General features: G+C 38.1%; 4 protein-coding genes across 5 annotated transcripts; 2 read left to right on the top strand and 2 right to left on the bottom strand.

Moving 5' to 3' along the window:
• Nucleotides 1-6,527: 6,527 nt before the first annotated feature.
• Nucleotides 6,528-7,028, top strand: LOC147544350 (uncharacterized). The gene has a single exon (XM_086635684.1). The coding sequence runs from the start codon at nt 6,528-6,530 to the stop codon at nt 7,026-7,028; it is 501 nt and encodes a 166-aa protein (XP_086491810.1).
• Nucleotides 7,029-30,384: 23,356 nt separating this feature from the next.
• On the bottom strand, nt 30,385-34,178 carry LOC147544349 (histone acetyltransferase MCC1-like). 2 transcript variants are annotated; one of them, XM_086637410.1, is made up of 7 exons: nt 34,130-34,178; nt 33,135-33,283; nt 32,015-32,239; nt 31,594-31,738; nt 31,411-31,510; nt 30,899-31,127; nt 30,385-30,689 (listed from the first exon to the last, which is right to left on the bottom strand). In XM_086637410.1, the coding sequence occupies exons 3-7, from the start codon at nt 32,119-32,121 to the stop codon at nt 30,509-30,511; spliced, it is 762 nt and encodes a 253-aa protein (XP_086493536.1). In that variant the 5' UTR covers nt 32,122-32,239; nt 33,135-33,283; nt 34,130-34,178; the 3' UTR covers nt 30,385-30,508. The 2 variants fall into 2 exon arrangements, with proteins under 2 accessions (XP_086493536.1, XP_086493535.1); XM_086637409.1 differs by lacking the exon at nt 34,130-34,178 and having other exon boundaries at nt 33,135-33,308.
• Nucleotides 34,179-38,033: 3,855 nt separating this feature from the next.
• LOC147544348 (uncharacterized) lies at nt 38,034-45,324 on the top strand. The gene is made up of 8 exons (XM_086674097.1): nt 38,034-38,114; nt 38,746-39,504; nt 41,592-41,666; nt 41,783-42,302; nt 42,775-43,160; nt 43,471-43,700; nt 43,790-43,940; nt 44,863-45,324. Exons 2-8 carry the CDS (start codon nt 38,983-38,985, stop codon nt 44,986-44,988), a joined length of 2,010 nt encoding a protein of 669 aa, XP_086530223.1. The 5' UTR covers nt 38,034-38,114; nt 38,746-38,982; the 3' UTR covers nt 44,989-45,324.
• Nucleotides 45,325-45,504: 180 nt separating this feature from the next.
• LOC147544347 (uncharacterized) lies at nt 45,505-51,097 on the bottom strand. Its single transcript, XM_086635683.1, has 3 exons — nt 51,088-51,097; nt 49,632-50,896; nt 45,505-49,458 (listed from the first exon to the last, which is right to left on the bottom strand). Exons 1-3 carry the CDS (start codon nt 51,095-51,097, stop codon nt 45,505-45,507), a joined length of 5,229 nt encoding a protein of 1,742 aa, XP_086491809.1.
• Nucleotides 51,098-72,089: the final 20,992 nt, after the last annotated feature.

Below are 72,089 nucleotides of genomic sequence, written 5' to 3'. Positions count from 1 at the left end.
ACACACACGCGCGCGCGCGCGCGCGCGCGCACGCGCCCCCTCTCTTCGTTACGATTACAAGTAAATTACGTAAATGTATATATTGTTGTAAGTAAACATTCAACTAATGTCAATAAAATGTATTTTAAGTAGGTACGATTCAAATGGTTAGTGGGAGCAGTCGATTGTATATACTTTGAATGGGATTGATATCTTTTAAGTGGTAGTTTTGAACGGAATGAAATTGATATTTGTGTATAAATTTTTCAAATTAGTTTATGACTACAATGGTTTGGCCACCCACTAACAAAAGTGTTGGTTCCGTCCCTGAAAGAAGTTGTATACATTAGTTGAGACAGACACCAAAAAGTGTTGCAGTTTCTAGTGTTCATAATGAAATCAATGAAACAAAGATTATGAGATTTAAAAGATTCTTTATAATATATCTAAAGGATTCAACATCCCAGTTACAGGGAGTATTTTTCTTAAACAGATCTGGAGTTTTTTTCCCAAACAGAGTTGGATTTTATTCTAGTAACAGGTCTGGAATTTTGAAAGCCTGAAGATGAAATAATTGAGAGAGAAGTTAGAAACTGGAGAGAAGGTAAGAATTGGAGAGACAAAAAAATTCGAAAAGTAATTTTAGAGAGAGAAAATCTATCAGTTTGGAGAAAGCAAAAAAAATTACGTGTGACAGGAAACTGCTTTATGGACCTGCAACTTATTTGTGTTTAATTGTGGATCCGGACCTTATTTGTCAAAAACTTTTGGACTTTTTGCTCAATCTCACAAATGGCCCCTAATTTTATGACCTGCTTCCCACCTAGCCCTTTAATTTATCGAAAATACCCAAATGACCTTTTTTTGCCGTTACCGTCAATTGACTGTTAATTTTTTTTTTAAGATTTTCCAAAAATACCATCCTTCTAATACTTTCACATCAACTCTCTTTCTTTCTCTAAAAACTCTCCCTCTCTGTAAAGACTCGCTCTCTCTCTCTCTCTCTCTCTAAAAAATCTCTCTAAAGATACATTCAAGCTCGTGCACTCAACAACAACTTCATCACCATTTTGATTTCTCCAAACCGTACGACCCAAGAACTAAAGTTATTTCTGAAACAAATCTTTCTTCCAGCAAAAAATCTCCCAACTTTCATCTCTTCTGTAAGGTATGATAACAACTTTGATTCGTTTTGCCCATTTCTTTAAATAGTTTCTTCAGTATAAACAAGATCAATCGTCTAATCCAACTACGCCTCCACCAAAATCTTTATCTTTTACATAATCTATTCGGTTTAATATGATGCAAGGTCTTTCCTATTTATCTGAAATACCTCAGGATAAAATTTTCCAACAATGGATGTCCCCAAATGAATCAACAATAATGAATGAACGATGGATTGACCCCCTCTCTCTCTCTAGACCTATAGAAGATTTTAATGGTGCGTCGTTAGGAAAAGGCCAAATCAATTTTTCGAAAAGATTAATAAGCACTCCAGTAGACGGAAAATGTAAAGTTTTTGTCAACTTAGAAATGTAAGAAACTGTTAATTTTTTTTTCCAATTTTGCCCTTCAACTATCATCTTCGACATTTGGTTGGTCTAATATAAACTTTGATTCATCTCCCACTTCTTTCCCAAACTTGAAGGTAATTTTGGGGAGAAAAGTAAATTTGAATATTGAAAAAAATATGGGAGAATGTGCTGCAAGTGGATCATCAAATAGAGTTTGCTAGCTTCCTAGCTTCCTTGTTCTACTTGATTTCAGGTTGGGGATTATCACTAATTTGACCTATCATCATATTTGCTTGACTAAGTCTGAATAGTTTTTCCTTCCAAAAAGAAATAGAGAAATCAACAACAAGCATAACTCAACCTATAAATAACATAAACATAAAACTGAACCAAACGATAACGAAAATTAGTGATCATTCAAATATTATAATGTCAAGCAAGAGTGTCATATGTAGCCAAGTTTCCACGAGCATCTCCGAATTCAAAGCATGAACAAGGAGTAGTAGAAGGATCGATGAGCTCGTCCGTTCACAATCTATAACAAAAAGAAACATAAACAAATAAACAAAAAGAAGCGAAGAAAATATGGTTCATAAATTTAAGTCTTCACAAATCTAATTTCTACTTCTTAGTTTTCTTTGATTGTACTTGTTCGACTGAAACACTAAAGAGAAATGCTACTTTTACAACTTTAAATCTGGAAAAGATAATCCACATCTAGTTGGCATCCTAAGTGGAAACCCTTTCAAAACTAAAATTGCTTTTGACACCATAAACAAGGAAGGAAATTAATGATAGGAAAAAGCAATTAGTTATGATTGATTTTTAGTCATCCCAAATAAGAACTGAATACGTTTCTAACCCAACATAAAGTTTTAAACCAAAAAACTCTTGTTATGCCCATTAATAATAGTTTCTTTCCATACAAAACCAGAGCAACAAGGAAGATGATTGACTGTTCATCTTAGTGAGAAGAAAAATATAAGGAAGTTTTATTTTATTGATCTTTTAAATTCTCTTCTTATTAAGAGAGGAGTTGTAACTTGATACCAATTCCAGGTAAGGGTCGTTTATCTTATTCGTAATTTCACATAAATTAGGTTAGAAATTGATTGATAAACTACTGCAGATTCTTTACCGAGTTTTTTTTTATAGTTTTAACATGACGCTCTAATCTCATTGTCGTATTGTATTATTTCTTTGTATCATCCAGATATAGAAGGAGAGCTTTCAAATGAGGAAATAAGAAGTAATATGGTTGTACTAGATAATGGAGACAAAATAAGTATTACAAATGTGAATGACCCTGAGATTGGGATGAAGTTCAATGATGTAGAAGAACTTTACTGTCATTATAAAAATTATGCGCAACGAACAGGATTTGCTGTGAGAAAAAGATCATCTAAAAATATATTGATGGTATTTAGATATGGGTGATGTATGAGTGCTCCAGAGCTGGTTCACCTTCCCGTAGAGGTAATATTTTTCATCCACAACCGACTAGCTAGTTAAGTTGCAATGCTAAAGTTACAGCAACTTTAGACAAAGAGGCAATGGAAAATTCGGTATCTCCATCTTTAACATAAGCATGAATTAAACACTCCTACGAAGTTACGGTTCTACAAATGTAATAGAGAAATTGATTCAAATGCCAAAAGGCAACATAAAATAAATAATGTGGCGGGGATAAGAACAAACCAAAATTTTCATTCACTTGTAGTTCAAGCTGGCGAATATGAAAATTTTCCATTCTTAGAAAAAGATTGTAGAAATCATCTCGACAAAGTACGTTCACTAAGACTTGGGCAAGGTTATGCAATGGCACTACGAAATTATTTACAAAAGATGCAATCACAGAAGGATTATTGGTATAGGCTAGATTTGGATGATGAAAGTAGACTGAGAAATTTTGTTTTGGGCTGATGCTAGCAGTAGAGAAGCTTGTAAAGAATTTGTTGATGTTATTACATTTTATACAACATACTTAACAAACAAGTATGATATGTTATTCACCCCATTTGTTGGTATTAATCATCATGGGCACTCCATTCTGTTGGGTTGTGGTTTGATCTCAAATGAAAATACAGACATTTGTATGGTTATTTGAAGCATGGAAAGAGTGTATATGTCAAGCAATGCAAATTGCAATTAAGATAGTCTTCCCAGATACGAGGCATCGATTGTGTATATGGAACTTGATGAAGAAATTGTCGGAGAAACTAAGTTGTTACAAACAATATGATCGAATAAGTTATGCAATCGGAAATGCAGTTTACAATACACTAAACTCTCTCGAGTTTGAGGAACTATGGAGTTGTATGATTAATGATTTTGACATACATCAAAACACATGGTTGAATAACAGATATGAGATCAGATGTCTTTGAGTGTCATGTTTAGTAAATACAAATTTCTGGGCAGGCATGGCTTCAACACAAAGGAGTGAGGGTTAATGCATTTTTTTACGATTACCTAAGTTCAATATCAACTTTAGCACAATTTTTCGAACAATATAACAATGCACTGATGTTTAAAGTTGAAAAGAAAAGGAAGGATGATTTCCATTCATTCAACACAAGAATCCCTTGTGTGATAGATTTTCCAATGGAAAAAAATCCAAAAAAGTATATAATAATTCAAAATTTCAAGAGTTGCAAAAAGAGTTGACCGAAAAATATATTGTGAGTTTACATCAGTAGAGCAAGGAGAAATAGAATTGAAATATACTTTTGTGGAGAGTATCCAAATAGGAGATGGCAAAAAAAGGACAACGTTTAACATTTCATATGAAAATGAAGGATGTCGAGTTAATTGTAGTTGTCGGATGTTTGAATTCAAATGAATATTATGCAGACATGCTCTCTCTGTGTTAATTCGTCATGAGGTAGAGTTCCTTGCAAAAAAGTACATCTTAAGGAGATGGAGAAAAGATATTGTTAGAACCTATACGAGAGTTAGGATCAATAGTGATGGTTGGGTAGTTACTCATGAACAAGAACGATACGAAAAGATGCCTCAAGCATGTTCCAAGATGTGTGACTTAGCGTCCATCAGTGAAGAAATGTACAACAAAGGACTTACCATGGCATTACGGGAGTCGATACCAATTGGCTTGACAAGAACCAGTGGAGTTCCCTTATCAGAGTTTAACAATGTATATTTTTTCTTATTTAATCTTATAATTATTATTGTTCTCGCTTATTTTATGTTTAAAATTGTAGACATGGTACGTCGAAAAAATGACATAGTTGTTGGGTTATGGTGTCTCCTAGTGTTGGTAGCGGAATCTCTGACATCTAATGTTTAACACTAGTATCCCAAGATGTCATGCATAAGCTAATGATTATAACTAAGTTAACTAGTTTGAAGATTACCTTAATCACTAGTTTTTCCTTGAACCCTTCTAATCGCTTTTGAGAAAACCAAGAGCTCCAATTGTAGCCCCTCTACTTAGGACACCGAGCAATCATCTTGATCTCCCACCTTGTTGTTAGCTACAACTCCATTGGTAGTTAGATTGAAGAACACTTCTTCTTTAACTAGATAATTAGTATTGGGAGTTATCTCTCTTTCTTTCTCTACTTGATGTTGTAGAGATTGAAAGCTTCTTGAGAATTCTCTACACCTTATTAAAATCTCAAGAGGCATTATAGAAGAGTAATGATAGGGAACAAGAAAAACTAGACAGACTCTGGACATACATCTTATGTGATTTGCTGTGATTCGTGTTTTTGATGATTCTAATCTACTAAATAAAGAATGACAGCCACATAAGATGTATGCCCAGAGTCTATCTAGCTTTTCTTGCTCCTATCATTATTCATTATAGAACCCGAAGTTAGAGTAATATCCTAATTAGGTTTCCCCAAAAGCCCTTTTGAATAAGATTTAAGAAATAGTCGAAAATAGCAATAGCAACTAGTTGTTATTTTCCCATTCCCTCTCTCTTGGCCGACCACATCAAGCCCTTATAGGGCAGATCTGATCGGTCCTCTTCTTGGCCCAAAACTCTGTTTGGTTCCCGACCCGAATTCCCTTTATTCGGGTCTTTTGTACTCTTTGCCTAAACTTCTTTTAGACCTATTGGGCATATCTATGGGTCTAACCCATGCATGTATGCCTCATCCCTCTAGTCATATCTTTAGATCAAGTTGACACTCTTTGGTGTAACCCGTTGTAAGATCCGGACAAAGTTAGTCGCGAATCGCTTCGTGATTCGACGATAGTAGTTGGTTTCTAGATAAACACTACGACCCCTAAATCATCTGGAGTTGATGATCTTCTTCATCAATTGTCCTATGCGAAAAATTACTCGCATTGCATCTTTTATCGAAGGAAATCTCCTTCAATAGTATACTCTAGGGTGCAGCCAATCTCTTATCAACAATTGTTGGTACGTATTTGAAATATACTCCAAACTATTTTTAGATGAAAATTTATGTGCATATTCCGTGCTATATGAACATTATATTTGATATAATTTTGTTAAACTTTTCCATTAGTCATCAATAAAACCTTTTGCATATGGGCTGAATAGGGGGGGGGGGGGGGGTACCAACCAAACACTTCAACTTCAGAAAATCCATGTATAATTTTCTGAGAACAGGTAGCTCCGGACCAATGCATGACCAGAACGACTGGTTCTTCATTTGGAATATGAATACGATACCTCGCATAAAATTATTCTTATGGAAATGTTGTACGAACAGTCTACCAGTAAAGAATAAAATAGGCCAGTATATTGGCAACTCTTACTCTTGTATTAATTACAGTGAAAATGAAACTCTAGACAATGTGATGTTACATTGCAACTACGCTAGAGCGATATGGTTCAATTTTCAAGTCTGAACAGAACAATTAAGCACGGTAAGTCTTTGGATACAACAATGGAAAAATTTAGATGAGGATACAATAAATTTTATATGGAATGCCAGATGCGAAAACTGTTTTTCGACCAATAAACAAACCCCTCTACAGATAATTGCTCGTATTAACAACACCACTACCACACCGCTTAAAATTGAGTCTATCATTATGAACAAAGGTAGGGACAAACCACGGCAACAAAAATGGAGACCTCCATCGACACCATACCTTAAGATCAATGCAGATGCTTCCTTCACGAAACTCTCAGAACCAGCAGGGATTGGTTGTATCATTCACGACGGCGATGCAAATTTCGTAATAGCAGCAGCAGACACAGTTCGATGTCAAAATGTGGAAGAATGTGAAAGTATGGCGATTCAATTTAGTATCTCATGGGTCATTCAACTACACATCCAGCATGTCCACATAGAAAGCGACAATCAAAACTTAATCCAGTACATTAACGGCAATAGCGATGGGCTTCACTGGCAATCCAAACAAGTCCTAGCACAAGCTCTTGCGCTCAAGGATCAGTTCGCAGATATAGTCTTCACTCATGTTCCTAGGGAATGCAACTCCAAAGCCGATGCTCTCGCCAAATGGGGAAGAAGAAATGGTCAGAATAGAATTTGGAACGTCGTACCACCTTTTATTTCCGCTTTAAATTAGTTCGGTTTGTAAGAATGCTTAGTTTTTGTTTAATGCTAGTTCTTTTCATCAAAAAAAAAAGTGCAAGTGAATTTTGAGATTTGAGTATTATAGAAACACTAAAAGATGTAAGTTTGTGTTTTAATATGTGACCATGGTTGTAATGTTAATTTTGCTATAAAAACATCATCTAAGTTATATATATCCGTTGATTATTATTATTATCTACTCCCTCTATATATATGTCTTTAAGTTGCATAAACATGTTCAAATATATCAAGATTAAACTGTTGCTGACAATCTTACATTAATTTTTGTCTTTCATCATTTTACAATGTTTAAAACGGCCGCAATACTTTTTTTATAGACGTACAGTCGCAAAAAGTTGAAAAAGTTACATTTCGAAGAGAAAATATTCAATACTAAAATTATAAGTGAAAGAAAAACTCTTTCTTTTCATAAAAAAAGAAAAGAAAAAAACGCTATCTATAAAAAAGATTGTAAAGTAATTAATTTGCGAGAAGGACAAATAAACTAAATTTAATAATTTCAAATGATTGTAAGAAAATCAATTAATTAAACTGATTATCAAAAAGTGATATTATGAAATAACGGTTCAATAAAACCGTTACAATGAAAATACCATGTAACTGAAGATATCAAGTTAAAACATAAATGCATTTGTTAAATAGATAACTAAAAGCAACTCACCATTAATTGCATTTTTCCAGAATTAATTTCTCTCTTATTTTGTTGTGTAGATAACAATTGAAATTTTAAAGGGATTCTACCTAGGACGCTAACTAGATCTGGATTACTTTTTTCACTTTAATAATTGTAAAGGTAGCATTTCTCTGACACTAAATTAAATAGAATAGTTGAAGTCCAACTCAAGAATGGTTGGTTAGAAGATTTTTCACTGGCCAATATTAATTTTAATTAACTTGTTATTTTTTCAATTTAATCAACAATAGTTGAAGGTATATAATACCGCCATGGTCGAAAGTGAACAAAGTGTCGCCACCTACCTTTAGGGGGCACTAAATTGTTATTTTCTTTCTTAAAAAACACTGTGAATTCCAGATGTTAAAAAGAACTCTAAAGGCCACCTCTTACGAACTCCTAAGCGAAAAAATACCCAAACTAGATTGATCTTTAATTGTAGAGGTGGGCCCAACAGTAAGTACTACAATCACCCATCTCTTTGAAATGAACACTCAGCTACTCATCTTCTTCCAAGGTCCATCAGTCCACGATGCCATCTCTCTTTTAAATCTTCCATGCTTAATCGGGGTAAAAAATAAGATTTTTGTAATTATTTACTTTCTTTTGCCCTCCCTCTTACTAATTACTTATATATAATAACAAAACAAACATTGTTTAGATGGGTAAGGCTTATTAAATTAGTCAACTAATGATCAAAATTTAAAACTAGTGATATTCTCTATTTCTGAGCTGAAAGTGTTGAAGCGTTTTTTTTATCAAAATAAACCAATAGAAGTGCTAATTTTTTTTTTTGAAGATATGAAGTTGTTATCCTAATATATGAGTTTCTGATAACACTATGTTAAGGATATTAGACACTATTGCCTCTGTAGAAAGAAATTTATTTAAACTGAAGCTGGTTAGGCCTTATATTCGATCTACTATGTCCCAAGAATAGTTAAATGGGCTAGTTATATCATCGATTGAGGAAGATATGGTTGGGAGTCTTATTATTCAAACGATTTGACTTTGCATCTAAAAATGTAAGGAAAACAAAATTTCAGTTATTGTAATTATAAAAATACCACATTGTAATATAAATTTGATAAAGATATTTTGCGGTATTTAAGTTTTTTTTGCAATGCATATATACCCTATATAATTTAGTAGATAAGGGCAACATGTTTTGGACCTCGCTTCAAGCCACTCAAAACTCAGGGTCCGCTCTGGATACTTCATCTAGTTTGAATAATTTTTCTAACATGCAAAACATCTATATAATATCTATATAATAAAACAGAAGGGGAAACGATGACTGGGACAAACATCCTTTTTTAATAAAGGATATTGTCTACAAGCCCTTCTCAAAATTTAAAATATAGTTCTTAGAAATGAAATAACCAATTTGAAGAAAAAAAAAATAATCGTGTCCTTGGGAAAAAAAATAACTAATTTAAAAAAAGAGGAAACAAAAGATATTTAAAGGGTTAAAAAAAATTAAAATCTCTCTCAATAAAATAATAACTAATTTAAGAAAAAGAAACAAAAGAAAATAATACCAAAAAATTAGGATATCCAGAATATAGCAACATTAAATATGAAAAACCGGGTGAAACTAAGGTTAGAATTTCGTCACATTTGTGTACGTACACTGGGGCACGGGATATACCCTAGTTATAGAAAAGATACCATATTTAACAAAAGGCATTTAGATTCTAATCTACTAGTATGTATACATTGTAATAAAGAAGAAATTTACTTTTTTTATTCCAGATCCAAACATCACTGATCTATTCCACCTCATCATCTCCCCTACTCAAAACTCGGAGCTATCAGCCATTCCGGATAAGGCAGAGATAAACCTAGCCATCCAATGGTTAAAAAAAGATGCAGCTCCGTGCCTAGATGGTTACCCGCCTTTCTTCTTCCAATCCAACTGGGATGCGGTCAATCAAGACATATATAACCTTGTCCAATAGTTCTTTCAATCAACAGTCTTACCCCCGGACATCAACCATACCCATTGAAGGGGAATAACCTAGTGTATCTCATACACCTAATTGTCTAGTGTTGGTAGCGGAATCTCAAACATCATATGTTTAACACTAGTTTCCAGGATCTATACATGAACATACCAATGAACTAGATTGGAAAGATGATTACCTCTTAATCGCTTTCCCACGAACTAAATTCCGATCAGTATTCGGAAGATAAGAGCTCCAAGTGTAGCTCCTCTACTTGAGACACCGAGTAATGACTTGAACTCCCTCCTTTCAGTCAGCTAGGACCTTCTTGAAGGTTGAGATGAAGAACTCCTTCTTCTTGACTAGATACTTGAGAAAACTCATTTTCTCTCTCTCTCTCTCTGAGATGTATATTCTGAAACTCTTTCAGTTAACCCTCAGACTCTTGAGAATTCTATCTCTCTCTTTAGGTTGTATAATTAGGTATATATAGAAATCCCTAGAAGAGGTATTAGACTCAGACTAGGATTCCATAAACCTAATTATTAGGCAACACCCAAAATACCCTCCATTGGGTCACTTAAGTTGGCCGGCCAACATAACCCTTTATGGGCTTCCTTGGCCGGCCCACTTAGGGTCTAGCCGGCCATCACATGGCCGGCCCTATTGCCTGGGCCTGCCATCACATGGCCGGCCTCCCTAAAGCCATTCCGGGCCTCCCTTTTGGGCCCGGACATGTTTATCTCTTCGGACTTCTCCGAATCTTTCAGGACTTACCAATAACGGATCCAATCCACTTATTTGCCATTACCCATCTAGTCAATTCTCTCCGTTCAAATCATTACTCTGTTGTGTAACTCTTGTAGGATCCGGTCTATGTTAGCCGCGAATCAACTCTTGATTCGACGATCATAGTTGGCTTCTAGCTAAGCATTACGACCCCTAATTGGACCGGACTAATGATCTTCCGAGTAAGGTCATTAAAATCCTATTAGCCAAATTGCACGCATTGCATCCTTGGTCGAAGGACACTACTTCGGAAGGATACCATTCCTTCAGACTTTAGGCATTATATCCTTCAGTCTCCCACTTGTACTTAGAACAAGTGCAATGCTCGATTCCCATGTTTTTTCGTATCTCATCTGATATGTCATATTCATCAGACTCTCTTGATCCCGAGAACAACTTCCAATCCAAACGATTAACTCTTAATCCGTTTGAGCACGACCATGCATTTTTCAGTTGTTTCTCATCAAGTGGCCCGGAGATACTTTATCCTGATTTTACTCAGGAAAACATAATCCATTCTTGTACTCCCACTCAATTTCATGTCTATCTTGTCTCCCCCAGTATGCCGCTTTTATAACCACTTTTTACGGATGGCGTTTGACGGTACCAAAGTTCGACATTCCTTCCATAAACTGAGTGAGTACTCGTGTTTTGAGGAATCTCTCCAATTTGCTTAAATGAGAGTTATGACATCTTATAACTTCAACTCTTGAAGTACTCTCATTCGGCGGGTTTCCAGTGTATCAACTATACACCCATGAAGTTGACCTTTGAATACTCCTATTCCCATAGCCCAAGAAACAGCGCTATCTTGTCAATCACTCATGCTAGTCTTCCTAAGTCATTATTGTCCAACTAATGACCTGGACTAGGGATAATAGGATGATGTGCTTCCATGTTCACTTAGTAGGGTTTCTTTCATTAGATCACGTATCTAATAAGCCTACCTGGAACACTCCATCCTTTTGGACTGTCGTCTAAATTCTAAACCACAATTTAGATGACGAAATAAACCTAGTTTATTTCGGATAACAAGAGTCTGTAAAATTTGAGCACCCGCGTGAACTCCTTCACGTTCTCAATTTTACAAGTCATCTTAGGATTCTCCTTCCTGGATCCTAATTCCTTAGATCCGAGCATCTCATGATCGTTCTAAGGTGACAGTTTAGTTTCCTTTTCACTTCGCTTTGTTATTATCTTGCTTTCGAACTCTTCGCAAGCTTTTATGATAATATCAGTTTTCTCCCACTGAAATTAGTACTTCCCAAGTTCTAATTTTACTTTCTTATCTAGTAGAGTTAAGTAACGACTCCCAGCATGAAAAACTCTTTTCCACCTGTTAGCCCTTCCTAAAAGATTCCTATCTTTATTTTCGGAAGATTACTTTTATGACTTTCTTCAATCTTCTGACTTGTATGGGCGACGACATCTTTTCGTACTCCAAGTACTTTTAGATGTTCGGGTAAACAACAATCATCTCATGATCGTTCTTATGTTTTCTAACATAAGTGTCTCTCCCATGTTTATCACGGAAGTTGGGTAGAATTTCTCTCCAAGAGATCTTCTTATTCAGACCTCTTCAAAACTCCTTTTGAACGAGTCTTTATCATCCTCTGGTCTATCTCCATAGACTTTTGATGCCCATGGTTAATTCACCCTCGTCTTCTTGTCCTTTCTTGTATGTCTCCTACATACAGGACCTGAAACAACGCTTGTTTCACTCCCACTTACCTTCTTGTCTCACAAGATTTAACCATTCTTACTCTTATCTCTTTGGATTTCCGATCCAATTTCAGATTGGTTTCTGCTATAGTTCTTTTGAATCTTCTAAAGATTCCTTGGGGTTTTTGAGCAACCTTCTTAACTCCTTAAGAAGTTTCTAGACGATTGTCCCTTGAACCATTCAAGTCGACATCCCTTGTCACGTAAGCCGAGTAACTCTTAGTCTCTTTCGTTTTAAGCCGAGTAACTCTTACTCTCTTTCGTTTTAAGGCAAGTAACTCCTTACTTCCTCTTGTTGCTCTTTATCGAATCCCATTCGATTTTTCCTCCCACTTGTCTTCTTAGAAGGACCCTCCTTTTAATGAAGACACCATCGAGAGCAACAATCTCATTGTGTTTCGATGATTTGCGAGAAAACCCCGTTCTTCCTTTGAAGAACTTATGTCTAACACGCTTTAGACATTAGAATAATTGACAAATTTTAGAACTCCTAAAATAATATCCATATCCAGATGAACTCAATTATTCACTATAGCTTTTCTAGGTTTTTAGTGGTTTGGCAGATACGTATTAGACTTTGTGTTTTGGAAGACCGATGACTGTTGAACTTATGATCTCATCATATTCTTTAGTCACCCAGATCCGCTTCTCGATTCAGGATTTGTTTCCAAAACTTCTCCACAATCAAGTCTTACGTCCATTCTAATCACACTAATCGCAGACTTTCATGCCTAACATTATTTTCTACGATTAACTGAACTCTTGTACTCTTACAAGATTTAGAATGACTAAGTCGGATCATTCGTTAAAATTACTTAAAAGTTAGATAGGCTCTTTTAAGAACATCATAAAATATCTCATATTTTATTCACTCCCATAATCTCATTACAGAGTCAATATTCTAAAAAGAAAAAGAAATACTAAAACTACTTTAAAGTATTGCCTATCGAGTCTATGATCCTTCTTGAGCTTTTCCAGCAACTCTTGCCTTCTCAGCTTTCGACAGGTTCATCTCCTCTTCAATAAATACTCAGCTCCCTCTTGCTCCTGTCATTCATAATGATAAGAGTCTTTTAGGTATCACATACCTCGAGGAATATGTATTTAATTGAATAACTTTTAATAATTTTTACCTTGACCGGAACTCCCAGCTCCGCTCTTTCTGTCTTCCAGGAATTTTGGACAGTTTCTTTTCCAATGGCCCGTGCCATCGCAATAGAAACACTTGGAATCAGAATGGGTACTTTTGTTCATGGCAACTTCTTTGCCTTTCACTTTACCCGTTTTCTTCCTTTTGAATTTCTGCTTCCCGTCCTTCTTAAATCCCTTTTCTTTATGAACCATTAGAACTTCTTTCTTAGGTTCAGCTATTACAATGTTCTCTTCGGCTGTTTGGAGCATAGCGTGTAGTTCTTCTAGAGATTTGTCCCAGCCATTCATATTATAGTGCATTCTAAATTGATTAAACCCACTATGGAGTGAATGCAAAATAATATCAGTGGCAAAATCTCGGCCATTGTAGACTCCTAGTCGATTTAGTTTTTCAAAAAGACTAATCATTTTGAAAACATGCGGCCCTACAGGCTTTCCCTTTTCAAGACGCATATCCAATATCGTCCTTGAAGTCTCATACCTCTCCATTCTTGACTTCATTTGGAACAAATTCCTAAGTTGTCGAATCATGGTGTAGGCATCCATTTCTATGAACTTATCCTGAAGATTAGGTTCCATGGTTGCCAACATGAGGCATGTGATGGGTTCGGACCTCTTCCGAATGTTCCTTTCTTGCTCCCTTTCTTGTTCAGTCGAATCTTCATTGAGAACAGGAATAGGTGTGTCTAACACGTTTGCCTTATGTTCGGATCTTAGGACAAGTCCTAGATTCCTTTCCCATACCATAAAGTTGTCACCATTCAACTTTTCCTTTTCCAGAAGCCAGCGTATGCTGCTTGAGTCTTTTGTTGTCATAATTAAACTACATGTAAGAAATGCGAAAGTGATTTAACTTGTTATCCTGGCAATTTTCTCAATTTGCCTATATTATTCTACTTTTGTTGTCCCTTTAGAATAATATAATTCCAAGATCCCATTCCTTCGAAATTAAGCGTACTTTGGCACTGCCCTTAATTCGTCGTCCTGGGTGAGTAACTCCTTACTGATCATATCTCATATGACTCTTGGTTAACGATTTAAACATTAAATCGTCCTTTAGCCTCGAAGTCCAAAACCCTTTTGCTGACTCGTTTGAGAATAACCATTTAGACATGTAGACCTCTTCATAGATCTACCCGTATTGTCCCGAGGTAAAAGATGGCACCCTGCTTTGGCATGACCCACCATCGATGAACAAGGGCTCAACAGGTGTCTTAATCTAGGTAGGCTTTACTCAAAATTCTTTTTGGGACTTATTACGTAATTTATCAAGTTGCGTTACTGTGAACTCTTGCATAACCATTCATGATTTATTACGTAAAAGTTTATGTGGGTTTGCGTAATGATTTGTTAAATCTTAGTATTACCCCTTAAAAGATCCCATCTAATAAGTTTATTTCTTGTTCGCCTATGGTTCGATTGGATCCATATCCAAGAACCTCTATTGACTACTCCCACTTGAACCATGATCTCATCATTCAGTTCGTCAATAGATTCTAAGACCCTATACTCTAAGTATTATTCGGGCACAACTCCTTGCGCTTAGAACAAGAAACGATAATCCTATCTAAAGGTATACTATTCTACGCAATCACATACATCCATACATACAAAAATATGACAATCATAATAAATAAAGTATGTATCCTAGATTCGTTTCTAGGTTTTGCTATGTATCATATAGCTATTCGTGGGAATTTGTGACATCTCTATGTCTAATGGCTCTAAAGTTTCGTATTCTCAATACTCAAACTAGAAGCACATTACGTTTCTTCCTTAATTGTTTCCAAAATCAATATAAGGAAAAACTCCTTTCGGGTTCTTCTCTAATCCCGGGTCTATGTCGGAAAAATTATGCTCGGAACCGGGAGAAAAGTCTGAAAAACTCCCTTTCAGATCATGGCCTAAAAAGCCCTTGAGTCCCACTCAAAAAGATCTGAGTCAACCCTGGTCAAAGGCCCTTGACTGGTCTCTGGTCAACTCTTGACTCAACCTGGTCAAGGTCCGGTCCTAGAGACGGCACCTTCCTGCCGTGCTTGGTCTCTCGGGCAGACGCGTCCTAGCCCAGCTAGACGCTTCTGTCCTAGGACAAACCATAGACATCTCGGGTGAGATGTCTAGGATGCGTCCTGGTCGCGTCCCAGATGCGTCCTGGTCGCGTCCCAGACGCGTCCAGACCATCCGGTCGCCTTACATCCCTCTCGGGTGCTCAATCCGAGAGCTGTTGGAACTCCCAGACGCGTCCCAGACGTGTCTGGACTTGGGACAGCACATGTGCCATCTCGGATGTTCGGTCCGAGATGCACCCGTGCTTCACAGTCGCGTCCCAGACGCTTCTGTGTACAGACGGCAAGGCCATCCTATCTGGGATGCCTTCTGGACGCGTCCAGACGCGTCCTAGACGCTTCTGGATGCTCCGGTCGCATCCCAGTCGCGTCTGGAAGCTTCCAGTCGCATCCGAGATGCTTCTGGTCGCTCCAGACGCATCCTGGATGCATCCGGACACTCGTCCAGTGTCTCGGTCCTAGACCGAGACTCTAAATAGGTTCCCTCGAGCGCGTCCCAGACGCGTCAGGGATATCCGGGACGCTCCTGTCTCGGAATCCTATTCCGTCTCGGACTGGGATATCCCAGACGCGTCTTCCACGTGCTGGGACGTCCGAGACCCGAGAGTCTCGGACTCCTAGTCCGTGTTGGACTGGGATATCCCAGACGCGTCCTAGACGCTCTGGGATGTCCGAGACCCGAGAGTCTCGGACTCCTAGTCCAGCTCGGACTAGGATTCCCGGTCCTTCACGGATTGGGATTTCCAGTCCGTGTCCCTGTTTGTCTCGGACTGTCTGTCCGAGACGTGTTGGTCCGGTCCGGACGCGTCCTGGCCGGTCCGGCCAGTAGGGTTTCCAAACGTTTTGGAAATCCAACCGTTCCAACTGATTTTTCTTTTGTTTTTCTTTGTTCCAGCTGCTGTTAGGTACTGTTTTTGATCAATTCATCAACCAATCTTCATGGTTTTGATGATTTTTATCAAAATTCTAATACCCTAAAGCTTGTTTATGAAAACTCTTTTCATAAAACTATGTTTCTAGTGTTTCTAGGTCATGAATCTCATCCAAAACCCTAATTTGATCTCATCAAACTTATGCTTGAATCTCTATTCAAACATCAAAAACACTAATATCTAGTTGTTCAAGTATGAATCTAATTCGTCTAGTCAAAGATAGTTCATGCAAACGGCTCGTGATGCCACTGAAGGGGAATAACCTAGTGTATCTCATACACCTAATTGTCTAGTGTTGGTAGCGGAATCTCAAACATCATATGTTTAACACTAGTTTCCAGGATCTATACATGAACATACCAATGAACTAGATTGGAAAGATGATTACCTCTTAATCGCTTTCCCACGAACTAAATTCCGATCAGTATTCGGAAGATAAGAGCTCCAAGTGTAGCTCCTCTACTTGAGACACCGAGTAATGACTTGAACTCCCTCCTTTCAGTCAGCTAGGACCTTCTTGAAGGTTGAGATGAAGAACTTCTTCTTCTTGACTAGATACTTGAGAAAACTCCTTTTCTCTCTCTCTCTCTGAGATGTATATTCTGAAACTCTTTCAGTTAACCCTCAGACTCTTGAGAATTCTATCTCTCTCTTTAGGTTGTATAATTAGGTATATATAGAAATCCCTAGAAGAGGTATTACACTCAGACTAGGATTCCATAAACCTAATTATTAGGCAACACCCAAAATACCCTCCATTGGGTCACTTAAGTTGGCCGGCCAACATAGCCCTTTATGGGCTTCCTTGGCCGGCCCACTTAGGGTCTAGCCGGCCATCACATGGCCGGCCCTATTGCCTGGGCCGGCCATCACATGGCCGGCCTCTCTAAAGCCATTCCGGGCCTCCCTTTTGGGCCCGGACATGTTTATCTCTTCGGACTTCTCCGAATCTTTCAGGACTTACCAATAACGGATCCAATCCACTTATTTGCCATTACCCATCTAGTCAATTCTCTCCGTTCAAATCATTACTCTGTTGTGTAACCCTTGTAGGATCCGGTCTATGTTAGCCGCGAATCAACTCTTGATTCGACGATCGTAGTTGGCTTCTAGCTAAGCATTACGACCCCTAATTGGACCGGACTAATGATCTTCCGAGTAAGGTCATTAAGATCCTATTAGCCAAATTGCACGCATTGCATCCTTGGTCGAAGGACACTCCTTCGGAAGGATAACATTCCTTCAGACTTTAGGCATTATATCCTTCACCCATATCTGTCTTATTCCTAAAACTCACATGCCCTAAACCCCCGCTGAATACTGCCCAATTAGTCTTCTCAATACCACCTATAAGATAATCACCAAAATCCTTGATGAGCGTTTAAAACACCACCTAAACCCTATCATCTTACCCTTTCAAGCTGCTTTTGTTCCTGGCAGGCAGATCTCGGACAACATAATCATTGGCCAGGAGCTCAGCCACTCTTTCAAAAAGATGAAAGGAGTCACTGGTTACTTCGGCCTCACATTAGATATGTCGAAAGCTTTTGATAGAATTAAATGGCCTTTTTTAATGGATATAATGAAAAATCTAGGCTTCTCCGACCACTGGTTTTGTATGATTCACCAATGTATATTTCCACTTCCTTTATGTCGGTTCTTATTAATGGACCAGGGCCGTGCGGTGCCCAGTGCGAGCGCCCTGCCCGCACTGGCCTCCCAATAAGCGAGTGACTCAGGTGGGCCCAAAAATTTTAATCCTTGTTCCCACTTCCCAGGTTTGAAAGTCAAAGTTAACCCTTTCAAAACAAAAAAAAAGGGTCCGTGGGTATATAGACCAAAATAATAATAAAAAAAGGTTTAGGGTCCAATCTTGTTAAAACATGGATATTTAGTCCTTTTACACATTGGACAAAAAAACCTTATAAATCATATAAGATTTACGTCTGTGTCCCTAAAGTAATAAAGCCGGAATTCCTAAATTTGGCTGTGCGAGAATATTTTGTAACGGACAAAATCCGTGATTTATAGGTTATTAATAGGATGTTTTGATATTTACCTACCCAACTTTCTCTCTCTTCTTTTAACGATTTAGGTAAAAAAGAGTTTTTACCTAAAACGAAACGGTGAAAAACCCTAAAGAAAACACTGAATCGCCATCATCGAAAGCCAAGAATCTTGTTGTTTCATCAACCTTCTTAATCTTTAAACATTTCGATTGAGATTTCCGGTTCAGGTGAAAAGGTACTGATGAAATTCCTCATCGTTTAGTTCCGTCGTTTGTTTTTTGAACCATCGTTACTGTCAGGTGAAAACCCTTATAAATCTGATTTTGCATGTTAGATTTTCATCATAAAGAAGATAGTTGCATCGTTATGGTAAGATTTTGGTGCGATTGTTAGGGTTTTTTCTGTTCTGATCTTATTATTGAAGTTGTAAAGCTTAGTAATACATCATAAAATTTGGGATCAGTATGATAAATTATCCATAATGTTATGTGATAATGAAGAATCGTTTTGATATCATTTTCAATAAATTTATGATTCTTTCTTTTTTGGGGGCTAGGGTTAGTATTGTGTTTAGGCCGATTTTGTGAGTTTGTAAGGGTTTTGATATGATTTTAAGTTGTTCGGTTTCATGATGTTACTATTCTTCATTTTATAATGTATAAATTACATGAAATTTCTTATAAAATGTGTTTCCTGGGTTCTAGAAGAATGAGAACATTTTAATTTTTGGTTGCAGGAGAATTCAATGGCACCCAAGTCAAAAATGACACCTAAAGCTACCAAGGATTCTACACCACTCAGAAGAAGTCCATTAAAAAGGAAAGCATCAGAGGAAGAAGTAGTTCCTGCCAAGAAATCAAAAAACAAAGAAATCTCAGCCAATGTAGAAGGTGAAACTGTTAAAAAGTCGAAAAACAAAACACTTTCTGTCAAAGAGGTATGATTTATGAGAAAGTTTTAGTGATTTCTATCTGTTCTCTTACTTTATGGTAAAGTATAGATAATTTACATGAAAGAGTGTTATTTTTACATATAAATGGTTCAAATTTATGTAACAGGTGGGGGCAAGCTCAACAACAAAGAAAGGGAAGGAAAAAGAGAACAATTGCCGTACTATTGACATAGTGGGGGAGAAGAAGATAATACCAGAGGGGAAGACTTTCAATCCATTCAGATACAGCTTGAGCAAACCGATAGAGTTGATAACAAGCTACCGTCAGTACATGACGGAAGAGATGAAGGAAGAGATTGGCAATACACCTTTCTCAAAGCTTTTTGATTCCATGGCAGAGGGATTCATCCTTAGGGAAAACTATAACACTCGTCCAATAAGTGCAATACTAGATATTCTATGTCGATACAAAAAATCGACAAAAAAATTTGTTATTGGTGGGGTTGAGTTAGAGTTTAAACCAGAAGATGTATCCCTATTGCTTGGTATGTCAATGGAGGGTGCAGAATACGATGCTTTTCCAAAGTTTCATGAACAAGATCCCTTCAAGTGTTCCTTTCTAATGAAATATTTTGAGGAACAAATAAAAAAGTCAAGTAACAAAAACAAGGGGATTTCAAGTGCTTATGTTGCAATGGCACTACAAAGATGTATTAGAAACCATGAACCAGCAATAGAATTTGTAAGTCTTTTAATCATGTTGTTAGCAGCCAATTTCCTATTTGCAACTTTGGCTGGTTTCACTGTTCTGCCAAGCATTTATAAGAACATAATGGAGAGAAGGGCTATCAATAGGGTGTCATGGCCAAGAGCCATACACTCTTACATGATGGAAACCATTGACAAACATGCTGAAGAACCAACCAAAGCATCTGGTTGTCTGTAATTACTTTTACCTGTAAGTATGCATACTTTACATGATCTCTGTTAGACTTTATTTAGAGATAATATACTTTACATATAACTTATGTTTATAATAGTTGTGTGATGTGGAAATTTTACATTTTGTTTTATAGTTCTGGATATGCATGCACACATCACTTTATCCTAAGAATCCTTTGAATGCAACAAAATATCCAAGGTTCATGAGGTGGTCAGTTGATGCTTTTAGTAATGGAATGGAGAGCGATATTGCCGGACTTGAAGAAGAGCAGGTATAATTTATATAACACTAATGTATATTTTATCATAAAGTATGAATAATTTATATTAATGTTCAAATGCAGGTAATTGTTAGTGTTGATGAAGAAGACAATGAAGAAGAGCATGGTTTGCTCAAATTTACTGAAAAGGTTGATATTGAATTAACCTATGATCAGAAAATTGATATGCTAGAGATGATAGAATCTCTAAAGAGTGGAATGAAGTCTAAAGATGTTGAAATAGAGATGTTGAGAAAAGAAATAGCTGAGTTGAAGGAACAACTTAAGTTGAAGGAAAAAAGTTAATGTGGAGGAATGTGAAGATCAAGGTAATCATGGAAATGATGAAAGTAATTTTGGTCTTGAAAGTAATGTTGGAGATAAAGATGTAGGTCAAGAAGATGGAATGGAAGGTGGTTATGAAAATAGTGAAAAAGAAGAAGATAAAGATGTTGAGGAAAATGTGGGTGATGATGGTGATAAGCAACAGGAGAGTGAGAATAACAATGATGGAGGCAACAACTTTGGTGAGTCATTTTCTATTAAAATTTATTAGAAATGATGGTATAACATTACTTACAGTATGCATAATTACGACATCTATTATTTATCGATATCATAAATTATAGGTACTTTATGAAACATTATGGTTTGTGCCCTTTCTGTATTTCAATCAAATGTATAATTATGCATGATTTATCTAAAATTCTTTTTATTATTTGTTCAGAAGCTGATGAAAATGTACCATGCACAGCCATAGTCAAGTATCAAATGGTTGAAGACAGAGTTTATAGTAGCACACCAACATTTGACCTGGGTATTGATGATAATGAGCCAAATGACTTTGCTGGTATAGCAGAACTTGCAAAATCTTACAAAGGAAAAGATGTACAAATAGATGAAGATGATGATTTTGTAGAGCCTTCACCAAAGACAGTCAAGAAGCCAAGGACAAAGTCAAAAGCATCAAAAGGAGTAGGATTAAAACAAGATGATGCTGTTAAAACACCTAAGCAGAATTCTCTTATCAAGAGAGTGAAGGAAGCCCCTAGGACAAGAAAGCATACTGAAAAGGCAGATCCAAAATTAATGGAAGGTAAGGTTACTAAGAAGAATGCTACAATGTCGAAAAAGGAGGTCGTGAATGTCGAAACTGTGGAAGATACTAAGGGAAAGAAACCAGCATCAGATGAGGACGAGAAACTCTGCAACTGGAAGAAGAGCAAAGTATGGAAACAAGTTAAAGATGATGAAAAGGGCCTGTTGGAAGAGTTTAGCAAAGGAGGAAAAAACACGTAATTGATTTTATAGATATTAAAGATGTTATATTTTGTGAACAATGTTATGTTGTTGAAGTATTAGTATTGTGTTTGTAACTGACATTTTGTGAGCTTTATGAAATATTATATTTATGAGGTTTAGAAATATTTCTATATTGACTAACAATATCCGACATGCAGAACACTTGTTTGGACAAATCAAATCATGAGTGAGATCAGAGGGAGACAGTTGGACCTACTAATGATGAATTGCGAGACAGATGCTCAGATTATAAATTAGTGGGGAAAACATTTATTTTCTGAAGTAATGGTTGGAGCTGGACAAGTATTTATTCTTGGAGCAGAATTATGGGTAAGTGTTCAGATACTTTTTATTATGTTATGAATATAAATTTATAAAGTATACATAATTTAAATGAAATTGTCAGTGAGGTTATATTATGAAATGCATAATGTATCTCAAAGTATCCATGATGTACTAAACAACATGACTGCTGCACTAAAACAGTAAACATCTTGGTGCAGATTTATGTGTAAAGTTATGTTCAGACCATAACTTTTAGATTATAGACTGTAAATAATTTAAGATTTAAATAAAATATATCACATTGTTTAATGTTTAATTTAATATTTATATGATAAAATGCAAACTTGGTGTGCAAATCTTGAATGGTTATTGTACAGACAATGATAAAATGCAAGGCAACCAAAGCAAACATAAACGCACTATTCAAAGATCGGATTTTAAATGAGGTTGATAGAGGACTGCTGTCATATGTAGTTGCACCAATGTGTCATGCGATGATTACAGATGTAAGTAGGGGTATCCATTGGACGTTGCTTGTTTTTGATTATTATGATCAAACTTGGACACACTACAACTCGTTGTTCTTCGACATCAAACTACGTAAAGTTTGCGAAGAAAATGCTAAGAAGTATGCGCAGGAGATACTTGATGTGCTTCATGAAATACAATATGTTAGTCCTGAATTTAAAAAGAAATGTAAGGAGTTAAAAACGCCGTATGATCATCAACAAGGAGAAAAGTAAGTAACAACCTTGTTCTTCGAAATCGTTCTCCAAACTTTTAGTGGAACGATCTGGACTTCTTGTTACATCATCAAGAATAAGTTTACCAACAAATGAATTGTTGATTTTGGGTTTTTTGATCTTCTTAATGAAATCAGCACAATCATGTTTCATTTCCAAATCTTTCAAAATGAACATCGATTCGCATTTTAATGGTGCCGATCCATGCACTCTCCATTTGCAATCTTCCACATGACACACAGCAGTAACACGCTTTGTATCATTTTTTAAGAATTTGAAATCATGTCCTGTGTTAATATTATATTGCCTAAGAGCATATCGAAATGCTTTGGCACCACCGGGAAAGAGCTGTCCTACTTCAGTAAATATCTTATCCCAACCTTCTGATTTCAATTTGATTTGCTTAATTTGATTTGTTGATTCTGCCTGGAAATCCATCTGTTATAACAAGTTGAAATATAATAAATACAAATAAATGTTGTATAAAGTATATTGATGTAAGATAAATCAAGTATACATTATAATAAATTATATATAATTTTTTCTAAATCAATCATGAGGTGCAACAATATTGCGAATGTTTTATGTTAAAGAAACGAACACTGATTTATGTTAAAGCATACGTAATGTTGTATTACAAACAGGTAATTTATGAGCCATAATATAGCATTCATTAAAAGTCTGATAAAGTATATATAATTTGTTAGAGAATTATGAAATGGTGTTTACAAGCTCAAAATCATTGAAGTTCTGATGTTTGCATGAATTACAGTAATATATGATACTTTATGATAAATTATGTGTACTTATAATTCTGTTATGATGAACCGTACGGTAAAAACACGATTCAATTATCCAATCGGATTGAAAACCGGATCTGAACAAAAAGTACAAATCTCATTAAGCTTAATCTGCATATCTTTAGATGATTGAATCTTTCTGTATTAAACTGGATTTGTAAGATTCAATAATGAAGAATTAATTCATCAAACCAGCTATCATTCAATAGATCCTAAGAGAGAGAGAAAGAAAATCCTTATTTCATATCCATATGAAACAGAAACATTAAATAGAAGATTGTTTACCTGATTAAAACTTACGGAACTGATTTTGATTAGCTCTAATGAAGTTATAACAATTTCTTTGCTTTAATGGAAGATGTAGATAGATAATCAACATCTTCATAAACTAAAACAAAATCAAAGAAAGTTATAATCAGATCAATGTTTTACCTGATTAAGAATGGTGATTATGATTGCTGCAACTCAAATGATTCTGTTTTAATGGAGGATTTACGTTCGAATCAGATGAAAGGAGAGAGAGAGAGAAAGATGAGTATAAACAATACGATATCAGTTACAAAACTTGCTTATTATGATTAGATCACGATTGCTTAATATAAAACGTGATTGGAGAGAGAAACAGTGAGATAAAAATGGAAAATATATTAACTGATTTTGATCTTATAACTGTTTAGATATTTAAGAAAGGTTATTCTGGGTATTAATAAAGTATATTTATTCTAGGGATTTGTGTTTGCTCTCTAGATTGAACCAAAAGGACTAGATATCTATTTCTAAAATTATTTTGGTTTTTATACCCTTTATGGGATTAGAGGGGACTAAATCTCTTATTAGGGTCAGTTTTTTGGGCCATATACCCAAAATTTCAAAAAAAAACTCAAAGTTAAAAGGCACCTAAAGCAACTAGGGTAAATTCACGTGGGCCCCCACTTTACATTTCTCAATTTTTTCTCTCTCTACTTTGCACGGATAAAGCAACTAAGGTAAACAGTAGACTCATGTGAACGTGTTAAATTTTATTATCTATCTACTTTTCTTTGGTTATTAAATTTTCCTCTCAAATTTATTTTGATATTACATCTCTAGTTTTCTTCTTTTGCACTTTTTTACTGATCATATTTTATTCTATATCTATATTTTTATTGTTGTTACATATTACAACATTGTTTTTTCTTCTCTCCTTTTTCTTATTACAAATCATCTCCTTTCGTGAAGACTAAATTTCTTATCAAATTGGTTTGTCTGTTAGAATTCTTATTAGTTAATTTTTTTCTTTGTAAACTGTGAGTGCAACAATTTTTTCATTAACTTTGGTGAGCACTGAAAGTGAATTCTTAGACAAGATTGATTACGAACCGTTAATTGATGATTTCGCTTCACAAAATACAAAGAATTTTTTTTTTTTGCTTGGAGTGCCTTTTCAATACATTTTGAGTTGACAACTAAACAATCAATATATCTTTTTATGGGCAAATTATTTTGAATCCGTGTTTATTATTTGGGAGATTTTATAGGGCCCCCTCATTTTTGTTGAAAGGCTCCCCCTCAATGATAATTTATCAAGTAAAATGGTTTATGGGGAGGCCTTTTAACAAAATTGGGGAGGCCTTATAAAACTTCCCTTACTATTTTGTGTATATTTTTTTATATTTTGAATATACAAAGGGCCCGAACGCAAATTTTGGCACTGGGCCCTCAAATTCTCAGGCACGGCCCTGTAATGGACGCCCAGGTCCGAAATTCTACCCGTCTAGAGGTATTAGACAAGGTGACCCCTTCTCGCCCTTCCTCTTCACTTTAGCCATGGAGGGTCTGAGTAGACTTCTAATATCGACATCTGGTCCCGACCACTTTCTGGGATTCCCAACTAATAACCCCAATCTTATCATCTCTCACCTCCTATTCGCTGACGATTGCATCATCTTTGGAAAAATTCAATCGAAAACATTCACAACCTCATAAATATCCTCAATACTTTCTGCTCCGCTTCAGGTCAAATGATAAATTACACAAAATCGAACATCTTCTACTCCAAAAACTCTCACCCTAAATTTAAACGCCTTATCATGCGAACAATGAAACTCAGGTACGCTTCAACTTCCGAAAAATACTTGGGAGCTCGGCTTTTCATCGGAGTGCATAAAACCAATGTTTTTAACTCATTATTAGATCAAATAAAAAACAAGCTCTCCAAATGGAGTCATAACTTCCTCTCCCAAGCTGGTCGCACAGTTATCATCTCAGTTGTTGTTGCGGTCGTTCCCCGATACCAGATGCAATGCTTCGCCATCCCCAAAGGCATAAGCAAACGCATAGCGACTTTGCAAAAGTCCTTGTGGTGGGGAAAGTTCAAAAGTATATGCACCAAAGCATGGTCATATATCAGTCTCCCAAAGAAATTAAGAGGCTTAGACATTCATCTTCCTCATCTCGATAATACCGCTCTCCTCAGCAAACTAGCTTGGCGGCTAAAGTCCGACCCGAACGCTATCTGGGTCCAATTTCTTAAATCCAAATACTTCTCAAACTCTTCCTCTCCAGATCCCACTAAAGCTCATCACTCTTGGATCTAGATGGTCCTAAAAAAACACTACGATAACATTGGTAATCTCATCACGTGGGAAGTTCACACTGGTGATCACATCAACATCTGCACTGATAACTGGATCCCAGGTCTCAATAACCCAGTCCCTAACACCTATAATTCTAATCTTACCAAAGTTTCGTAACTTATTTCCAATCATCATTGAAATGACGAAACCCTGAGCACCAATTTCGATGAACCAACTCAAAATCTCATTAAAGCTATCCCTCTTTACAATGAAGATACAGATCAAATGAAATGGGCCCTCAATTAAGCTGGTAACTTCACGGTAAAATCTATGTATCAACACTTAAGCATCAACAATGCGACAATCACCTCTCAACCACCTCAACCTTATAATTGGAACTTCATCTGGTCTCTTCCGACTATCCCCAGAATACAACTATTCATATGGAAAATATGCACCAAAGCTCTCCCGGTTAGGGAAAGAATCGGAAAATATATAGATAATAATATAGCTTGCCCGAATTGCACGGACACAGAAACTATAAAGCATGCCCTTCTTCATTGTCCTCTAGCAAAAAATATTTAATTCTATTTTAATATCTTGTCGTCTAATATTTCATCGGTTACTGATTGGATTTTTCATGGCAGGATCAGAATCAGTACAGCTATACAGCAACCAATGTTCATTTTTCTACTATCCTATGACATATATGGAAAACTCGATGTTACCATTACTTTCAGCATACAATCAATAATACTAGTACTGTCATAAAAATGATTTTGGCTTTTGCTAAAACCAGCAAAAGTATCATAAAACAGTCTTCTAGCCAGATGGAAAAATGGCAACCTCCATTGTCACCCTACCTGAAAATTAATGTGGATGCCTCCTTTACAAATATTAACTCTAACATTGGCACCAGTCTTATAGTTCACAATGAGCAATCTCAATTCATAGCAGCGAAAGCCACATCAACCCGAGCCAGAAATAGTGAAGAAAGCGAGGCTATTGCTATTCTGGGCGGAGGAAAATCAGCATAACACGATAACAATCGAAATTGACAATATCAATCTCATCAAGCACCTGAAAAACCCAAGGCACATAGTTCAATGGAAATCAATGATCCACATCAGAAAAATCAAAGAAATCAAGAACCGTCTCGAAGCGTCAAATTCAACCATACCAAGAGAATGCTTAATCTTCTAGCGGACAAACTAGCTAAATGGGCTCGCAAAAAGAATAGATCTAAGACTTGGACCAATGTTCCGTACTTTTTAGTTACTATGTATTGTAATGGTACTCTGCTCTGGCTTCTTAATAATATTCCTTAGTTCAACAAAAGAAAAAAAAATGTATTTCTGTAGTTATAAAGTTATAATCCAAGTTAAAATAAGTAAATTTTTTTTGCTCACTTAGTGGATGTGGGATGGACATGCTCGGGGGATTTTTTAGGGGAGAGAAAGAGCCGCGATCGTCTCCCTCCTTTACTTTTTCCCCAAATCAGCTCCAAACCCTAGAAACCACCCCCAAATCCACCATCCCAACCAATCCCAATCACACATGCAACCATCCACAAATACTCTACACCACCAATAAAATATCAACTAGAAATCTTATCTTCTATTCATCTTTTTCAACCTATTAAACCCTAGATCTAGACCTTTTGAGGAAGTGGTGACTATAACTCCGCAGATCAAAAGATCGTTATCAGGGAAGTTTTTTCAACCTTAGCTGGTAGTTTTCTAGGGTTTTGGTTCTAGTAATCCACTGCATGCACTTAGTTCTTGCCTTAATTTCTTTGATAGGTGCTTCTCTAGTTTTCTTATAGCCTTTGTCTTGAAAGTAGTATCTCTGTTAGGTGCCTCTCTGGTTTTCTATTAGCCTTTGCTATGAAAGTAGTAGGATATTAGTTGATTCATATTTTAATCTACATCTCAGCCCCATCTCGTGTTTCTACTTTATGTTGGAATCCAGTCTGCTATCTAGGTCTTACTCTCATCCTTATTGACAGTGTCATGAATAACTTTCTTGGTGTCATGAATAGCTTTTTGCATTTCTTCTTGAATTTTGTGAGCGCTAGATCTGACGGCAACCATACTTCCACAATCATATCTATGTTTCTGAATCTCTTGGCTTTCAAATGTGAACCGTTAGAGGTCAAGATTATAGTTCAACGGTTGGTGGTCTTCGTCTCACTCCGGTTAATCGAAGATTCCAATTTCTCTTCTATTTTAATTAAATGGTACTCTAACGTTAATTCACCTCCTATCACCTTACATTTCATCTCCAAGAAAGCTTGTAACGAATGGAATCATTTCATGTTTATTTGGATCCATCGCTTAACTTTATGGATCATGAGCTCTTATCGTCTGTCTTATAAGAGATTTAATATTAGGATTAACTTACCTTTCGACCTAGGTACAGGTATGTCAATCTTAGTTGCCCACTTTTTGTCTCTTTTGCTTCAGCTCAATCGCGGTCGAATTCTTTCGTGTTTGATCTTCGAATAGATTTTACTACTTGTCTAAGGTCCTTAACATGCTCACTTCCACCCCTTGTCGCAACTCATTTGCGATCTTTTGTCGAATTAGCTGAGTATTTATACCCGGGCTATGACGGCGATCCCATTTGATCAAATTCTACTTTGTGGAACTCGAACGTATTAGGTCTCTGCATATGGAGAACACTGGCGGGATAACTCGGAACCATCATTTGGCTCCACCTTACAGACACCAATGTTTCTTTCTGGAACTTCGTGTGTCTGTTTAATTCATCTTACATGTTACAGGAAGGCAGGTACTAGTTTCATCTTTCATTCAATCGGAAGGAATCTGAAGACCAATTTTCACATCATCCTCTTGAAGAGCTGTCAGGCATATAAGCTACAGAATGAAGGAAAATCCACTACTCGAAGTTATTTTATGCAATCTCTCAAATCTGTATTTTGTTGCATTACTTTATTTACGGTTTATGTTTGTCTTTTAATTTGGATGTTGTAATAGACTCTTATAGTTAATGTATGTGCTTTCACCAAAAAAAAAAAAAGTGAATGTGGGTTCTTAGACTAAATTTTCTATAAGTTGTTTAACTTTTGCTTCCAAATACATCCGGATTAACATGTGGTTATCATTTATGTACAATTAAATTATCTAGAGATTGTTTAACTTCTGCTTGTAACGGTTATCATCTATGTACAATTAAATTATCTTGAGATTGTTCAACTTTTGCTTGTAACTTTTTTAATAGTGAAAGGACCCAATTCAAACTTAGCACGGAATTTCAAAATTCTAATCCGCTGCTCTGCCCAGGGATTGTATGATCCTCTAGTAATTGACCTCAATATCTTCAGAGAATACTCTAAAAATAAGTGTATTCTTGAGATATCTCTTTTTAACTATTGCCACAACATTGTAGAGGTCTAAATTAAATTTAACATTGTAGAAATTTTTTAAACAAAAAATCTAAAAATCCTATATTACACTCATAATTTCTTTTTTCAGGAGAAATCGACTACGATCTACATTAGTCGTTACAAAGCATTGCTACATCATGAAGATGTAACACGCACGATAACCGCCTAAGTTAAACTAATAATGAAAGAGGCCTAAAGCCCAACAACATGAAAGACGCCTAAAGCCCGACAAACTTATTACATTATTTATATCTTTACCAATCGAAATTCAATGACCATGGATTCCACCTCTTGTGGGAATCAAACCTGGGACTCCGGAATTTTATAGTTTGTGTCACCAACCACTTGGGCTACCAAGTGTTCACTAAACTCATAATTTCCAAGTGTTACATTGGACATGCTTTTACATTCCAATACAGTTTTTTGGGCTACCAAGTGTTCACTAAACTCCTAATTTCCAAGTGTTACATTGGACATGCTTTTACATTCCAATACAGTTTTTTTTATCGAAGAACTATCCGTTCTATTTGACTAACATACCTTGCCAGATCCTCCCACTGACATGGACATAGTGGAGCCAACATCTCCTCTCCAATCTGCTTGAAGAAACAGGGGAGCCTCCTACAGAGTTATCAAACCAATGATTCTTGCTGATCTATTGAATTCTATCTTTCTTAGGGTGAATAAATTGCAAATAAAGATGAGCAGAAAAGCTTGGATGTGGAGCTAATAATGGCTATGAAAGAGCAGGAAAAAGAACATTATGGAAGCTACCAGTGGAACAACATCGAAATCTTTACCCATTTATCCAACAGAAGTAAAAAAAAAACTAAAAAAGGAAATCATCAAATGTTGAATGGACTTTATAACAAGATAAGAATAGTAGTATCATGGAGATATTCTAAGCATGCTAGTTTGCTACAGAATGAGAAATATAAACACGAATAACAAGAAAATGATTTATGGCTGAAAGGTTAAACATATTGACAGGAAGAATTATCGGAGGAGGTGGTTCTCTTATTCTTATTCACCATAAAGCAACTGAATTCCTTACATTTTGACCAACTAGATGCCTTCTTCTCATTCTTCCACAACCTTGTCACCATCAACTTGAATAGAGTTCTCAGATATGCTGCCATTGCTGCTACTATTTCTCTGCAACACACATTTTGTATATTAATCTCTACCAATTAACCGAAACCCGTACCAAAATTCTAAAATTATGACAGTTCAAATGAAGACATTACGTGCTCATGTCCAAATTTAATTTATCATTTGAAGATTAAACTTCCATTTCGTGATTAGCATGAATTTTCATTTCGAAATTAGTCAACTACTTTAAGAGGAGATAAAGTTTTACTTACAATGGAGAACAGGGAGATCGACCACCATTTACGTAGTAAATGAACAAGTATGAATCATAATGTTGGCCCTGGATGTAATAAAAACCCGACAGTCTTCGTATGCATTTAAACATCATCTTCTGGTAGAAAAGGATGGCGGGTTCATTATAAGCAATAACATGGAGGTAAACTGCTTGACAATTCGGAATGCTGGATGCATACTTTATAACCTCCCGAACAAGTGAACTCGCTGAAATCAAAAAACAAGTAAAAAAAATCGTTCGAAGTTTTAATAATAATAGTCAATGTACAGGAAAAGTAGGACGGATTTGCAGATTATAATATCCAGGGGCAAAGAAATGACATAAATGCGACAGCAGAAGCTTTGTCTGAGGTTTACTTCATTGAAATAGATAATCCTCTCAAAAGAATTCTTTCTAACTCCAAAGTTTACTAACCAAATAAGTTAAAAAATCATTTCATATAGAAATATGATGAAATCACCACACCATGACCATAACATAAAATTTTACCTATTCCAAGATTTCTATAAGATTCGGCCACCCCCAGTGTAAGGATATAGACAAGTTGCTGATCTTCCATAGAAGAGTCATATCTGAGCATATCACCTATCTGTAAATGTAATGTTAACAAACTGCTTTGCTGTATCCTATCAGAGTATCATAAATGAATTTATCATTTGTTAAAATACAAACCTCGCTGTCATTGGCTAAAACAATTCGTGCAGTAACAAATCCAATAAGCTCGTCACTTCCGCCATCAGATCTATTAATGTCGACAGCCCCCCAAGACACAATATCCCTGCCACTTACAGCATTGAGAAAGAACTCACTTTCGTACCTGAAAACGTTATTTGCATCAATCACAGGTTACTTTAGAACAGTAAAGCTCCAGATTAAAATTCAATCAACAAACAGTTGATCTAGAATGACCCCTACTTGCCCCTCTCGATTACCACAATTTTACTGTTTTCTGGACGTCAAGATGCAAATCTCCGTCATTATTAGGGAGACTGAGCTAACAGACATGTTAAATTTAGGTCACGAAGGGTGATATGATCCAATATGGTCGACTAGACCCTCTATGTGGCATTATTATATAAGAAATCAACTTTACCTTATAGGAAATAGATCACAATGTATTCGCTCAAGAACCCCAAGATCAGAGGGTCGTAAAGGCCTATAAACGATCGACGAGCAAAGAGGATTCTTCTGGTCCATCATCGAAAGCTGCACTATCAATCCCCTTGAAATATCTTAATAAATTGGATAGCATGTGAAATAACTTCCTTTTCCATCTATGCCACATCAAGCGTTGGATCCATGCAGTCCTCACTGGAACCTGTACGATCCATAATACAATGTTCTTCAATTATTGGAATCGTACTTTCTACTCAAGAGTCAAATATTTCGGAAACATTGGATATGTAAAACCAATTGGACCTTAGTATTCATATTTGCTTCAGAGCTTCAACAAGCCTACTTATTTCTTATATTCTTATCCTACTATAACTAGCCACATTTAAAAGAAGATATTAACAACAAATCCATTTCCCAACTAATTTACGAGACTTCAAACTTTCGGTTTCTAAGCATTCAACCCACAAAAAACACTCATGACCTGTTTAGAGTAATATACTCATTTTTCATCCAATTACCAAATTTCAACAAATCAATTGTTAAAGATAGGGAGATAAACATCTAAATTTGTTTTGAATCATCATAACACAAAAAGATCAATCAATCAACTTCGTAAGACAACATCAACCTATCATCTAATTATCTTAACTGAAATTCAAGAAATAGTGCATACTACCTCAAAACCCCCAAAAAGATCAGCACTTTAACAATAATACAAAAACACAAAAGCACTATATGAAAAATAAGGAAATCAATTGATTAGCATGACATAGGGTCAAATCAGAGCACAGTCTTTTAGAGTCATTAGGGCTATAAAAGAAGATAAAATTCACCTAAGTGTAGAGTTTATATAATCTATTGAACTGAATAATAACTAAATAAACAAGTCAATCATTGCCCAAGTCTAAAAATTAACCAAACCCTAATAAAACGTTTGGGTTACTATTGATTGATAAAGATCAGAAGAGACGCAAAACACTAACAAATCAAATAAGTAAACTCAAATTTAATCTGTCAAGAATACAATTAGATTCTAGCACAAAGCAGGAAGACCCAGATGAGATTTCTTTCTTCTAAGGAGAATTCAAAACTTGTACCTGATTCCAGGTTCTTGACTTGGAGAGATCGGAGAGATGTCGACTCGTGGATTGTGGAGTTTTGGAGAGAGAGAGATGGCCTCTATTTTTAACTTTTACTTGGGATTGTGAAACTTAATCTTCTTAAAGGGGACGTGTGAAGTCATTCCCTTAGAGCATCTCCAATGCAAAACTTAAAATAAACTTTATTTGGCTTATGTGTTAAGTCTCAATTGAGTTTCTCTTTCCTATATGGTTAATTTGAGTATCTCTAATTCAAGTCCTTCTCCAATGCAACACTCTAAAAAACTCTAATAGATACACATGTCAACACATACATTTAATAGGAAAAAGTGGTTGAGAGAGAAAAGTTTCCTATTGGTCCGAAAATTAAATTTGATGACTAGGACACTTAAGACTCTCAAAAGAGATCTCAAAAATAGAGTTTCTAGTTGAGACATCTTAAAACTTAATGCTTCCACATCATCTTAAGATCTCAATTGAGTTTTGCATTGGAGATGTTTTTTCTCAAAAAAAAACTCTAAAGTCCTAGGTGGCACTTAAGATTTTAAGATTGAGTCTTGCATTGGAGATGCTCTTAGAGCATCTCCAATGGGACACTCTAACAAACACTCTAAAAGTCCTAGTTGTCAAGGGCCAATAGAGATTCTCTTTCCTAAATGTCAATATAGAGACACTCTAATTTTTGTTGGTCTCCAATGGAGATCTCTAAAGTGTCTACACTTAATACACATGTCCTTTTTCAATTCAATAGATAAAAAGTAGTTGAAAAGCAAGATTTTCTATTGGTTGAAATTTAAAAGTAACACTTAGAGAGTCTCAAGTAGACACTCTCATTTTAGAGTTTCTCTCTCTAGACACTCTATAATAAATGTGTCCACCTCATATTAGAGTGTCTAATAAAGTGTTCCATTGGAGATGATTTTTTATCAAAAACTCCAAAAAATCTATGTGACACTCTAAGTGTTAGAGATTGAGTGTCCCATTGGAGATGCTCTTAGTCCCTAAGAACATCTCTAATGCAAAACTCAATCTTAGAAATGCGAAGTGCAACAAAGGTTTTTTTTAAAAATCTAATGCAAGACTTAATTAGGATCTCAAAGATGATGTGTCTATTTCCAAAGTGTCATCTTGATATATCTCTAATTGTCCAACTCATTAACACTTAAATTTCAATCAATAGAAATCAAGTCTTCGTAGATTTCCAAAATAACTTAATATTTTTTTACAAAAATAACCATGCCACATAAGTAGAAGAACAAGTTTAGAGTTTTGCATTGGAGACATACAAGAGTTGAAGATCTCTATTTTCGTCACCTAGGAGTAAGAATCTCAATTGGAACTCGACAAATAAGGAATAAAGATTTTTTTTTTTTTTTGAGTTTTGCATTGGAGATGCTCTAAATATTAGAAGAAAAATGTTGTTTGGAGCGACACTATCATACCGACACAAAAGCGAACGAATAGGAAAACGACACGTGATGCAAAAACAAAGAATCGCGTGTACTAGGAAGTAAGCATTTTTGTGTTTTACGCTTCAGTTCGCAATTGTACCTTGTTTAAAGTCAAGTCCCTCCACCCAAAGACAGGATATGGAAGGTTGATCCTTTCAAAAAAACGAAAAATTCGATCTTCAACAAGCAACACCTGAAACCTAACAATCAGAGATTCGTGTTATTCATTTGATCATCAATATGTAGGGTATTTGATTGTTTTGCAAACAATTCAAACTTCATTTCAATATTTCGATTTGCCTTTTGTTTATTATTATTATAGGTTTATGAGGTTATCAACGATCCATAAATGCAATCAAAACATTCATCTTTCCAAAACCCTTATCCTAAAGGTGGGATCTTTTCATCATTATCATTGTCTTATACTTTTTCTAGTTTTGATTCATCAATTCAAAATGGAAATGAAAGAACTTTAGATGATAATAGTTTTAGTTCACCATCTATGTCTGGTTTAGTTCATGAGAAAAATACTTCTTCTCCTGATGTTTCAAAACCTAGACTTGTAAAAGTGAGAAAACACTCGGTTTCTAGTAAAGGGCGGAAGATTGATTCTGGTGTTCAAAAAAAAAAAGTTCCTCCAACTTCTGGAACTTCAAGTAATGGTAAATTGAATGGTGTGAATCCCTTTGCTTCAAATTCCGCTGAAAATTTTGATTTTGTGTTTGGTTATAATGAGGCAAGTGCAAATTCGAATTCCAAAACTAGGGGGTTAGGTGAAAATGTTGGTAAATCTCTTCAAGATGAGATTAGATGATGAAGTTGAATATAGGAAGAGGAATGAATGATAGGGTAAAGTCGAATTTGGCTGGGGATTCCGACAAACATGAAACAAGAGATTTTGCATTTGGGTCTAATAGGGTAGTTACAGAGTTGGACCCTAAAATAAGTGGATTAGGTGGTAGTGTGGAATCCATATCCTTTTCTTTGGGCTGAGGGACTTAATTCTAAACAAGGTATAATTGTGGAGTGAAGCGTAAAACAGAAAATGTTTATTCCTAGTTCACGTGATTCTCTGTTTTTTTTCCACCACGTGTCGAATTCCGATTCGTTCGCTCTCCTACCGGATTTGAACAGAATAACGTTCCAAATAGTCTCTAATTCCATCACAGACGAGGTTTCAGATCTTTTCTTGTTCATTTTTCTCCTTTCACTTAGACGGTTCGGGGAGGGGGAGGCTGAGGTTTGTCCAGGGCCAGCCATAAGATGTCGCTTTGAAAGAGTCGCTCTAAACAACATTTCTCATACTAGATATAACTCGTGCCCACAGAATTCAGAATACTTTGTAATCATGAGATGCGAGGGAGGTTGACAATTTTATTGATTTAAATAATGAAAAAATCAATCTGAATAATAACAATTACAATAGGAGCAAGAGAGTGAGAAAAAATGAAAATTTAACGACAGTGAAACACCTAATAGAAAAGCGAGAGAGAGCGAATAACTGTTTACATAAATAAAGAGTAATAAAAGATTATCAGTGAAGATTATAATTTACAATCTATATGATTCTAAGAAAATCGAATCATCATAGACAAGTATATTTAAGATAATCACAATTCTTTGTTAAGAAATTACCAGTTTCTCTTGAACTAAATAACTCAAACTTTTAATTAGAAATTATTGGTGGAAGGTTCAAATTATACCTTAATAATACAATAAGTCAACTATTAACACAAAATAGGCCAAAAGTGAAAAAATACACATTTTGAAATGCACCAAACAAATCATTTTTGCATGCACCATTTTTTGGGATTCACCTGTCTCGAGGAAGTAGAGAGTTGGATCACAGTCAGCATTGTCCATGACCCTGCTTGAATCTCGAAATAATGTGGGAAGTATGTGAAAGTCAGCTCGGCACCTTGAACTCTGCTCTGTCTCGAGGCAAATATAGAGGTGGATTTGAGTCAGCTCTGCCCTGACCCAGTTCCCATCAGAGACATGAAGCGAGGAGGCCTGCAAAAGTCAACTCAACACCTCGAACTCTGCCCTGGCTGGAGAGAACGACAGTTATGGGACAGGTCAGATATACCGAAGATCCATTTTTCATACATGGCCCATTATGTTAGAGAATCTTTAATTTTCAAAAAATACACACTCAAATCATATAATATCCTCGAACGACCATAGACGTGACTTCAGTCGAGTCGTGTTCTCACACCCGCATCATATTAGTCGTGCCTAGTCACCACTTCATAAACCGATATAAACATATCAGATTTTTTCCTAAAGGTACAACAATTGACTCACTCGAGCATCAAAATGTCTTTTCCCAGGTCACTCTTGAAGGAGATGTCCTTCGGCCTGAAAGAGAATTCCTCCCTAATGAGGTGTTCATCGACCAAGATGACAATGCGCTCAATTTATTAGGTATGACAATGATGACTTTATCCAGAAGATCATCTAGCTCGGTCGATTTAGGGATAACAATTAACCCTACCAATGAAAGGAACAAGTTCCAAGTCTTTAGTTGGGAATCACTCTTAAAAAAATCTTGTTTTGAATCATGCTCTGGAAGAATATGTGGTCCGAGAGTTAACTTCGTGTGTTACCTAGAGAAAGTAGGAGCTCTGACTAAGCACTTGGACTATTTTCAATCATTAGAATTCCTCTCGAAGAGTATACGGTGGCCGATGTCCTATCAAAAATAGTAGGGATGAGCAAAAACCGAACCAATCGACCAAACCAAACCAAGTCGAACCGCATCGATCGGTTTTTGGACCGAACCGATCACCCTCCGACTCGGCTCGGCCGAAAAACCGAACAATCCAAATCGGCTTGGTTTGGCCTCGGCTTGAGTTTCTAGAAACCGCCCAAACCGAATCGACTGAACTCTATGGAAAGAGGAAATAATAATTTTGTAATGCTAATAAGGAAAAAAAATTAGGAATACCATAATCAAGTTTTCCAAGTCTACAGTCTGTCCTCTTTCCTAGTTGTTGTTGTCGGTTTCGTCAACCACGACTTATTCAACTTGATTGAAAAGTTTTTAGAGGTAAGTCTTCACTATTTTATGTACACAACTTATTCTTAGTTAGTAAACTTAAAGATATATATTTTGCGTTCGCATTTCTACTTCTTTTTTTGTTTGTAATGGTGAAAAAGTACAATGAATTTTTAACTTTTATTTCGGTATATGTAATGGTGGAAAAGTACGATGGACTCTTAAGTTTATATTTTCCGTACATGCTAAGAAATGAATGACATTAGTTTACCATTTTCTCTAAATTGTGTTCGGTTAAACCGAACTCAACCAAGCCGAACCATGTCGCCCAGTCGAATGTTCGGCTCGACTTCGACCGACGATTTAGTCAAACCGCCACTTATTAGTTCGGCTTCGGCTCGGATCAAAACCGAAAAAACCGACCGCTGCTCACTCCTAAAAAATAGTGCAAAGTCAAGCAACTATGCCCGGAGTTTGGTTTTTTTTACCAAATATTGTTGGGTGAAGATTGCCTCTAAAACTAAGGCCGCGGCTTTGGGGAATAAAGAAAATTCTCCGGGGAATAAATTCTCGAGGGAATCCAGATTTTTTTGAAAATTCTCCGGAGAATAAATTTTTATGGGGAATACAGAATACATTTTTTTGAAAGTTCTCCTCCATCTCATCTGTTCTCTCTGCCACTTCATCTTCTCCGGCGAAAGTCGCCGGCCGACCAATTTTCTGGCCGGCGACCTTCAAACATAAAAAAAAAACTTTTTTAAAATTTTCTCTCTCCTCTCTCTCTCTAAATTTTTTTTTTCTTTTCTCTCTCTAGAACAGATCTAGAGAGAGTAGGTCTGTTCTCTCTAGATCTGTTCTAGAGAGAGAGAAAAGAAAAAAAATTAGAGAGAGAGAGAGGGGAGAGAGAAAATAAAAAATTTTATGTTTGAAGGTCGCCTGCCGGAAAATTAGTCAGCCGGCGACTTTCGCCGGAAAAGATGATGAGGTGTCGAGAAGATGAAGTGGTAAAGAGAGGTGATGGGACGGAGGAGCCTTTTTTATAGCATCTTCTAAAATTAGAAGCCTCTTAGTAATAAAAAGATATATAAAAAGTAAATCTTATTTGATTAGTTTTAAGAAAAGTCTTTATTCCCCAAAACGGTGGCCAAAACTAAAGAATCACATGTGACTATTGTGTGTCCAAAGTCAAATTAACTCCCCAACTGCCAATAATTGAAATCACAAATATTTTTTATTCACATCGAAAAAAGAGTTCATTGACTAATCCTAATGCATCTGATCAAAAACCAGATCCAGAAATTCACATGGTTTAAGTGAAGAAGGACTACTGGTTAGGAGAACAAATTTCGTTTTCATCACTTGTAGTCTAGTGAATTAGCAGGTTTCTTTCACCATGAAAAAGGTTTACAGAGGAAAACTAGAAGAATTAGTAGAAGAGAACTGGACTGTTAAACCCTTGAATGATGAAGAGCAATATCCAACTCAATCAAATCTTGAATACCTATCTACATCTCCACTTCGTTATTCTGAACGAAATGCTTACTTATCCACCATACCCATCTCAGATTTAATTAGAAAAAACCCCAAATCAGCTTCAAATCGTCGAAAATCTAAAGAATTTTATCGAAATAGAGATGCCCAAGTTGTCAAAACACCAGAATCTGATGTGGGTACTTCATTTCCTGGCAAAGAAGAAAATGGCGAGGAGAAGGAAGAGAGAGAAAATGAGGGAACTAAAGATGGGTGTGCCTCAGTAATCATGGATAATTCAACTGAGCAGGTAAATGAGACTTCTGATCCAATAGAGGATATAAATCATGTCTCTAATAGATTAGAAGAGCTTAAATTGGTTGCCCAAGAACCTGAATTGTCGGATGAGCAGCTCAGGATTAATGATGAGTTGCAGAAAGATGAGGTAAATTTGATCAATTTTAGAAAAGGTATCAGCTTTTTGGTTATTTTTGTTATTTTGATCCGAAAGCTACAACTCTTGACGGCCTGATTTATTGCCTCCAAATTTAGAATTTAAATTTTGGGGAGGAAAATTTTGGATTTTAAATGTGACTCAATTTTCTTCAGCTTGACCATCAGGAGTGACGGTTGGGCTAGGTATTTTAGAAAAATCAACATAGGTTTCTTCGACGTTATTAGAAACGTACTTTGATGTTTCTTTGAATTTATGATTCCTTCGTTTAACATGAGGACTCATATCAGAAAGTCAAAAAACTACTGTCTTCATTACAAGAATGTATTGGGAACCCATTGGTTAACAAAAAAATTGGAGAAGAATGGGGGAAATGGGGTCAGGTGGGGTGGTCTGTGGTTCCCAGCCCATTGGGGACCCGACCGATGGGCTTTTCTCTTCGAGAGGAGTGGTTGGGGCTGGGCTCCCAAATATCTGCCGAACCATCATCTCTAAGAACAATGTTTCTCAATGGGGGGCTCCCATCTCATTTTGGGAGCCTCCAAATTTTGTTCTCAATTCCAAGAGAGGCCCTCGAATGAGGGGCTCCCAACCCAAGTTTAGTGCATGTTTGATGTACGTGTGTGGGATTTTAGTTCTAATTTTCGACTGCGGAATTACTGGCTACAAATTTAAAATGTGTCAACCGTTTATATCTATAAAGAAGAACCAAAAAAAAAATATTAGAATAAAAAAATTAGAAGAGCTACAAAAATTAGAAAAAGAAGGATTAAAAGGAGAAAAAAAAATAAAGTGGGTGGATTTCCTTTTTTAGGGGATCCACCCTTAACTAGCTGTTGGGAAGGCCCCACGGCTAGTTGGGAGGGGCTTACAGCCTTTAGGGTAGCCCATCCCAACTATTGGGTTTGCTCTAAATTAGGAGTAAATTTCAGCTGGAAAGCCACCAAAGAGATTCCAACCTTCCATATCCATATTGGGAGGTTAATACTTTACCATTAGTAGCAAGAGGATGGTAACAAAAAAGAAGGAAAAACACTGATGGTGTTTGGAAAAAGTATAATTTAGTGGATGGTAGTCTCCGGGAACTCAAGTGTTTTTGGATGCAGAGATAGAATTACCTTCAACCTATGTATAACAGTTTATGGGTACGGTGCGGTGTTGTCTCAAGCAGACGATAAAAGTATTCATGAAAGACCGCTTTAAGTTATATCATTGAAATAACTCATAACCTATGGTGTAATTCTTTTGGAAACAGAGCTTAGTTATACAACTATATAAACAACCAAGTGATGTAGATCGTAGATGTAATAGATTGTCAGGGTAAGAATTGAGGGTGTATAACTATTTAACTAATCAAAGATCTTTTGCGAAGAAACTCGCAGGAGCCTTGATCTTTGCAGCCATATCTACGTCTTCATTCTCATTTGGTATTGTTTAGGAATAACCCCACCGGCTGAAATTTCCTTAGAACTAAAATATAAGCCTGGAGGACTCTCGACTCTCGAGTCACCTTTTGAGTTGAGTTAGACCCAATGGATTCCCCTGGTACCAGATTCAAGTCGTGCACCCAAATAGGCACGTATTCAAGGGACAGGGATGAGGGACCATACAACAACTCACTTGCACCTGACTGTGGGTGTTGACTGTTGAGGAATAATCCTGCACTGCCTGAGAATGGTCTTGGACTTGAAAATATAAGCATTGGACATCCCTTAGTTCTTGAGGTAGCCGTTGAGTTGAGTTAGACCCAATGGATTCCCCTGGTACCAGATTCAAGTCGTGCACCCAAATAGGCACGTATTCAAGGGACAGGGATGAGGGACCATACAACAACTCACTTGCACCTGACTGTGGGTGTTGACTGTTGAGGAATAATCCTGCACTGCCTGAGAATGGTCTTGGACTTGAAAATATAAGCATTGGACATCCCTTAGTTCTTGAGGTAGCTGTTGAGTTGAGTTAGTACAAATGGCTTTCTACTAATATTTTGTTTTGGTTCTATGTTAAAAGTAGAAATATAAGCTTATCATGTAAATATATAATTGCTCTCTTTGGATCTTAAAATTGTTTTTTCACAGATAGAAGTAATGGAGTCCATATTTGGTGAAAGTTTCATTAAACTTGACAGAGAGGATGGTTTACGATCTTTTCAGGTTTGTCATATTGGACTTATTCCATTTCAGATGTTAACAGAAATACCATTCCATAATCCTATCATGTCGAAGTATTCATATTTCTCGAAGTGAAACAATTCTGTTCTGTTTTGTAGCTGTATATAAGTATTGAAGTTCCTGATGGAGTAACAACATCTACGAACCTCTACTCACCTAGTGGAATGCTCCTGTTCGAAGAACAAGCCAATGAAACAACAGTCGGAACAGATAATTTGAATGAGTTGTTTTATTCTTTTGAAGTTCGGAATCTCCCACCAGTTGTGTTGACATGTTTACTGCCTAAATCATACCCAAGCCATATCTCTCCATATTTTACCATCTCGGTTCAATGGTTGGCTCCCACGAGGATTTCCAGTCTTTGCAACATGTTGGATTCAATCTGGATGAATCAATATGGTCAGGAAGTTATTACGCATAAATGGGTGGAATGGTTACAGTATTCTTCTCTTTCTCACTTGGGGTTTGATAAAGAAATAATTCTTGGTCCTTATAACATGCCACAAGTTGAAGATAGACGTGTCGTTTCAGGGAATTCTCCTGCAAATGCGGATATATGTCATGAGATTTTTCGTCAAAATTTACATGAATGTAGTGTTTGCTACGAAGAATACGCAGGTACTTCTCAAGTTTTCCTTTCAACTTTCTACTCGTATCGCAAATAAATCATTGTCAGTAGTTATCTTCAACCAATTCTTATCCATTTAAGGCGACGTGAATCCCAGTTGTTCCTTTGCCACCCATGCCCATGCCCATGCCCATGCCCATGCTCAAAAGGGTACAAGATTTTATTGCTGGCAAAGGTTCCACGAGCCCAACCAAAGGGCCTTGCTGTTGGCAAAGAGGCACCAATCTGCCCTACTCATCAGAGTATTCGGTTCACTACAGAACTAAGACATGCTCATACCCCAATTAGCCACCCCCTCATGGTGTGAGGGTTTGTCCTACTCATAGATGTTGCTAACTTCGAAATTTTAGGTGGCGTGTGTGTTTGATACTTTGACCTACGACAAAGACGTAGTTGCTTCTTATGCCCTTATTTCTGTAATTGCTAACTTTTGCTAACTTCGAAATGACTTCTTTTTCCCAGGCACAGAGTTTGCAAGATTGCCATGTAAACATTTCTCTTGTCTAACGTGTCTAGAGAAAAATTCAAACATGCATGTGAAGGAAGGCACAGTGAACAAATTATTTTGTTTGGCCGAAAATTGTGGAGGCTCGATTCCAACTGAATTGTTGAGAAGATTGCTTGGTAATGAGAAATTTAAGCGCTGGGAACTACTAATGTCACAAAAGACACATGATTCGATGTCCAATTTAGTCTATTGCCCAAGATGTAAAACGTCTTGCTTAGAAGATGAAGACCATCATGCGCAATGCACGAAGTGTTTTTTTAGCTTCTGTAGCCTTTGTAGAGAGAGGCGCCATGTAGGAGTTGAATGTATGACGCCGGAAATGAAGCTTCAAATCTTGCAGGTAATATGATTTATCGGGACACTACTTATGTTACTGTTAAACTCTGGTAGTATTTGTCTTTTTTCTCTATGTCAGATATTTAATCTAACTCATGGTCTGAATTAACTTGAGACAGATTTCAGAATGTTGTTTTTATCTGACTAGTCTGAAAGACTGATTCGGGTTGATTTTGGATCCATGTGATTCAGACAAGTCAGATCCAGACAACAAAAAAAACAAACGCCGCCTCAGACAATCATATAACATTCTCTTTTTTTTTTTTTTGAAAGACATATAACATTCTCTTGGTGTTACTTAATTTTGCCTGCAGGAGCGCCAGAGTTTATCTCAACTAAATGATGAGCAAATCCGTAAAGAACGTGAAATGATTGATGAGATTCTTAGTGTCAAAGAAGTACTTCGTGATGCTAAGCAATGCCCATCATGTAAGATGGCGATCTCGAGAATTGAAGGATGTAACAAAATGAAATGTGAGAATTGTGGAGAGTACTTTTGTTATCGATGTAACAAAGCAATTGATGGTGATGATCATTTTATGAGGTACATAATTTTTTCTTCCCAAATTTGAATGAACTCCTCTTTTATTGTTTTATTCTTGTATAGAACTAACAGAAACTCGCAAATTGAAGGTTTGGCGGGTGCACACTTTTCCCACCTGAACCAACTCAAGAGTTTGAAAATAAGATGAATGAACACCAGTTGTTTGATCAGCTACTTTCCGAACTGAGCGGTCCAGATCATGCACAGCCATGCCCAAATTGCAGTGAGGAGAATCCAAAGGTAAGTGGAGATGATTACTTAATTTATTTTGCGGGAATGAGACTTAGAGTGCAACGAAGTTTTAGATGCAATATATCAGACGAATCTCATCTTATATTTAGTTTCTAGGAGAGAACATCTGCATTCAACTTCAAAAGGGAAAAAATGTCTAAGTTGCTAACTTTATAAGTATGCATTTTGTGCATGTGTGACCATTTTAGTCGGTTTAGGAGTATTTAAGAGAAGTGAAATTTTTCGAGAATTATTATTACTAGTGATATTTTGAGTAACAAAATGGTTAAGTTAGATAGGAAAGTAATCTTAGGAGTTAAGATGGCTAATTTAGATAATTTTATCAAGAGGGGAGTTTGCTAATTTAGAATGTCTAAGAATTAGTAGTTCGTCGTTATAAGTATAGAAATCAAGCGCTATTGGATCATTTGGTAATGTTATAAGAAACAATAGTCTAGAAAACTGGAATATCGACATAGAGGGCACCAACAACAGTCTAGTAGAGATCTAATGACATTACTACAGAATACAATAATCTTCAAAGGTTGTGTGAAGATGAGATTATATCAAAGATCAAATCATCAATTTATGATCCGGCTTCCAAATTCAAGAACTAGTGGTTTTTAGTCATCACACACTTGTGTGTAACTACTAGGACACAGTTGTAGTAGATAGCCGTGGTCTTATATTCCTCATGGGTTTTTTTTTGTCTAGGGTTTGTGCTAGAGATATGTTAATCTTTCCATTCAGACTATTTAATAATATTAGGCTTTTTCAATCAACTAAGTAACTGAGTATTAGATGAAACATAAATCGTTAACTAATATTCATATACATTTATTTATATTTTGTTTATACAAGTTCTCATTTATATTTAGTCGGATTATAGGAATTCATCTAAATAAATGGAACTATTCTGAACAACAAACAGGTTGATAATAACAATCATATCCACTGCCGTTCTTGCCATATCCATTACTGCAACTTATGTAGAAAGATTGTTCGTAGTTCTCTCCATTACGGACCCAAGGGCTGCAAGCAACACACGACTGGATGAATCTTAGACGTCATGTAAGCCAACTTGAACGAGGTTTCTATGAGCAGATGGAAACCAAACCCAAATGTCTAAATTGAGTCCAGATTCAAGATCGTCATCACATCGCCCTGGTTTAACGACAGGTTTATTTTTCTGAACTAGTTAAGCTAGATTAACCCTTATTTGACCTTGTCCTTGAATTGGGTAGATCAGAAGATGAACATCTCTATAAAATGTTCCTAATGAATGGTCAAAGTAGGAGGCCAATATTATACTACTTTTCTGAAGAGTAAAGCACATTTGTGTTGTAATATGTTTGTATATTTTTTGAATGGGTGAATCTGCAATGTTTGCCTAGCTTTTATTGTTTATGGTGCAAAGACATAAGAGTAGTAGGTTGTTGACTGATAATAAAACCAACCAATTCTATTCCGCCCAAGCCCGAATTCTGTAAACTCAATCTGAATCCTATGCCCAACTACCGGCGCTTAGGTGCATTCTTTTTTTTTTGATGAAAATAGGCCATTGCCTGTTTTATTAGCTATTAGAACAATAATGAATGTTGGCTAAATCTGCCGCCAACGGACATACAATGCAACTAGGAGTCTCATAGATCTCCAAAGTTTGATTCAAGTTTACATTAGAGAACTTTGCTAACATATGCGCAACATTATTCGCCTCACGAGGACAATAAGAGAACTCTGTCTTCTCAAGCTTTGCAATATCTGACTGGATCTCCATTACAATCGGTCTTATTCTCCACGGTACCTCATTCAGCTCCTTCGAGCATGCATGTATTACAATCATAGCATCGCCCTCAATACCACACTCATACTCGGGGAGTAGTAGTGCAATGGAAAGTGCTAGCTTTGCAGCCCTTGTTTCTGCTTCCAAAGGCGATGAGGATCGACAATTGGTTGTTAGGGCCATCACAAACTCTCCTCTTTCATTTCTACAAACAGCAGCAAGTGTGGCATTACCATTGGAGTATGCAGCATCGAAATTTACCTTTAACTGCCCGGATTTTGGTGGAACCCAGATTTTGAGATTAGGCGCGAGACTTGCTTCAACTATTTCATGACTCAATACCGGGTCTAAGAATTCCTTATACATATTTTGTGCTTCTTGGATTATTCTATAATTGTTCGGTGCTATATTCTCAAACGTACACTTGTTTCTTGCTTTCCATAATAACCATGTAACGTAGATACGCAATGTTATCACCTCTTCCTGCTCTTCACTCATTAACCATTTACATAAAAGAAGTTTGAAATCATCATTCCCATCAACCCTGAGATTTAGCGGGTAGCTCATCCAAGTCTCCCTTGCGAACCGACATGTTCGAAAGAGATGATCAATATCTTCCTCTTCTTTCTTGCAATATGCACATAATGTTGAGGCTTGTGAATTAAACCTCAATGCCCGTTTTTTGGTAGGTAATGCATCATGTAATAAACGCCACACAAACATTCGAACTCTTGGTGCCAACTTTAACCTCTTCCAAACCCTGCTCCATGTTAAACCTGCTGGTAGTTCAATGGACTTTGAGGAACTCGGCTTCTCCTTGGCAATAGTCATATATAGTGATTTAGTAGAGAATTCACCTTTCTGAGTATGTACCCATATAAGTTTGTCTTCTAACTCTCTTTTGTGTAACGGTATTTCAAGAATTGCTTTGACCGACAAATCATCAAACAACTTGCCTATAAGTTCTTCGTTCCACTGTCCTTGGCGATTCATGAGATCTTTAACTAAAAATATATTTGTCTCCTCCATATTGTTTGATTTCTTGTTTGGTTTAAATCCCCTTAAATTCGGCACCCACGGGTCATCCCAAACACGAATTTTATCTCCATTTCCAACCATGAAGCAAACTCCATCTTTTAGAAATTCTCTCATGTCTAAAATACTCTTCCAAGTAGCTGTCGATGTCGATTTGTTTTTATAAGTCCAGAAATTTTCTGTTTTAAGATATTTTGCTCTCAATAATCGAACCCATAAAGCCATTGGTTCCGTCAGGAATCGCCAAGTTAATTTCCCTACCATAGATTGATTTACCATACCCATATCTCGGATACCCAAACCTCCTTCTTTTTGACTTGCTTGCATATTCTTCCAACTCAAATAGTGCATTTTAGATTTCTCCATATTATGTCCCCACCAAAAATTCCTCTGCCACTGTTCTATTTTTTCAACAACTCCTTTAGGTACTATATTTGTAGATAGAAAGTATATGGGAATTGATGAGAGCTCACTTTTGAGAAGGACTGTTCTGCCGGCATGAGATAACGAGCTTATTTTCCACCCCATTAGTTTCTTTTCAATCTTTTTCACAACAAACTCATAGGAGGCAATTTTATGTTTCGACTTCAATAAATAGTTTCCTAAATAGACATCGTCCTTCTTCATCTCTTTAACTCCAAGAACTTCCAGTATCTTCGCCTTTCTTTCTAACGTACAATTTGTACTAAATTGAATTGAGGATTTCTGAAAATTAATTAATTGTCCGGAACAACCGGCATATGAATTCAATATAGATTTTAGTTGATTCACATTCACTTCCGATGCTTTCCCGAAGAAGAATAGATCATCTGCAAACATAAGGTGACTCACACTCGGTGCATATCTGTTAATTCGAAGTCCATTATAAATCCCATTTGTTTCTGCCTGATCAACGAGCTTGGTGAGAGTTTCCGAACATAATATAAACAAATATGGGCTAAGCGGGCAACCCTGTCGAAGACCTCTTTTACTATAAAAATACCCCTTCGGACGACCATTCAGTAATAAGGAAAATGATGCAGTAGATACACAGTTCATAATAAGCATATGAGTATTAGCAGTAAATCCATATCTTAGCAGCACTTCACTAAGAAAATTCCAATCTACTCTGTCGTATGCTTTTGCCATGTCGACCTTTAATGCAAATGCTCCCTCCTTTGCTGTAGTGTTTGCTATAGAGTGGAAAATTTCTTGGGCAATAATTATATTGTCAGATATTTGACGGCCAGGTACAAAAGCATTCTGAACAGAGGAAATCATCTTCCCAATAATAGGTCTGATCCGATTCTTTATTATTTTCGTTATAATACGATATAATACGTTGCATAACGAGATTGGCCTATAGTCAATAGGTGTTTCTGGAGCACTTACTTTGGGAATTAACGTAATAAAAGTATGATTTAATTTACCTGGCAACGTTCCCGTTTCGAATACAAATTTAATTTGAGTCGTAACCTCATCTCCAATAACTCCCCAACATCTTTTGTAAAAAATTGCAGAGAACCCATCCGGTCCAGGTGCTTTACATGCCTTCATCCCCTTTATAACATTCCAAATTTCCTCCTTAGATGGTATTGAGCCTATAAATTGATTTTCCGGAGCTAATAAAGGTCTGTCTGAAAGTGTTAATGTCTCTGGGAATTCGGTAATGTGTTCTGATCTGGAAACCCTGTAAAAATGGTGCAAAAAAACATTAGTTATAACAGTCGGATCCGAAGACCAACTTTGGTCATCTAATTTCACCACATTGATATTGTTCTTCCTTCGCCTATTGAGTACCGACAGATGAAAGAACTTTGTATTTTTATCATTGTCTTCTACCCAGTGTTTTTTTGCTCTCTGACGCCAAAATATTTCTTCCAACTTTCTCAACTCCACCAATTTTCGTTGCACCTCATTCTCTTCCTTGATAATCTCCATTGTTGGGGTACGATCTTGCACTTCTAGTAACAGTTCTTCGGTGGCCTTGATTTGTTCAAAGAGCTGTCCTACCCGAGCCTTGCTCCAACTCAATAGTTTCCTCGACAATTGTCCCAATTTATTTGTAAAAACTCCACTTGTTTGCTCCCACCCTGTTTTCATAACTTCATCAAATTCTTCATGGAAAGTCCAGTGTGCCTCAAATCTAAAAGGAATTGCTCCTTTGATTTTTTCTCTTGACGTATTTAAAATGATCGGAGCATGGTCACTATGAAGTCGTGGCAGATGTTTCACTATAGCATTCGGAAATCTAATACGCCAATTCGGGCTGACTAAAACTCTGTCCAGTCTCTCTCTTATATGATGGTTCAATCCCCTACCATTTACCCATGTATAAGCTGGGCCAGAATACCCTATATCAATCAGATTGCAATCCATAATCATACTTCGGAACTGGTCTGAAGCCTTCTTATTCACTCCATTTCCTCCCCATTTTTCAACCTCCATTACAATAGCATTGAAGTCTCCCATAGCACACCAAGGTTCTTTTGTTTTAGTGCCGAATTCACGCATGAAATCCCAGAATTTTTCTCTATGATTGGAATTCGGAGGCCCATACACAAATAAAATACTCCACTTCTGCTTCTTTCCAATTTCTTTTATTCTAATATGAATATGATTTTTCGAATAAGAAGTAATCTCAATATCAACCTCATCATCCCAGACCAGCCATAGTCCTCCACTTAATCCAACTGCTGGTACAATGAAAGTATTTTTATAACTCAATTTCTGTACCCAAAATTCGGACGATCTTTGTGATAATTTTGTCTCTGATAAGAAAAGAATCGATGGTTTTACCGCCCTAAGGAATGTATTCAAGTGCAGAATTGTCGGATCATTCCCCGTCCCCCGACAATTCCAACTTTGTATAATCATTTGGTTTGCGGCCTTAATGGGCTGACCGCCTTCACCCGATCAACTTCCATCTCAACAGCTACTTTCCTCTTCTTCTCTAAGTCACCCTCATCTTCTTTATTAATCTCCTGGGCTGCTCGAGCCCTCTTTAGCCGAGTAGTATTCGTCGGTTCAGTACATGTGACCGATTTATGCACTTCTCGTGCCAATTTCCTCCACGAACCAGTTCGACCACCCATTGATATTCTCTCACAATGGGTTGTAACGTTATCAAGCTTCCCAACAAACTTTGATTTCAACTCAATCGATTTATCAATTGAGTTTGTTCGAATCTCCTCCTGCTTCCCAGTCTTAGACCCGTTCTGAACTTTAGTTGGTGATACTATCTTGCCCTCTGCAGCCATCAAGTTTTCTATCCCCTTCATCTCCTTTCTGTCTAGAGTCGAGAACTTTTCTGGTACAATTCTATTTCCTCCAACCATTTCAGCAACCTCCTTCACTCCCACTTCTCCACTCGAACCAGTTTTCCTTCCTACTGTACTCGGTTTATGTTTTCCTAACTTCTCATTTCCTTTACCAGCTATAAACCTTTCTTCAACATCATCCCCACTTCTATTGTCAGTAAAAGGATATGTTACTATTCTTGTTATTGATTCATCATCTAACCCACCTACCACAGACTTTGCTATTAAGCTTTCTCCCAAGTTGCTGCCTTCAAAAGTAACAATTCTTTCCTGTCTTGACTGAATTCCAGAGCTCGGTTGGGACTCTGATAAGTTAGTATTATCTTCATCCCTCTTATTGTTTAATTGTTTATCGGAGTCTTCCTGATTTTGATTAACATTTTCTTCTCTACTTTTTTTGCTCCATTCGTATTGTATTTTGTTTCGAAACTCTGCTTTTAGTTTATCGCTAAACCTTGGTAATAATAGACTCATTGCTTTAGTTTTTATATCCTCTGACCAACTCTCTGATATAGCTTCCCGAATCTTCGCCTTCGCCTCACAATTACTCATAATATGCCCCAACTTCCCACAATAGTAACAGAATTTAAATAACTTCTCATATTTAATTACGAGATTGCACAATTTTTTATTCGATAACTCAATTTGAATCTCTGACTTCAATGCTCTATTGATATCAATGCACACCCTGATTCTCGCGTACTTACCCCACTTAGAAACTTCTTCAGAATCGATTGATTTTGGTTCTCCAATCAATGCTCCGATCTTTTTTACTGCATCAACTGTTAAGTATTCTACTGGTAAACCATGGATTTGGACGTAGAACTCAGCTCTGTTAAACTCGTATTCTGATGGACGTAGAACTCAGCTCTGTTAAACTCGTATTCTTGAATGCACGCTTAGGTGCATTCAAGAAAGAATAAAGTGATGGAATTTCATATTATTCATGCATATAAATTATGAAGAATACAAATAATGAAAGTAACCCAAGATTTATATTTGGTGAATCAAAGAGATGTAAAAGATTGTAGGTACTTACCCGAATCCATTGCTTGAAGATATAGTAGATTTCAATGTTACCCTTATAATTTGGACAAGATCTTCTAAACCTTGAGAATGTACGTTGTTTCAGATTTTTCAAAAATGGGGTTGGGAAATCATGAAGGGGAACTGCCTAAGTAGTTACTAGTCGTTACCCAAGTAATTATTAAAGAGCCCATTATTCTTTGATAATTACTTTTGAGGGCTTTACACATAACATATTGATAATATGCTCCCCACACTTCAAATTGATATTTTATGGTCCATAAGGTATAAATCGATTAGATCACCTTTTTGGACCCTTAAGTGAAATAACATGTATTATGTAATTAATTCATATATTATGCGACATTAGTCATTAGTATTAAAAATACTAACATAAATGACCTAATTTTGTGCTCACTTTACAGTCGGATGCTGATTGGAAGATTTTCGCACATATTAACTAATATTAGAGCAGTCTTGTTGTTTCGGTTGTGGGAGGTTTGACTCTCTCTAGTTTATCATTAAAATCGAGTCCACTCTCTAACTATTAGAGAGTTCGACATTGTTATTGCCTAACAGTAACCGTCCATTTGGACAGAACCAAGATAGACGTAAAGTGATTAAGTCTAGGCCATAATAAGTTATCTTTTGTCAAGACATTTTACAATCATTTAATAGTACTAATAATTAGGTGTACGTCTCTCAAGATTCAACGACTTACTTTTAGGCTATGAACTCTTAGACTTCTTCTGGTTAGAACTTTTGGAATCTTGACTTGATTTCTCGATAACTCCCAATTTCTGATTTGGTTTCGAGGTAGCTCCTGATTTTGGGTTTTTCTTCTAGGCACGATAAGATGCCCTAGACTTCAAATTCTAGATTCAATAAAATACTTTCAATTCTAGATTTTAGATACAACGGAGAGCTCTTGATTTTAGATTCTAGATATACTAAAATGTTCTTGATTATGTATTCTAGACATATTAAAATGTTTTCGAAACGATGCTCTTGATTCAATTCTCGATAATCACATTCCAAAATATTGTTTCGCTCACAAGAATACAGAGGCAACCCTATTCCTTCGGGAATGGGGTTCCCCTAAAGAAGGTAATAGCAAAATCTGGAAGAGGGTGGGTTTGTGATACACATTTCTCCGAAATTATTTGTTTTAATATTTATGGACAAAATTTTCCTTAATATATTATTGAAATGACTAATATTGATGTTCTCCTTAATATAATATCAAAACTGAAAAAAAATTAAAAATGTAGCTTTATCAAACAAATTATTTCTAATGAATCCGGTGGGTTTGTAATGAATCCAATGAGTAGAAGGACACATTACTTGGTTGTCTCTCTACTCTATCTCTCTAGCTTTCTCTATCTACTTTTCTGTCTCTCTCGTTTTAAATCAATTTTTTTATTTTGATTATTTAAATTATCATATACCAATTTCTTTAATGAATCCACAGGGGGGGGGGGGGGGGAAGACAACATATCTCCTTGTTTTTCTTTATTGAAAAAAAAATGTTAGATTACACTAACAATCATGTGTTGTTTTCATGACACCTGATGTCGCGTTAAAATGCCACATTTGGATCGCCTAACTTCGATGAGTTAGTTCGTTTCCGGTTTTATTTCTAATTATTTATGTGTTTTTCTTGTTAGGAAGCTTATTTGGAGTTTGACGTTTGATTCGAAATAAAACGGAGCATTTATCACATTTTTATCTCATGTGAAGAGACCGGAAGGAAAGAGAGACCAGGGGTATTTTGGTAATTTTGGCAGATATCAGAGGTTAAATGGAAAGTGGAGTCGATGGTGAGTCCGACGACGAAAACGGAAGTCGAATCGGAGTTCGGACTGGAAAGTTATGGAAGAAGGAAGTCGAGGGTCATTTTCGCCTTTCTAAAGATTAGAGGAAGTAGAGACAAGTTTGGAGGCACCCCTTGGTTTGTAATAAGAAACAAAGTCCTAACTCCAACCTAAGCCCAAGAGCCTAAAGAAGAGGAGCAATGAAAAATTCTATGAGCACCTTTGTGTTATGAAGACCAAGTCTTAATGGGTGGACTAAGTCAAGGATTTATGGGTGAAAAGAAAAGAGTAAAGTCTGAAAAAGGGGATCATCTTCTCCATTAACTAGGGTTTGTGTAAAGAGTTGAAAGGAGAGAGAAAGACTAAGGGAGTAGCCGGCCAAGCTTGGTCGGACACTAGGTCGGCCATAACTTTGGCCGGCGCGGCAAAGGGAACGAGTCAGGGACGTAGCCAGCTGCTCGGGTTTGAAGAAGAGGAGAGACAGCAGCAGCTGGGCTGTTCCTCAAGGAGATCGGGACAACAAGTTAGGTCACCGGAACAACAAGAACACCACTCGGGATCCTCAAAGGAACTCGATCTGGGTAGCAGCAGTTCCGGATTGTGAGAAAGTAGATCTGGCCAGAAAGGGCTAAGCTCAACCGAGATACAACAGTAGCTTGGGTTGAAGGATAGAGCTCGGGATTCCATTAACAAGGCTCGGGACTATAGCTTGGGGTTGGCTGAAATCTTCATCTATTTGATCAGAACTTTCAAGGGTTTTCCGGCAATAATCTTGGCCGGAAACCTTAGGGTTATTACTTGGGAACCTATTGCCTTGATTATCCTTGTGTTTGATTGTTATTTGGTGCTGAACTTTTAGAGAGAGAAAGCTTCAAGCTAGCTTTCATGGTAGATTGTTTTTGAAAGGAAGAAGGTACTGTTTGCTAAGGGGAACCTTGGTTTTTACTGAGGAGACACCTAATTTGCATAGTTAAGGGGAAAACAGAACTTTACTAAGGGGAGATCGGCAGTACTTAAACACATCATTTTCCGACGATCCTAGCCATGCGCCTCATCGGAATAGGGAGATTTTTCACCTTAACTTTTGTCTTTATTTTCTTCTCGTTTTATTATGTGTTCCACCATGTCTAGCTAATTCTTTATTCGGATACTCGTGAAACATGATTCGATATGTGATGAATGATTTATTGTTTGTGAAATGTTAGTTTGATTAACTTTGTCTAATTTTATGAATTAGAAACCTTAATCTTAATCGTTTATTGACATATCATTTAATAGTTCGTACTTAATTTGATAACCGATGCTTAGTAACTTTTGATCGGTTATACTTAGTTTGACGAACTATGCTTAGGAGTGTCATATTTATTCATTGTCAACTTATTTGATAGTGTGTCATTAGTTTGATAGTCGATGATGACCTTGAGCATTGTGAGATCATGGCACGTTATTCTAACGGTTGGCCATTACATGTTGATGATGATGACCTTGATCTGAGGAGTTCCATCACTACCCGACCTGATATGACCTTAAGAGAATACCAACATTTGCGTAGAGCTGAGCTTAACCAACATGGTATGACCCTAGGAGAATACCGACGGATGAATGAGGGCAATAGGCCTGTTGAGCCTAATCGACCTGGTATGACCTTAGGAGAGTACCGACAGATGTGTAGAAAGAGCCCAACCGACCTGGTATGACATTTGGGGATTATCAACGAATGTCTAGAAATAGTCCGATTAGTGAGTGGAGTAGACCAGAACCTGATCGATCTCGTATGACATTAGGAGAATACCAACAAATGTATAGAGATAGTCAGATTAGTGATGGATATGGTCTGACACCAAATATGTATGAGAGACCTTATAGTCCACACTATTCTGAGACCAATGACTTTAGAGGCAGGTATGATCCTAATATGTACGGTAGGAGTTATGATCAAGAGTCTTCATTTAATTATACTAGTGAGCCTTATTATGATGAGACTCTCGAGGATAGATCCCAAACAGAGTCTAAGAGTCATTTTACTGAGATGATGTCGCAATTTGCGACTCAAATGCAACAGGAGATTGAGTCCTTGGCTCAACAGGTAAAAATGCTTAAGTCAGAGTCATTCGTCGACGAGGAAGGGGTTTCACCACCCCAAACTCAAGAGGGTACTAGGTACGATGACGAGGGTAATACGTCTAACCCTAGTACTAAGTTAAATGTCGATGAATTTACTGATAGTACCCAAGAATCTGAACAGATTGATGACCTTATGGTCTCTTTACCTTGATCCTTATCGTCTCATTATGATAAGACTCTACCAGACTTTGATGTTCAGGATGATGGCTCTATGAGAAAGTTTGAGGATGACACGATTATGAACTATCCGATTTTTGACACTTGTAAGGAGTCAGTCTTAGATGCAATGCTAGGAAGGCCTGATATTATAACTCACTGCGAGGCTCCAGATGCCTTTGAGGGTAATGATGACTTAGTAGTTAGAGACATGTTGGATAGTTTGTCAGACTATTTACCTAAGGAAATCATGGACCTTGACTTGGTCCCTGAGCCTATTGCCTTACCCTTAGAGTCTAGTTCGACTTTCCACATGATCTCAAACTCGGTTGTTGATCCCTTTTGGGACATTTCAGACGTCTTTCCAAAGACGTCTATGGACATAGTGGATATTCTGTCCACTAAGCTTCCAGATGATTTATTGCCTTCGACTGATATTTTGACCCTTCACGTGTATGTCGATCCTTTTGATGATTTCTTTGTTGTCGTTCCTTCTATTTATGCCTACTTAGTGGACTGTGCACCCACTAAGTTTGGGGATGGCTTGTTTTCTTTTATCGTCTCATGTGCACTTCATATTCTTTATCTTTTTGTGAGACGATTAGCACCTGCGTATAGCTTTCCTTGGGTTGACCCCCAAAATTTCCGTCTCTTATTGTATGATCTTTGACTGATTGAGATGGGTCTTGATGTTTGTGGGTATCATCTCTCGAAACCCTCCACGAGACAGAACTCGTGCTCTTGCGAAAGCAAGAGAATCAACGTCTAATTGCATAGCTCAATGCAATCGTGTGTACCCGCGTTAGTGGTCATTTTTATGGTCATGATCTTATGTGCTTCATTCTCATATCTCTTGTTGATCATAGGAGCATTTCTTACATGTTTTGCTTTTGAGGCATAGTTTGTTCCAAGTTTTGGGATGACGACGAGCTCGACATCAACTTGGAACCTGTTCATATACGAGTCTCGATAGTAGTATCTTTTATCTCCTCCGGTTGTGGTAATATCATTCCATTCTTCCCTTTAAATTAATATGTCTTATCTTTTGGTGAGTATATGGTTGAAACATTGAGGACAAAGTTAATTTTAAGTTTGGGGATGGGGTATTGTATTGGCAAAAAATAACATTGGGCCTTCCTTATGCGCCCACCCTCGTGTAACATGAGAGGAGTGCCATCAGTAGCCTCTATGGTCTAGCAAGGAAGCCCACCGAAAGCCCAACACGCCTCGCAAGCTAGAAAGTCTAAGCAGGCCTACCCAAGCCCACACTCCTGGCATTCCAAGATAAGGTCTGCCATGACGATCCACACACACTCCAGCTAGTTGTGCGTACACGTGGCCAAGTTGTTAGAGATTGAGTCAGTCCAATCCTAGCATTCTGCTACACGTTGGAGTCGTGGTATAAGACCGAGTCTTGCGCTACTTTAATGGAGTAGTGGACCATTTCTACTGGCAACGAACAGGCTAGGGCAACGGGTATCGTAAGGTTACCCTTCCCTCTCAAGAGATCAACGACTACGGAAGCAGTCTAGTGTGATCCTACTATTGCGGATCTAACAATCCTGCGCCCCCAAGAGCGGTTACTATCCTCTACACTCTATAAATAGAGGAAACCTCACTCTTAGAAGGGGATAGTAACTACTCTTGGGGGCGCAGGGTTGTTAGATCCGCAATAGTAGGATCGCACTAGACTGCTTCCGTGGTCGTTGATCTCTTGAGAGGGAAAGGTAGCCTTACGATACCCGTTGCCCTAGCCTGTTCGTTGCCAGTAGAAATGGTCCACTACTCCTTTAAAGTAGCGCAAGACTCGGTCTTCAACCATGACCCCAACATGTAGCAGAATGCTAGGATTGGACTGACTCAATCTCTAACAACGTGGCCACGTGTACGCAAAACTAGCTGGAGTGTGGGTGGATCGTCATGGCAGACCTTATCTTGGCATGCCAGGAGCGTGGGCTTGTATAATTCTGCTTAGACTTTCTGGGCTTGCAAGGCGTGATGGGCTTTCGGTGGGCTTCCTTGCTAGACCATAGAGGCTACTGAAGGCACCCCCCCTCATGTTACACGAGGGTGGGCGCATAACGAAGACCCAATGCTATTTTTTGTCAATACAGTTTGTCCCCCACTCCCTGAGTTAGCGAGTGGCTGACTTAGGGAGTAGTTGTAACTGGAACTATTGGAATCGTGCCCGGAGGCTTTGTATCGTTGTTTTGTTTTCCCGTGTGGCACGCCGGAGCGTTTTGACATGAGTCGGATGGAGCGGTACCATAGCTGGTGGGCAGCGAGTCAAGGAGACTCGTAATTGATAGAGAGGGACGGATGCTAGAGCGTTGGCCACGTTCGGGACGTGGCAAGTCAGGGGGGAGAGATGGCCGGGTTGACCGGAGGAAGAGGAACTGACGCGGTGTGCCGGGTTAGGTCGCGACAGGGCAGGCGCGTCCTGCCCTGCATGTGCGCGCAGGGCAGGAAGCTTCCTGTCCTGCTGGGACGCGCAAGACAGGCGCGTCCTGCCCTGTCCCAAGCAGGGTGCTCTTGCGATCTTTTGGTTTTTTTTTTGTTTTATGTATATATATATATATGATACGTATATACTGGAGAAGGGTTACGTGAATTTTTTGTTCCCAGATCTTTGGTTCGGTTCGACAAGTACGCCGGTTCGGCATGTGACGACCAGTGTTATTCATTCGACCTTAAGTCTTCGCAAAATTACTCTGCCAAGTTCTGCTTTTCTTGGCGGCATCTCGTTCATAACGCCTTTGAAGGTTGCAGACGAGTCGTGTAGCAATGAGATGTTTCGGACGACGTGGTCCGCTTAATATTATATAAAGAGAAATCTCTTGCTGAAAATACTCTGTTAAGACATTAGTCGTCATTTCACCATAGTAGTATACTCCTATCTTTTTAGATCCCAGGTATCCGATTATTGTGACTGATCCTACATTATCAGCTTCAACGAGGGCTTCGACAACTATTTTTTCAGACTCTTTGCTTTTTTTTTCCGAGCTCAGCAAGTCTTTAAGAAGAGATAGATCAGAAGTAGCTTTAAGAACAAATTCATCCTTCTCGACCTTCACCAGATATTTCGAACAAAACCCCCGTTTTGAATCAACTTTTTCATGAGTGATTACCATCTTTTTAGGGTTTATTTCTCTCTCCTAAAACGTATTTAGAAACCACATTATCCATTCTCTTTATATAATATTAAGGGGTATTGGACCCTTGTGGTTTGTTGGAGTCATTCTTGGAGTGGAGTTTGGAGAAAAAACTAGGAGAGAGAAAAACTTAAAGATCTTGAGGTAATCTTTGAATTTTTCTTCAGCGTTCTTCGTGTTCTTCGTATGTTGGTAGAAAAACTTATATTTTGATCTTCTTCGCAACAATTTGTAGCATATTTTCCGTATTTTGATCTTATGGTAGTGTAGAGTTCCACCAAATCATGTTTCTTGCTTGCCATGTTAGTATAGTGAACTTGACATATGCATGCTAGAAAATGTGTAACTGCGGGGTAGAATCACGCTAGTCTTGTAGTAGCCATGCAAGCTAGGGTAGAGATTTCTTACCATGACTATGTGGGCTAGGGTAGCCATATGCTTGCCTTGCGTTACTCTCGTAGTAGGCGTAGAATTCGGCCAAATTATGTTCTCTACGTGCTTTGTTAGTGTAGCGAACTTAACATATCCATGGCAAAGTATGTGTGGTGGCAGGGTAGAATCACGCTAGCATGCATATATATGATACGTATATACTGGAGAAGGGTTACCTGAAGTTTTTGTTCCCGGATCTTTGGTTAGGTTCGACAAGTACGCCGGTTCGGGATGTGACGACCAGTGTTATTCATTCGACCTTAAGTCTTCGCAAAATTACTCCGCTTAGTTCTGCTTTTCTTGGCGGCATCTCGTTCATAACGCCTTTGAAGGTTGCAGACGAGTCGTGTAGCAATGAGATGTTTCGGACGACGTGGTCCGCTTAATATTATATAAAAAGAAATCTCTTGCTGAAAAAACTCTGTTAAGACATTAGTCGTCATTTCACCATATTAGTATACTCCTATCTTTTTAGATCCCAGGTATCCGATTATTGTGACTGATCTTACATTATCAGCTTCAACGAGGGCTTCGACAACTATTTTTTCAGACCCTTTGCTTTTTTTTCCAACTGTTGTTGCCGAAATTGCTTAGCAAGTCTTTAAGAAGAGATAGATCAGAAGTAGATTTAAGAACAAATTCATCCTTCTCGACCTTCACCAGATATTTCGAACAAAACCCCCATTTTGAATCAACTTTTTCATGAGTGATTACCATCTTTTTAGGGTTTATTTCTCTCTCCTAAAACGTATTTGGAAACCACATTATCCTTTCTCTTTATATAATATTAAGGGGTATTGGACCCTTGTGGTTTGTTGGAGGTATTCTTGGAGTGGAGTTTGGAGAAAAAACTAGGAGAGAGAAAAACTTCAAGATCTTGAGGTAATCTTTGAATTTTTCTTCAGCGTTCTTCGTGTTCTTCGTATGTTGGTAGAAAAACTTATATTTTGATCTTCTTCGCAACAATTTGTAGCATATTTTCCGTATTTTGATCTTATGGTAGTGTAGAGTTCCACCAAATCATGTTTCTTGCTTGCCATGTTAGTATAGTGAACTTGACATATGCATGCTAGAAAATGTGTAACTGCGGGGTAGAATCACGCTAGTCTTGTGGTAGCCATGCAAGCTAGGGTAGAGATTTCTTACCATGACTATGTGGGCTAGGGTAGCCATATGCTTGCCTTGCGTTACTCTCGTAGTAGGCGTAGAATTCGGCCAAATTATGTTCTCTGCGTGCTTTGTTAGTGTAGCGAACTTAACATATCCATGGCAAAGTATGTGTGGTGGCAGGGTAGAATCATGCTAGCATGCATATATATGATACGTATATACTGGAGAAGGGTTACCTGAAGTTTTTGTTCCCGGATCTTTGGTTCGGTTCGACAAGTACGCCGGTCCGGGATGTGACGACCAGTGAAATTCATTCGACCTTAAGTCTTCGCAAAATTACTCCGCCCAGTTCTGCTTTTCTTGGCAGCATCTCGTTCATAACGCCTTTGAAGGTTGCAGACGAGTCGTGTAGCAATGAGATGTTTCGGACGACGTGGTCCGCTTAATATTATATAAAAAGAAATCTCTTGCTGAAAAAACTCTGTTAAGACATTAGTCGTCATTTCACCATATTAGTATACTCCTATCTTTTTAGATCTCAGGTATCCGATTATTGTGACTGATCTTACATTATCAGCTTCAACGAGGGCTTCGACAACTATTTTTTCAGACCCTTTGCTTTTTTTTCCAACTGTTGTTGCCGAAATTGCTCAGCAAGTCTTTAAGAAGAGATAGATCAGAAGTAGTTTAAGAACAAATTCATCCTTCTCGACCTTCACCAGATATTTCGAACAAAACCCCCGTTTTGAATCAACTTTTTCATGAGTGATTACCATCTTTTTAGGGTTTATTTCTTTCTCCTAAAACGTATTTGGAAACCACATTATCCATTCTCTTTATATAATATTAAGGGGTATTGGACCCTTGTGGTTTGTTGGAGTCATTCTTGGAGTGGAGTTTGGAGAAAAAACTAGGAGAGAGAAAAACTTCAAGATCTTGAGGTAATCTTTGAATTTTTCTTCAGCGTTCTTCGTGTTCTTCGTATGTTGGTAGAAAAACTTATATTTTGATCTTCTTCGCAACAATTTGTAGCATATTTTCCGTATTTTGATCTTATGGTAGTGTAGAGTTCCACCAAATCATGTTTCTTGCTTGCCATGTTAGTATAGTGAACTTGACATATGCATGCTAGAAAATGTGTAACTGCGGGGTAGAATCACGCTAGTCTTGTGGTAGCCATGCAAGCTAGGGTAGAGATTTCTTACCATGACTATGTGGGCTAGGGTAGCCATATGCTTGCCTTGCGTTACTCTCGTAGTAGGCGTAGAATTCGGCCAAATTATGTTCTCTGCGTGCTTTGTCAGTGTAGCGAACTTAACATATCCATGGCAAAGTATGTGTGGTGGCAGGGTAGGATCATGCTAGCATGCATATATATGATACGTATATACTGGAGAAGGGTTACCTGAAGTTTTTGTTCCCGGATCTTTGGTTCGGTTCGACAAGTACGCCGGTTCGGCATGTGACGACCAGTGTTATTCATTCGACCTTAAGTCTTCGCAAAATTACTCCGCCAAGTTCTGCTTTTCTTGGCGGCATCTCGTTCATAACGCCTTTGAAGGTTGCAGACGAGTCGTGTAGCAATGAGATGTTTCGGACGACGTGGTCCGCTTAATATTATATAAAAAGAAATCTCTTGCTGAAAAAACTCTGTTAAGACATTAGTCGTCATTTCACAATAGTAGTATACTCCTATCTTTTTAGATCCCAGGTATCCGATTATTGTGACTGATCTTACATTATCAGCTTCAACGAGGGCTTCGACAACTATTTTTTCAGACCCTTTGCTTTTTTTTTCCAACTGTTGTTGCCGAAATTGCTCAGCAAGTCTTTAAGAAGAGATAGATCAGAAGTAGCTTTAAGAACAAATTCATCCTTCTCGACCTTCACCAGATATTTCGAACAAAACCCCCGTTTTGAATCAACTTTTTTATGAGTGATTACCATCTTTTTAGGGTTTATTTCTCTCTCCTAATACGTATTTGGAAACCACATTATCCATTCTCTTTATATAATATTAAGGGGTATTGGACCCTTGTGGTTTGTTGGAGTCATTCTTGGAGTGGAATTTGGAGAAAAAACTAGGAGAGAGAAAAACTTGAAGATCTTGAGGTAATCTTCGAATTTTTCTTCAGCGTTCTTCGTGTTCTTCGTATGTTGGTAGAAAAACTTATATTTTGATCTTCTTCGCAACAATTTGTAGCATATTTTCCGTATTTTGATCTTATGGTAGTGTAGAGTTCCACCAAATCATGTTTCTTGCTTGCCATGTTAGTATAGTGAACTTGACATATGCATGCTAGAAAATGTGTAACTGCGGGGTAGAATCACGCTAGTCTTGTGGTAGCCTTGCAAGCTAGGGTAGAGATTTCTTACCATGACTATGTGGGCTAGGGTAGCCATATGCTTGCCTTGCGTTACTCTCGTAGTAGGCGTAGAATTCGGCCAAATTATGTTCTCTGCGTGCTTTGTTAGTGTAGCGAACTTAACATATCCATGGCAAAGTATGTGTGGTGGCAGGGTAGGATCATGCTAGCATGCATATATATGATACGTATATACTGGAGAAGGGTTACCTGAAGTTTTTGTTCCCGGATCTTTGGTTCGGTTCGACAAGTACGCCGGTTCGGCATGTGACGACCAGTGTTATTCATTCGACCTTAAGTCTTCGCAAAATTACTCCGCCAAGTTCTGCTTTTCTTGGCGGCATCTCGTTCATAACGCCTTTGAAGGTTGCAGACGGGTCGTGTAGCAATGAGATGTTTCGGACGACGTGGTCCGCTTAATATTATATAAAAAGAAATCTCTTGCTGAAAAAACTCTGTTACGACAATAGTCGTCATTTCACAATAGTAGTATACTCCTATCTTTTTAGATCCCAGGTATCCGATTATTGTGACTGATCTTACATTATCAGCTTCAACGAGGGCTTCGACAACAATTTTTTCAGACCCTTTGCTTTTTTTTCCAACTGTTGTTGCCGAAATTGCTCAGCAAGTCTTTAAGAAGAGATAGATCAGAAGTAGCTTTAAGAACAAATTCATCCTTCTCGACCTTCACCAGATATTTCGAACAAAACCCCCGTTTTGAATCAACTTTTTCATGAGTGATTACCATCTTTTTAGGGTTTATTTCTCTCTCCTAAAACGTATTTGGAAACCACATTATCCATTCTCTTTATATAATATTAAGGGGTATTGGACCCTTGTGGTTTGTTGGAGTCATTCTTGGAGTGGAGTTTGGAGAAAAAACTAGGAGAGAGAAAAACTTCAAGATCTTGAGGTAATCTTCGAATTTTTCTTCAGCGTTCTTCGTGTTCTTCGTATGTTGGTAGAAAAACTTATATTTTGATCTTCTTCGCAACAATTTGTAGCATATTTTCCGTATTTTGATCTTATGGTAGTGTTGGGTTCCACCAAATCATGTTTCTTGCTTGCCATGTTAGTATAGTGAACTTGACATATGCATGCTAGAAAATGTGTCACTGCGGGGTAGAATCACGCTAGTCTTGTGGTAGCCATGCAAGCTAGGGTAGAGATTTCTTACCATGACTATGTGGGCTAGGGTAGCCATATGCTTGCCTTGCGTTACTCTCGTAGTAGGCGTAGAATTCGGCCAAATTATTTTCTCTGCGTGCTTTGTTAGTGTAGCGAACTTAACATATCCATGGCAAAGTATGTGTGGTGGCAGGGTAGGATCATGCTAGCATGCATATATATGATACGTATATACTGGAGAAGGGTTACCTGAAGTTTTTGTTCCCGGATCTTTGGTTCGGTTCGACAAGTACGCCGGTTCGGCATGTGACGACCAGTGTTATTCATTCGACCTTAAGTCTTCGCAAAATTACTCCGCCAAGTTCTGCTTTTCTTGGCGGCATCTCGTTCATAACGCCTTTGAAGGTTGTAGACGAGTCGTGTAGCAATGAGATGTTTCGAACCACGTGGTCCGCTTAATATTATATAAAGAGAAATCTCTTGCTGAAAAAACTCTGTTAAGACATTAGTCGTCATTTCACAATAGTAGTATACTCCTATCTTTTTAGATCCCAGGTATCCGATTATTGTGACTGATCTTACATTATCAGCTTCAACGAGGGCTTCGACAACTATTTTTTCAGACCCTTTGCTTTTTTTTCCAACTGTTGTTGTCGAAATTGCTCAGCAAGTCTTTAAGAAGAGATAGATCAGAAGTAGCTTTAAGAACAAATTCATCCTTCTCGACCTTCACCAGATATTTCGAACAAAACCCCCGTTTTGAATCAACTTTTTCATGAGTGATTACCATCTTTTTAGGGTTTATTTCTCTCTCCTAAAACGTATTTGGAAACCACATTATCCATTCTCTTTATATAATATTAAGGGGTATTGGACCCTTGTGGTTTGTTGGAGTCATTCTTGGAGTGGAGTTTGGAGAAAAAACTAGGAGAGAGAAAAACTTGAAGATTTTGAGGTAATCTTCGAATTTTTCTTTAGCGTTCTTCGTATGTTGGTAGAAAAACTTATATTTTGATCTTCTTCGCAACAATTTGTAGCATATTTTCCGTATTTTGATCTTATGGTAGTGTTGGGTTCCACCAAATCATGTTTCTTGCTTGCCATGTTAGTATAGTGAACTTGACATATGCATGCTAGAAAATGTGTAACTGCGGGGTAGAATCATGCTAGGCTTGTGGTAGCCGTGCAAGCTAGGGTAGAGATTTCTTACCATGACTATGTGGGCTAGGGTAGCCATATGCTTGCCTTGCGTTACTCTCGTAGTAGGCGTAGAATTCGGCCAAATTATGTTCTCTGCGTGCTTTGTTAGTGAAGCGAACTTAACATATCCATGGCAAAATATGTGTGGTGGCAGGGTAGGATCATGCTAGCTAGGCAGAAAATGTGTAACAACAGGGCAGAATCATGCTGGGTTTGTAGTTGCCAAGTTAGCTAGGGTAGGACCTTGTTGCCACCACCGCGAGGGTTAGGCTAGATCCTTGGTAGGAGTACCTTATTCTTACTCGAACGTGTGCTCCGTAAGATGGACGAACGGGTAGACGACTCTTCTAGTGGGTACGTTGGGGCTTCGACACAAGACGGAGTTAGTTCGCGTGTTCCTGCTGGGCGACCTGTGGTGTTGATAAGCCCTCCATCTGCTATTACCGACACATGTTTGAAGAAAATCAAGAGAAAATACAAGATACCTAAGGATGTGAAGCTTAGAGCACCTGGGCCGTCCGAATTGGTAGACAGTGATACGCCAGGTTGGGTTGCTCTATACGAGCATTGCTTTGAAAGTGGCCTCCGGCTTCCAATCCCTACCTTGGTGTATGACATCATTAGGCGGTTCGAGATTCACCCATCCCAGCTGATGCCCAATGTTTGGAGGGTTCTGCTGTGTCTCGACCAGTTGTCTGGGCCGGGTAGGGTATTGCATGGAGAGGATGTGTCTGCATTCTACCTTCTGAAACTCGACAAGGGTCGGTATCAGTTTCGCATCCGAAATGGTAGGACCCATGTGGTGACAGGTTTGCCTACCAGCGAGAGGCGACGATACGACCGGTACTTCTTCGCGCAAGGTCCTAGCTTGTTTGGTGGGCGTGACGTGTCGTGGATGCCTCCGGGGTGGAGACTTGCTAGTGAGTGATATTTATTGTTTGTTTGTCGATTTGCGTGAGTTTTGTCGTTTCATGCCTTACTTGGTCTAACCGTGTTAGTTCATGTACATAGCGGGCAGGGGAACCAAATTGACTTTGTAGCCCGGGTCGCTGTTAAGCGTTTCGACTTCTGCCTGGCTCTTAGCCCCATCGAGAGGCATTGGGAGGTCATACTTGGCCATAAGAGAGTTGACGAAGTGACCCTTGGTATGCGCTTTATCCTTTTTGCATCTCGTTGTTCCGTTTTCTTGCCTTTGGTGTTTTTAAAGTAGTATGTGTTTACTTTCCTTCAGAGGACGTTATGCCGAAGAAGAGGTATCGTATGCCCGAGGTTGCTGGTGCTAGAAAAGCAGCTGCCGCAGGTACGGCAGTGTCGCCTCCTCATCCTCTACGCATTCGTCTCAGGCCTTCTGCCGCTCCTTCCCCTTCTGTTGCAAGTGCTGAGCCGCTGCCTATGACCGTGGCTCCCTCGACGGGTAGCAGTGGCAGTGTGGTGCGTTTCGAGGTGTCTTCATCATCGTCAGTGCTTCACGATTCTTCTTTCGTGCCACAGGTGGTCCCTCACTTTCACATGGAGTGGGACAGGCCAGGCTTTAGGGAGATAGGGTATGGCGGCACAATGGACTGGTCTATGACCTTGGCTTATCGGGTTCGTTTTCCTTCTTTCTTACTTAGGTGTGTTCAGCATTCTTTTTATCGATTTTTCTTCTAACGTTATGTTTTTATGTGCTTCCGTCGCAGGCTTTGTCTGGCATGGGTCATGCTAGAGATCTTTAAGACCAGCAAATTAACGAGTGGAAGCAGAAATACCACGCAGAGCATCTTCTCGTCGAGGAGAAATCTCGCCTTGCTGAGGAGCAGACTCGTCTTGTCGAGGAACAAGCTCGTCTTGTCGAGGAGCAGAGGCGTCTTGCTGAAGAGTTCAAAGGCAAGTTGAAGGTGAAAACGGACGAGTTCGATGAAGCGGTTGAGGATCACGGGGCGCGGGTACAGATACATGCAAGGGGCACGCTTATGCGAGAGTACGTGGCGGGGAGGCACCTTACCGAGTGGGACCCGGCTGGCACGATTGCGCTTCTTGACCAACAGAAGGCAGAGGATTGGGCGATCGAAGAGGCAGAGCAGGCTCAGGCTAGGGCTAGAGCGTCGGGTAGTCGTGCCCGTTGAGTTGTGCTACCCTTGGGTTAGCTTCTTCTACTGAGCGGTAGTTAGATTTACTTTCTTTTGCTTGCCCATGGGGCTATGTCAGGACTACTGTGTTGTTAGTTTGCGTTAAACTTAGACTTTTTGTGGGGTGACTCCCCTTGTTATTCTAACTTCTGGGTTTTCCTTTGACAAATATAGCCAGAATTGCTTTAACTATGCTTTATTGATGACTTGCGAATTGATAAATCATTGAGTACAGTAATTCAATAAAAAGTGCAACAAGTATGTAGTAGGACAAAGAGTGGTGCTCCAGGGCAGCCTAGGGCTGGGGTGAGGAGAGGCACACATCAGGGTAGCCTGAGTCGTCGGCTGCCCGCACTTTGTTAGTCTGTGGTGGACTTGTTGATCGACGTTGTATGTCTTGTTGAGTAGAGGGTAGGTTGTGCCCTGCACTTTGCTTTGTACTACTCCGACCCAGGCAGGGATATGCATGCCAACATCGGGGAAGCGTCATCTGGGCAGAGGTGTCGAATTGTCCGTGTGAACTGTCTTGCCATCTATTGTCCCCCCAACCTAAGTGTAGAGTTAGTTTGCTCTGGACTTAGGTTGTCATTCTCGTTGGCGTCGTAGGATGGGAGAAGGTTGTCCTTTTCCAGCTTGTCCAAATTCGCCATTAGATTGTCGACCATGCACACTGCACGAGGAGTGGTCGATGGCAAATGCCATCTACCTCATCTGTCTATCTTTTTTAGCATCTAAAAAACTTACTAACTCGAGTTTCCGAAGGTCGATTGCATTTGCCATCGACCACCCCTCGTGCAGTGTGCATGGTTGACAATCTAATGGCGAATTTGGACAAGCTGGAAAAGGACAACCTTCTCCCATCCTACGACGCCAACGAGAATGACAACTTAAGTCCAGAGCAAACTTACTCTACACTTAGGCTGGGGGACAATAGACGGCAAGACAGTTCACACGGACAATTCGACACCTCTGCCCAGATGACGCTTCCCCACTGTTGGCATGCATATCCCTGCCCGGGTCGGAGTAGTACAAAGCAAAGTGTAGGCTGTTGGGTTTTACACCCTTCTACTAGTGTTTATAGCGGAATTAAGACATCTAATGTCTACACTAGTATTCCCAGGATCACATGCATAAACCTATGATAAATATTAATTAAAACTAGAAAGATAAATACCTTGTTCGCTAGTTTTCCCTCGAACCTTTCCAATTGCTTATGAGAAGACCAAGAGCTTCAAGTGTAGCTCCTCTACTTGGGACACGAGCAAACAATTTGATCTCCCACCTTGTTGTATAGCTAGCACACCAATGGTGGTTGGAAAAGAAGAACTCCTTTCTTCTTGACTAGATAGATAGTTAATGGGAATTAGCTCACTTTCTCCTCTCTACTTGATGTGGTAGAGTAAGAAAGCTTAGAGAGAAATTTCACACCTTATTCTCTGCCCTAAGAGTGTTTATATAGAACCCTAATAAGAATCCACCTCCTTTTAGGTTTCCTAAAACACCCTTTAGAATAAGATTTAGGGAAATAGTCGAAAATAGCAACTATTGGTATTTTCTCAATTCCCCAAGGAGGAGGTGCCCAAACACCATGAAAATTGGCAGATATAATTTTTATTATATCAGCAACTAACCCTCCAAAATTCAGCCCAATCCGAGTCCTAGAAGTACCCGAACCGGTCTAGGCCCAAAAACCCTGTTTTTGGCCTTTTTGTACTATCTTTGCCTAATTCCTTTTTAGGCCTATGAGGTATGTTTATGGGACACTCCCATGATTATATCTCACTCCCACTAGTCATATCCTAGATCAATTTGTCACTCTTATGTGTAACCCGTTGTAGGGTCCGATCGAAGTTAGCCGCGAATTACTTCGTAATTCGACGATCGTAGTTGGTCTCTAGCTACAACTCTACGATCCCTAAATCAATCGGACTTGATGATCTTCCACATCAATTGTCCTATCCGAAAAATTGTTCGCATTGTCACCTTGGTCGAAGGACATCTCCTTCAACTCCTTCAGACTCCCACTTGGACTTAGAACAAGTACAATGCTCGATTCCCATGTCACTTAGTATCCCATCTGATACGTCACGTCATTCAGACTTTCTTGATCTCGAGTACAACTGTCAAAACAAATGATTAACTTTTAATCCATTTGAGCACGGCCATGCATTTTTAGTTGTTGCTCGTCAAGTGGCCCGAGGACACTGTACCCTAACATGGTTAGGAGGACATAATCCATTCTTGCGCTCCCACTCAACTTCATGTCTATCCTGTCCTTCCCAGTATCCGCCTTTATAACCTCCTTTTACGGCGCGGCGTTTAACTGAACCAAAGTCAGACATTCCTTACATAAGATGAGCTGAGCACTCATGTTTTGAGGAATCTCTTCAATCTTGTCTTTGTGAGAAGTTTGACGATTTCATCATTCTTTGGATGAACTTCTCACGTTGAGGGTTATTCCAGCGTATAATCCCTATTATGCACTCACGTAGTCGAATCGAATACACTATTCCTGTAGCCCATGAAACTGCGCTATCCCATCGACTCCCGTACTAGTCTTCGTGAGTCATTGTTGTCCATGCAATGACCTGGACTAGGGAATTGATAATGAATCACTCCAAGTTCACTTAGTAGGATTTCATTCATCAGATCACGTATCTGACAAGCCTACTCGAAGCGTTTTCTTTATCGTGTGGACTGTCTCTTAAAATACCAAACCAAATTTTAAGGACAAAATAAAATTTCTTTTATTTTATTTATCGAATGTAAGTAATTAGGCACATAAACTCTATTATGAATCCAAATTACATTTGTTGCCATTCCCCAATGCGCTTTATACCAATGTCCCTCATGTGTGAATCATGTTTGGGCTGAGGTAACGATTTGGTTAACGGATCTGCAACGTTATCATCCGTATGAACCTTGCAAATTACCACATCTTTTCTTTCTATGATTTCTCTAATCAAGTGGTACTTCCTTTGGATATGTTTGGATTTTTGGTCCGCTCTTGGTTCCTTGGCTTGGGCTATAGCTCCGTTGTTGTCACAATAGAGAGTCACGCCCTCTTCCATGCCAGGTACGACACCAAGTTCTATCAGGAACTTCTTGATCCAAACTCCTTCCTTTGCAGCTTCCGAGGCCGCTAGGTATTCTGCTTCAGTGGTAGAGTCTGCAACTGTGCTCTGCTTGGAACTTTTCCAACATACCGCTCCTCCATTCAGACAGTAGACGAACCCAGATTGTGATTTGAAGTCGTCTCTATCCGTTTGAAAGCTTGCATCCACATGGCCTACAACTTTTAGTGTATCTTCCCCGCCATATACCAGGAAATGATCCTTAGTCCTTTTCAGGTACTTTAGGATATTCTTGGCGGCGTGCCAGTGCGCTTGGCCTGGATTTGATTGGTAACGGCTACACATGCTCAAAGCATATGAGACGTCTGGGCGAGTGCAGATCATGGCGTACATGATTGATCCTATTGCCGAAGCATAGGGTACTTTCATCATGTGTGCTAGCTCATCAGGACTCTTAGGACACTGATCTTTGCTAAGCACCATACCATGTGACATGGGAAGGAATCCTCTTTTGGAGTTTGTCATCTCGAACCGTTGAAGAATCTTATCTATATAAGTTTCTTGACTAAGTCCGATCATCCTCCTTGATCTATCTCTATAGATTTTGATTCCCAATATGTATTCTGCTTCCCCTAAGTCCTTCATAGAGAAGCATTTCCGAAGCCAGTCTTTAACTGATTCCAACATCGGAATATTGTTTCCTATGATTAATATGTCATCGACATAAAGGACTAAGAAAACTAGGTCGCTCCCACTAACCTTCTTGTAAACACAAGATTCTTCTGCATTCTTGAGAAATCCAAATTCTTTGATTTTCTCGTCGAATCGAAGATTCCAACTCCGGCTTGCTTGCTTGAGTCCATAAATGGATTTCTTAAGCTTGCAAACTTTTCCAGCATTTTTGGAATCTACAAAACCTTCGGGTTGTGTCATGTACACATCCTCTTCCAAGTGTCCGTTCAGGAAGGCGGTTTTGACATCCATTTGCCAAATCTCATAATCATAATGAGCTGCAATTGCTAGAATGATCCGAATGGATTTAAGCATTGCGACAGGTGAAAAGGTTTCATCATAGTCTATGCCATGAATCTGTTTGTATCCTTTTGCCACGAGTCTAGCTTTGAAAACGCTAACGTTTCCATCCTTGTCAGTTTTTACTTGAAAACCCATTTGCATCCGATTGGTTTTGCTCCATCGGGCAAATCGATCAAGTTCCATACTTGATTTTCTGACATGGAATCCATTTCCGATCTCATGGCTTTTAGCCATTTTTCGGAGTCGGGGCTCGTCATAGCTTGGTTGTAGGTACTCGGCTCATTATCTTCTAACAGTAGGATATCTGTTTTCTGAGATAATTCCTGGAGCCTTTGAGATCTACGAGGGGCCTGAGCAACTTTTGGAGTGTTCTCAACTAGTTGAGATGTCTCCTGCGAATTTGATTCGACTTGAACGGGAGGTACTCTCTCGACCTCATTTTCCTCTTCCATACTGTGTGTATAAATAGGAGCCGCTAAACCTCTTGATATTTCTATATCTGTGTTTATTTGTTGCTCATATCGAATTTCATCGATATCTACATTTCTCCCACTTGTCTGTTTGGAAAGGAATTCCTTTTCAAGGAAGACACCATCTCGAGCAACAAACACTTTGTTCTCAGATTCGTGGTAGAAGTAGTAACCCCTTGTCTCTTTTGGATAGCCCACAAAGAGACATTTGTTTGATTTAGGTGCGAGTTTGTCTCCTTGTAAGCGTTTTACATAAACTTCGCATCCCCAGACTTTGAGAAAAGACAGCTTTGGAATCTTTCCAAACCATAACTCATATGGCGTCTTTTCTACAGCTTTTGACGGAGCTCGGTTAAGTGTGAAAGCAGCCGTTTCTAGAGCATACCCCCAGAACGTGTTTGGAAGATTTGCTAAGCTCATCATAGATCGAACCATGTCTAACAAGGTGCGATTTCTCCTTTCAGAAACACCATTCATCTGGGGTGTTCCTGGCGGAGTGAGTTGAGATACTATACCACAACTCCTAAGATGATCGTCAAATTCTTGACTCAAATATTCACCACCTCGATCGGATCGAATGGCTTTTATTTTCTTGCCAAGTTGATTCTCTACTTCGTTCTGAAATTGTTTGAACATGTCAAACGATTCGGACTTATGCCTCATCAAGTATATGTAACCATAACGAGTGAAGTCATCCGTGAACGTGATGAAGTAGCCATAGTTACCTCTCGCCGGAGTACTCATTGGTCCGCATACATCCGTATGTATGAGTTCCAAGGGTTCTTTGGCTCGGTCTCCTTTTTCTTTAAAAGAAGACCTCGTCATTTTACCCATTAAACATGA

This window comes from Eschscholzia californica, unplaced genomic scaffold (genome assembly GCF_041429995.1).
Source record: "Eschscholzia californica isolate CP2 unplaced genomic scaffold, dmEscCali1.0.p SCAF_4, whole genome shotgun sequence".
Lineage (NCBI taxonomy): Eukaryota > Viridiplantae > Streptophyta > Magnoliopsida > Ranunculales > Papaveraceae > Eschscholzia > Eschscholzia californica.
Note: the sequence above shows the minus strand (reverse complement) of the source record. Positions and strands in the feature narration are given on the sequence as shown.

Coding starts and splice junctions, on each gene's coding strand:
- LOC147544350 (XM_086635684.1), top strand. CDS start 6,528: ATGAACAAAGGTAGGGACAAACCACGGCAACAAAAATGGAGACCTCCA.
- LOC147544349 (XM_086637410.1), bottom strand. CDS start 32,121: ATGATGGACCAGAAGAATCCTCTTTGCTCGTCGATCGTTTATAGGCCT. Junction 31,128..31,410: donor TTATAGAAATCTTGGAATAG/GTAAAATTTTAT, acceptor TTTTGATTTCAG/CGAGTTCACTTGTTCGGGAG. Junction 30,690..30,898: donor CGATCTCCCTGTTCTCCATT/GTAAGTAAAACT, acceptor TGTGTGTTGCAG/AGAAATAGTAGCAGCAATGG.
- LOC147544348 (XM_086674097.1), top strand. CDS start 38,983: ATGAAAAAGGTTTACAGAGGAAAACTAGAAGAATTAGTAGAAGAGAAC. Junction 41,667..41,782: donor ATGGTTTACGATCTTTTCAG/GTTTGTCATATT, acceptor TCTGTTTTGTAG/CTGTATATAAGTATTGAAGT. Junction 43,161..43,470: donor TGAAGCTTCAAATCTTGCAG/GTAATATGATTT, acceptor TTTTGCCTGCAG/GAGCGCCAGAGTTTATCTCA.
- LOC147544347 (XM_086635683.1), bottom strand. Junction 49,459..49,631: donor AAGTTGATCGGGTGAAGGCG/GTCAGCCCATTA, acceptor TTTTGGGTACAG/AAATTGAGTTATAAAAATAC.